At 38.0% G+C, this 72,089-nt stretch overlaps 1 protein-coding gene across 2 annotated transcripts; it reads right to left on the bottom strand.

Moving 5' to 3' along the window:
- Positions 1–45,438: 45,438 nt before the first annotated feature.
- Positions 45,439–67,633, bottom strand: etv1 (ETS variant transcription factor 1). Of its 2 annotated transcripts, XM_036563977.1 has the most exons (13): positions 67,560–67,633; positions 67,212–67,346; positions 66,854–66,932; positions 66,439–66,486; positions 61,025–61,078; positions 57,000–57,129; positions 55,110–55,298; positions 53,645–53,892; positions 51,459–51,527; positions 51,271–51,339; positions 49,684–49,853; positions 47,782–47,883; positions 45,439–46,930 (listed from the first exon to the last, which is right to left on the bottom strand). In XM_036563977.1, the coding sequence occupies exons 2-13, from the start codon at positions 67,254–67,256 to the stop codon at positions 46,709–46,711; spliced, it is 1,425 nt and encodes a 474-aa protein (XP_036419870.1). In that variant the 5' UTR covers positions 67,257–67,346; positions 67,560–67,633; the 3' UTR covers positions 45,439–46,708. The 2 variants fall into 2 exon arrangements, with proteins under 2 accessions (XP_036419870.1, XP_036419875.1); XM_036563982.1 differs by lacking the exons at positions 66,439–66,486; positions 66,854–66,932; positions 67,212–67,346; positions 67,560–67,633 and adding an exon at positions 65,631–66,256.
- Positions 67,634–72,089: the final 4,456 nt, after the last annotated feature.

Raw genomic sequence — 72,089 nt, 5'->3', positions numbered from 1 at the left:
TTGCAAATGTTTTGTGAATACAATGGATTTTGCAAGAGAAATTGATAACAGCTAAAGTAATTAAAGCTAAATTAAAGCCATGCCTGCACAGTGTGCAGCATTCATACTGCATTGGGTTTTCATTTAAATGATTCTTGTTGGAATGCTTTTAACATCATAAACATCAGCCTAAACTGACTTTATAGAGCTTGTGTTGAGTAACTAGCCACAGTGTCTGTGGATAAAGAAAATCTACACATTTGATGTAAATATTGCAGAAAAAAAGGAAAAAATGAATTGTGAGCCAGATTTATGGCAAAATCTTATGTGATGGGCATATGAAGCTGTCTCCTGCACCATGGGCTGGTAGTTTTAGACCCCTGGTCTAAAATGATGACATTTTAAATAGTTATATCTTGGATAAGCATCTGACAGTATCCATTTGATTTTTTAGTTACATGTAGGTCTAATTTTCACACTTTTATTTACAATCAAACCATACGCTCCATTTATTATGATACATTAAGTGCTAAAAACTCACTTTTAGCTATATGAAGTGAATGATTTAAAAATGTCTTCAGATATGTGCTAGGAAAGCTCAGAGAACATATGGATCACAGATAATGTAACCTTTCAGATATGGACATTAATGGGTTAATGGCAAAGTCATACTGGCTAGGTAATGTTCTGTCACATGTTCCTCTGTTTATGTGGTACAAGTCCAATGTTGAGAACACACCGTCCCCACAAACCTTTCCTTTTTACACAGAGAGGATGCAGCTGTGTGCTCTCAGTAGCACTGCCCAACATTATGGAATAATGCAATATAACAAAGTTAAATAAGTGCCTTGATGAATATCAACAGAAGAGAGTAATTTGCTGCTGTACAGTACTGACTGAAAAGCAGAGCATCAATAAGAGAATGTTATTACTGGAACCGCTGTGCTTAGAATATGAGAGTAATTGCATTAAGCAGCCCCTGTGCTGGGAATATATGTTCCTTTGGCCTTTTCTAACGAGCTCATTAGGTCTTGTAGATGCATAGCACTCCAGAGGTGCTTCTGATTTCTGTGGCGGGTTTCATGTTTACATTTTGAATGTATTGGTTTAGTAAGACAGAAAATGAGTTTTCTTTGAAGCTATGGGGACAAAAAATGTCAGCCGGCAAACATTACGAACCTTCTCAGTAGTGTTATGGTGGAAATCTCTGTGGGATTTTAGGCAATAAAAAGAGTTATATTATTGCCAAATCCCTTCTGTTCAGTAAATACGAAGGCAAGAATAAATACGTTTTCTTCTTCTTTTCATTGTAGGTTCACTGGTTGATTTGAATAGTAAATAAAATGGCTTTATTTGCACTGTGGACATTAAGACACCTGATTCCTATTAGCACCCTGAGGGCGTCACTAGGCATCACTATCCTATGTCAGACTTTGTAAAGTATAAGCCAACAATGGGGGGTGGGGCTCTGGTGCTGCTCGCTCTGCAAAGTAACGTCAGTTGGAAACCATTAAAATTGAGACAGAATTTTAGCTAATACTGTACTAAAATAAACATTACACCTTGTTCAAAATACTTCATAAAAAGAGTGAAGTGGTAAGTAGTTACAGGATGAAGATATCTACCTACAATACAAATTTGTGAAAATTATGCTCAATATGGCTGGCTATTGAGTTTTTAACAGGTCCTCTGTTAGCTAGCTAATTTAAGATGTGTGTGAGGTAAAGAAAAAGGGGTAGGCTAACACTAATGTTGGCTAACTGACAAACCAGCTATTTTAGTCTAGAAACTTCACAGGTAGTGAGAGTGTAAATGAGCAAAAAAGACAGAAATATCATTATTGGCAGTTTTTCTATTCTTTTCTTTTCATATTTCTCTTTATCGTTTGAAATAAGTGATGCATCAATACCTTTTTTTTTCAGACCAAGTACAAATAGGAGTACAAGTTTTTTATTACTCGCCAATACTGAGTCTGATACCATACTGAGATACCATGCTGAGTATACCACACTGAGTATTAGGTAGTTAGCGTAAATGAGTGCAATGTACCTTAGGAAAAAAAAAAATCACCATATTAACGTTTATACCTCAAAAAACTGTTCAGTCAAACAGAGCAAAGACAGCATACAAGGACTTTGGCACCACCAATGTCAACTTTTTCGCTTACATTTTACTGGCCTACGTGTCTCAACGTTTACTGGGAAAGCAGTCAGTATGTGTGTTTAGCATGGGATAAAATCACTAAGGGAGTCTGGCCAAGGCAGAACGTTTAAAGTGCCCAGTGGCCCAGAGTCAGCAAACCCTCATACATTGCCAGCTTCAGTCATTTGCATCCCTATTTGAAACATTCACAACCATAGACTGTTGTTAACAGTATTTTAATGTTAGTGATAAGTTCACATAGTGTTGATCCTAATGCTATTTTATATCACTTAATTCCTCAACTTGTAGACAGACAAATTTAATAGAGATGGCAGATCCGCTGAAGGCCAGTCAGATGAGAAGATTTTTGCCAGTTCAAATAAAAAAAAAACAAGAACTGATAAATCTCTCATTAAACTTGTACAAACTCATTTTCAAAAAAGTTGGGACACTGTGCAAAATCTTAAGAAAAACAGAATGCAATGATGTGCAAATAATTTAAACCCTATGTGAAAATAGTACAAATACAACATGTCAAATATTGAAATATATATGCCTATTTTAAATTTGATGCTAGCAACACGTTTCAAAAAAGTTGGGATGGGGGCATGTTTACCACCGTGTTTCATCACCTCTTCTTTTAACAGTACTCTGTAAGTGTTTGGGTACTGAGGAGAACAATTGCTGTAGTTTTGAAAGTAAAATGTTTTCCCATTCTTGCTTGATACGGATTTCAGCTGCTCAACAGTTCGGGGTCTCCTTTGTCGGATTTTTTGTATCATAATGCGTACAATGTTTTTTAGTGGGTGACATCTGGGCTGTAGGCAGGCCACTTTAACACCTGGACTCTCTTACTATGGAGCCATCCTGTTATAAATATGTGCAGAGTGTGGTTTGGCATTGTCTTACTGAAATAAGCAAGGCCTTTCCTGAAAAAGGCATTGTCTGAATTGCATGTTGCCAAAACCTGTATATATCATACAGCACCAATGGTTCCTTTACAGATGTACAAGTCACCCATGTGCACTAATGTACCCCCATACCATCAAAGATGCTGCCTTAATAACAAGACGGATGGTCCCTCTCCTCATTAGAGAACGTGGTGTCCATGATTTCCAAAAAGCATTTTAAATTTTGATTTGTTGAACCACAGGACACTTTTGCACTTTGAAGGTGGCATTATTGGGTCCTGTTTAAAGATATATATATATATATATATATATATATATATATATATATATATATATATATATATATATATATATATATATTTTGCATGGTAAAGTGTTAACGTGCATTTGGGGATGCAGCAACAAACTGTTCTGTAACTACAACAGTATTACAGTGTTCACAGACAGTGGTTTTCAGAAGTGTTCCTGAGCCCATGCAGTGATTTCCACTACAGAATTACATCTGTTCTTAATGCAGTGCCGCCTGAGGGTTTGAAGATCACGACCATCCAATATTGTTTTTTGGCCTTCTCCCTTGCATACAGTGACATTATGTACCGTAGATGATCAAGCCCCCAAGTTCTTTGCTATTTTATATTGAGAAACATTATTCTAGGATTGTTGTACTATTTTGGCCACATAGAGTGGGGAAAATTTCATAATCGTTACTTCTGAAAGACTCAGCCTCTCTGGGCTGCTTTTTTATGCCCAATAACATTACTGACCTGCTGCCAATTTACCTAATTAGTCGTGAGATGTTTGATGCACCTGAGGTTTTATAAGTGAGGAGATAGCTTTGTTTGATGTCAGTACTGAGGCTTGGTTGCAAGTGGAGAGATACAGTATTTAAGTCATATCAGTACCATGCCTAATACAAACTATGAAGAGATAGATTGTTGATACATTACTTACACACACTTACGTAGATGTGTTATGTTACATGAAGTAGACTTAATATGGTACTTCCATTACGCAAAATATAACTTTGCCCAACCTTGCCCAAACCTAGTGCTAACCCTGGCCTTAATCCCAAACCTAACCCTAACCTCAACCCAAATCTTAATCCTAACCCACAACCTGGATCTAATACTAACCTTAACATTGAACCAAAAACTATTGCTAACCCTCACCCTAGCCCTAAACCTAATTCTAACCTTAACCTTAACCCAAAGCCTAATCCTAACCCTCACCCTGGCCCTAATCCTAAACCTGACCTTAACCTCAACCCAAAACCTAATCCTAACTCACACCCTGGACCTAATATTAACCTTAACCTTAACCTCAACCCAAAACCTAATCCTAACCCTCACTGCGGCCCTAATCCTAACCGTAGTCTCAACCTCGAGCCAAAAACTAATCCTAACTCTCACCCTGGCCCTAAACCTAATCCTAACCCTCCCCTTGGCCCTAATCCCAAACCTAACCTGAACCTCAACCCAAAACCTAATCTTAACCCACACTAACCTAACCCTAACCTTAACCTCAACCCAAAACCGAATCCTAACCCACACTCTGGACCTATTCCTAAACCTAACCTTTAACCTCAACTCAAAATTTAAAAATCCAGCCTTGTTATTCAGTAACTACAGGGACTTAAGTGCAAATGGGTTAAGCTATTCTTAGGTTATACACTCATAAAAAAAATGCTTCTTTAAGGGTTCTTTCGTAAAGAAAATGGTTCTATATAGAGCCATGAAAACTCAAAGAACCCTTTGCATGATTAAAGGTCCTTTGCATCATGAAAGGATTGTTACGAATGTGCTGTAGATGACTCTTTTATAGAACCTTTTTGAAATGGGTTCTATAAAGCACCCAAAAGGGTTCTGATATTGTTATGATGTCAAGCTTGTAACAATAGAAGAACCCTTTTAAAAAAGGTTCTATATAGAACCATTTTCTTTACTAAAGAGCCTTTTTTAAGAATGGAGAAGTGTGTAATAAAACTATGGGCCCACCGGTGGGCCCTGGACATTTAAGTGGTTAACACCTACAGATATGAACTTGGACACTTCAAATAAAGTGAAAACAACTGAATTCAGCAGATTATAAACACATTTTAGTTACACAGTTACTGAAAGTTACATAATTGATATGTTGTTTATATGTTATATGTCTGTTGAGTGTTTATTTCATCTAAAAAAGACCACTCAAAATAAAGTGTTATCAGAGGTCTGAGTCAGCACATTTCTCTGCAGTGCAGAATTTCACAACAAACCATTCTGTAAGACTGTTTACATCTTAGTTGAATGAGTGATGAATGAGTGATGAAGAGAGTTCCGCAGAAATTCAGTGGAATTCCCCGTTCATCAGAAGTGTAGTTACATAAAAGCACATGATTCTCTCTCACATTGCTCTGCCTGCTAAACACTGTGATAACTGAACACATGATGCTGCATCCCCCTCTACTGGCCACAAGCTACTCCTGCTTCAAAGATGAGCAGAGAGCAGTCACTCTCTCTTGTATTTCACTTTTGCTTTTGAACAGCATGTCTCAAACTAAGGAATATATGATGTGTCAGAGCTGTGATCAGAGTTGATCTTGAAGTGACAGATATCAGCAACTTGGAACGCAACTTTAATGTATGTCAGACATCATAATTTGTAGTACTGGATGAAGTTATTCAAGGTAGAACCATAAAATGAACTGAGCTGAATGAATGCATATTGGGATTAAACTGTCCCTGGAGTAGAACACCACCCAAGGTTACCTGTCCACCAAATCACAAAATGCAGCCAAACTTATTTTTAACACTTCATGTGGATCTGTTTAGCCTCATCTGCACAAGTTTATGAATAAAATAATTCAGAGATAAACTGATCTTACTTTTTATTAGTACACAGATTATGGATTTGAAGATTAAAGTGCTTAAAGCAGTCTGGGTTATACTAAAATTACCTTGCAACTAGAATTGTAATGAATTTTTACTTGCGCAATCTTACTTTCTTTCAACTGTTTATTACTTTTATTGACTGATTGACTGAGCAGTTTTTCCTTAAAGGATGAATCCCCCAGTTGGACTACTTCAAACTGCAAGCTTTATATTCTTCCAGTAGATGGAGCCATTGCAGCTTATTAGAACATAATCATGATTCGGTGACCTGCTCAAGAGGGTACAGCAGTGGATCCAATATTTTTTTGTTTTTTGTTATTTGTGGCCCCCACCCCCAGGCAATATTTACTTGCTTTATGATATGTAACTGTATAGTTAACATGACTACGGTACTAATACTACTATTACTTCTACTACTAACAATAACACTTCTTTATTTATGTATTTATGTAGCACTTTTTCTTTCATCCCAAAGTGCTTTCGTGTCAAAGTGCTTTACACAGGAAGATAAGTAAAGCATGGCACAGTCTAAATGAAATAACTGCACAATTAGAAACAATCTGAGAAACTGAGCCCTACCACTCTGGGCATATGATAACATAAGGAAATGTATTTTTACAGACTTATCGAGATCCATTCCTGACATTCTCAGCACTGCTCTTCCAGAGTTTAGAAGCTGTGTATGAAGATCTTCCATCAACTGAGCTGTAAGTGATCGTTAGAGATTTTTTTATAACATTTTAGCCACACAACAATTTTAAGCTGTTAGCACTTGGCATCATCTAGAATTTTGTTAGAGTTTTGTTATAAGGACTCATTTTCTTCTATGCCCATGGCACTAACTCAGGGACTCAGTTTGAAGACCACTCTTTTCACAGCACTGACCCCTTTAACCTATAGGTCAGCAAAAAAGGTCTCAACCAATTAATACTGCTGTAGTTACAGTTAAATAAAGGAATTATCACTGAAGACTCTTCATATCCAATATATTAATAACTAGTTATTTTACTTTAATAGAATGTCAAATTTTGTAAAATTTGTTTATGTAAAACAATTTGATAGTCTCTCTTTCTCTGTGTCTCTCTCTCTCTCTCTCTCTACTCACACACACACACACACATACACACACACACCTTGCTCTTTGCTAACACCTCGCTCGCGTCGTTCTGCATAAACAACACCACTCGAGTCGCACGGTCTGTTTGATATGCGCGCTCACAGGCGCCTCGTGCTTCATTAGCATCCGGTCCGCGAGCCCCACGTTACGGGGTGCGCGCGCGCTGATGAGCTTCACCGCGTTCAGGAGGGTTACAGAGAGACAGGAGTGTGTGCAGGAAAGAGGGACATAGTGCGCGCGCACGTGTTTGTGAGTGAATGTCTGTGTACGTTTTCAGCTCTTTGTGGGGATCAAATGTCCCCAGCATCGTGGAAAACATGAAGCTGACTGGGCAGGGATGGATTACTGAGGGGGCCTTTGGGGCCAGTACTCAGGGGCCATTGATGGATAAAGGGCCTCTGAGGTCCTTAGATCTAGGTGGCTCAAATACTTGGGACAGTCCACTGCAGATGTAAACATTAGATGAACGAATGGTACTTGAATGTGTTCACATGACTAAATAAATGGAATAAATGATGAAATGTTTTCTGTCCCCAGGGCCCACAGTTTTTATATTATTTTCAACTTTCACTGGTATTTAAATGGGATGTTTTAGATGTTGTGTGATTGTGTTGTTAGCATTTACTCTTCCAGGTCTGAACTGTTTTTGTATTATGACTCAGTGTAGGCTGACAGAAAAAGAGATGAAATCGTGATTTAAACCTTACACAAAAATGACACGAAATTCAAATCTTAGAAAAAAAGCACAAACTGTTACAATGTAGACACAATAGGATGTTATTCAGTAATCAATAAGAAGCTAATTAATAACACTAATTTTATTTATTTATTTACAAAATTGCAGTGTTGTTTTCAGGTTTTAATGCATTTTTGTTGGAGTGCAAGGGGTCTACAGGAGCTTCACAAAACCATGATCTGTCCCTGGTTGTGGAGACATTTGAAAGGTCCCCATGTGGATTTTTTAATGTAGAAAAAGCAAAACAGGTTTCATTCTGGCTGCTGAGGTTAGCAAAAGCAGCATTTAGCTTCTGTCACACAGACATCAATGGAAATGCCCAAAGACAGGACTACAAAGAAGGAAGAATGAAAACTTAAGGTTCAAAATTACTGAGATACAATGTAAAGGGCAATTAATATTTTTAAATTATGTCAATGATGATGATGATGATTCTTCTTCTTATTATTATTGTTGTTGTTGCTGCATATAGACCAGTACATAGTTACATATATGTCACATATGTTTTCAATTCTTCAATGACCCCTGTATGTAATAGGGTGGTAGTCAAGACAGAACCAGTAAGAGTCAGAGGGAGAAGGCTAGACTTCAGCCTAGACAATATCTGTGCCATAACTGTGCTGTGTATTTACTTTTTAAGTTATTATTAGCAGTCAGTGGATGGCAGGAATAGTACTAGCTTGTTTGACATTTCTAATCAAATTCATGTTATATTCTTTACATCACATACAGTTTTACTGGAGAATCCAGAGTTTTTTTGTTTTTTTTTTAAACGATAAGATATGCAACATGAGCTCTATACTTATGTACCACATTTACAGAAACATCTATAATAACTACATACAAACATGCATGCAAAGGCGAGTATAAAAAAACAACAGCAACAACAACAATAACCTGTATTCATTATGATTATCTAAGAAACATTTATTAAACAAATCATCATTCTTCATGTCTCACTGTTTTTTCTAATAGTCAGCATAGAAATAAGACAGAATCTTGGAATCTGGATCTCTTGTGTTGAATATTATTGTTTAATCCATTTGAATGAAGAACAAAGAGACTTTAAAGAGAACGCTGATTGCAAATGTTGAGTGCAGGATGGGCTGTATAGGTAGCTGTTTAAGATGAGCAGGTATGGCGACAGAGTTTGATTCAGCGTAGTGTCTCTCGCTGGGCACAGGTCTGTCACGGGTCTGGCACTGAGCAGGCCACAGGGCCATGATAAAGACATTGGCACGCAGTCAGAGCCTCAGGTGCAGTCACTACGGTTACCACAGCGCTCCTGACAATCTGATCACCTCTCTGCTAAGTGATGGCAGAGAGAGATAGAGAGAGAAACTAGGATCATTTGAAGCTAATCCTGGGCAATATATTGGAAGTTAATTGCACTGATTTTGCAGAAGGGTTTTTTTTAATGTTTTTTGTGTCTGTGCTTTGAGAAAATTCAGATGTTCCAGATTAGTTTTTATGAATGTTTTGATAAATCAAGTCACATAATCCAACAAATGTAAAATGTTTGGTCAAAATAGTGCAGAGTGGTCTTAATCATGTCACATCAAAGGTTCTCCAATGTGTTTTTAAAGGGAAAGTTTTATGATTTTTACTTTTTTTTTTTTAAATGCAGTCATTAACATGTAAACAAAGTTATTCAGAATGATCTGATGTGAAAAGTACCGTTCTAGAGAAACTTACAGGTAGACTAGAAGATTACTAGAATTGTTCACAGTGATTGTGATAGAAGACAGATGTCTGAAGTGTTTAATAGACAGACAGACAGACAGACAGACAGACAGACAGATAGATAGATAGATAGATGACTTTATTAATCGCAGAGGGAAAGTCGTCTATTACAACAGCACAAAGTACAGTAAAGAGCAAAACAGGAGCAAAAGTATTGCCGTACACTATTATACAGATGCATAAATAGAAGAATTAAAGATATACAATAAAATATATTAATACAACCATAAAATACAATATGCAGTACAAAAATAAGTAAGTAAAATGCTAAAAGCTACATCTCAGAAAGTTACTAAATAAAATGATAATGAATGTATTCTTTGATGCCTGAGACATTGTTGCCAGATAGTTTTATATAAGCTTTTGGGTTACAAGCGGAGGGGTACATGCAGGGCATTGTTAGGGACAATAGTATCCATTAGATTAACCACTATTTTACCATCATCAACATACTTATATAAACTCAGACACGTATAGGTCCAATGGTCATTTAGGATAGTAAATACAATGACTATAATTGCATTGCAGACATTGCAACTGCTGGTTCCATCATCATTGTAAAGAAATCTGAGTCAGTAAGTTTCTCTCCAATGCATCATTTCACATCAACACACTCTGAATGACTTTATTTACATGTCAATGATTCAATTATTTGAATTTTTAAAATTTTGAAAATTCAGTGAAATCCCCCTTTAATGTATTGTGAGGCATGTCACAATTGCAACATGTAGCAGTATAATTGCAGTATGGCATTTTGTCCATATAACACAGTCCTACATATTGTGGGGATGCTTTACATTCAAATACATTATCATGAATCCAATATGTTTCAATGTATGTTTGTGTAGGAAATGGCTGGCTATATGCAAATAAAGACATAATACTTGTCTTTGTGCATTATGTTATGTTATAATGGAAGATGATAACATGGGCTATTGACATGCAAATGTTAACACCAATTCATTACTATTAGTCTCTATTTCATCATGTAAGTTAGCAAAAGTTTTTAAAACACAAAATACAGCATAAGTTTCTGAAATATTTGCACTTGGGAAATGAAAAATTGGTAGAAAACTTTACTGACTCAAATTTCTTTACAACAGAAGTAATAAGAACCAGAAGTAACAATATCTACAATGCAAATATAGCCACTTTATTTACTGTCTAACACAAGTACACATTTTGAATAGTAGTATAATATAATATAGTAGAATAGTGGAATAGTGGAGAATCTACAAAAATGTGTTCTTTGGGTGTTACTTTTGCCTTACAACACCCCCGTTTGCCTCTTTGCCAAGAATGAATTTAAATATATTTGAATGCTTCAGACCCACAGCTTACCTCAAAAATATTGTCAAACAACTTCTCAGGTATCGGGCGGTTCATTTGTAGCATTTTATATAATAACTTTCAGTGAGGCAGCTTTTAGAGGCATTAAACGTCTCAGACGTCTGGTTCCTATCACCACCACTGTGAAAAATGTAATTTGATAAACTTCTCAAGAATAGAGCATTTCACCGCAAACCACTCTAAATGTCTTTGTTTACATCTTAATACAGAAATTTTTGAAAATGGTGGAGCTCCCCTTTAATGCTAAACCACTGTATCAAAAGTGTGTTTATGTGTGTGTGTGTGTGTGTGTGTGGGCCCTAACTGTGTGTGCACGTGAAGGAGTCCATGACTGTCCCACGGGATGCCATTAATCCTTCCCACGTCTGACAGCCATTTTCGCTCAAGCTTGTGCGGTGTGGTGGGGGGGTGGTTTGAGTTTTCTCCTTTAAACGCACAATGCCATATTTATAAGGCTGTATTTATAAACACATTTGCATAGATCAAGATGAAAAAGTTGTTTGAATTGGGGGGCCATTTGCATTTGGCGAAACATATGGCGTAGCCGCGGAAGCCATGGGCCATGCCTTCATTAAGCCAGCTCCGTTTCATCAGCGCCGCGCACTCCCCACTGCGCTCCCCCACCGCGCAGCCTTCTGTCCCCGAAGGTTCCACTGACAGGGGACAATATGTCCCCAAGGTGAAACGCACCCTGCTCCCAATGATTATTTAATCTGACTCACGCATCGCTCCTAAAAGGGAGAGGGACAAAGTGGTCTTTTTTTTCATGCTTGTCGGAAGCTAGGCTTGGTCTACAGGTGAGGGAACGGACACGTGTTGTCTGGTGAAAGTATGCATACAGTGCAGCACAGATAGCAGGAAATCAAGGCTGAATGAGATACGAGTGTGTGTTTGTGGGAATTATTTCTCTCAGTTTTACACATAAAGATTTACACATTTAAACATAGACACACATACAATATACTTCAGTTCCAAAAAGGTTGGGACCGTATGCTAATAAAAACAGAAAGCAGTTATTTGGAAGTTGTTTGACCTGTATTAAATTGAACACTATTTGATGTTTTCTCTTATTCACTTTATTTATTTATTCATTTGTAAATATACAGTCCAAATTGATGCCTGCAACACGTTCTAAAAAAGTTGAGACGGGAGCTTGTTTACCACTGTGTTACATCACCTTTCCTTTTAAGAGCACTTAATAATTATTTGGGGACTGAAATCACCAGTTGCTCCAGTTTTTAAAGTAGAATTTTTGATATTCTTCTGTTATACAAGTCTTTAGCTGCATAACCATACAGGACATTTGTCTCTGTATTCTTTATAATGTGCCACATATTTTCAAGGGGAGACAGGTCTAGACTACAGGCAGACCAGTCTAGCAACCACACTCTCTGATTATGTAGGCATGCTGTTGTCATGTTGAAATAAGCATGGATGTTCCTGAAGAAGACATTGTCTAAAAGAAAGCATATATTGCTCCAAAATATGTAATAATGGTGCCTTCACAGAAGTTCAAATTACCCATACCATGAGCACTCATACCCCCCATAACATGACAGACCCTGGCTTTTGAACTTTACACTGGTAACAGTTTGGAGGGCTCTATTCCTTTTTTGGCATATGGCTTCCTCTGCGTATCGTAACTTGCATTTCTGATGCAACGATTAACAGTGTTTATTGTCAACAGAGTTTCAAAGTATTCCCGAGCACATGTGATAATATCCATCGCACATGAAGGTCAGGCATTCAGTTGTGGTTTTACACACAAAGATTTCTATTTTTGTTATTCAAGATATTTTTGAGGATATCATATGTAAGATATTTCACTTGCATAATGAAAGGGTCAGAGGGAAATATGAACATAAAAAAAATAGAGAGAGAAAATGGGACACCTCACAACCATGCAAGACCTGGTAGACCACCAAAACTGTTTCGATCAGGTAAAGGTACTTTAAGCTTTCATCTTTGAGAGATCTTGCTGAAGAAAAAATCCACAGGTGTTTCTGTCTATCCTTCTACTGCAAGACGAAACCTCAATGCTATTTGTCTGAAAGGATGTGTAGCTGTCAAGAAGCTGTTAGATAAAACTAGACAAAACAGAGAAAAATTTGGAAATCAAACAAAGAAGCTGCTGGTGTTTTCAGAACAATGGACTGACCACCCCGGAGTCCAGACTTCAACATCATTGAATGTGTTTAGGCTTACTAGAGTTGTGAGAAGCAGAAAAAGCAACCAACTTATATCTCTTCAGAGTTTCTTTGAAACTCTCAAAGCAGTCTCCTGAAAAAGAATGTAAGCTGTAATAAAGGCTAAGTGTGGACACACATTAAATACTGAAAAAGTAATATATTTAGTCATTGAGTTTCTGTGTAATTTTCTGTTGAATGTGTTTTCTGCTTTTTTCCTGACGCAAAAAATAGCTGCCGTTTACAGAACAAAAGAACTTGTTGTTTTCCTGCCAGAGTACAACAGACAGTATACAATATTATATATATTACAATTTTTCATACCATTTGAAAATGCTAGCTGCTCGTTACATTGTGTGAACACTACATGATGAATGGGCCAAAAGAAATAGTCCAAAAATATTTGGAATAAAGTCTCACTACATTAACATGCGTGAAAGTTAAGGAACATTTTTCCTTCTTTTATGAAACTGCCATTTAAGTGATACCTTTTTTTAATCGAATCATATCAAAAATCTGTATCCACAGCATCTAAACTCATAGTAAAGCATTATAATTCTCTTTGTATGTGTGTACACTCCAGTGCCTAATACAGTAACAGCCTAGGTCACACAGAGGCGAACGCTCGTCCATGTGGTTGGCGCTGTTTGTTTGGAGTGCGCTGTCATAAATGAGCCTCCTAAACAGCAGGTTGATATGTTTTGACACATGATAGTTTCTGGTCTGCACTTTACATAAGCATGTTATTTTCAGGGCTGAAATACACCAAGAGAGGCAGTTATAGACTCTAAACCACACCTCCTTCTCCAGCTTTCTAATCCTGACTGTTTTTCTTACTATTTACATAACTAATCACGTTTTCAGCTGACCCGACCTAGTGACTGATATAGCAAACACTCCAGAAATATCCACTGAAGCTCTCCACATGCGACCACCAGTGGTTTTGAAGAACAGAAAACAGTGCTGTTGATGTGTTGTTGCATTTCAAAACAAACACTTTCACAGTTTTATCTCAGACAGATAATTCTGTTATTAGAATGACACATGGGTGCAAGAATATTTTGAGAAGTTTTGTTCATAAAGACGTTTTTCATTTGTGTCCTCCATAACCTTTCAGATGAATGAAGGACATGTTGTGTTTTTCATTTACTTCAATTGCTTATGACCATCATTAGTCAATATTTGAAACATTTTTATCAATAAAGAGCAGCACTTTTATAATGTAATCTCTTTATTAAGCCATCCCCGGTTTCTCTTAGAGAAATAACACTAGAACTAGTATTAAAACTGGAGTTCATCAGTTGGAGGCAGTCACAGCCATTAAGTGCCATAGTAGCTGGCGCCCTGGAGAAACAGACTTTATAAACAACTGGGCTTCTCAGCTAAGTACACACTCATATCAAAATACTAGTTTAATTAATTTGCCAATATGATAATGACTCCAATTGAGCCAATATCCACACTTTTTTGCTAATATTATCAGCGGGGACGGTGGTGGCGACTAACCCTAATATTTTGCCTCCGTTTAGTTGGAGTTAAGATATGAGGGCATGCAAGATGGTTGCATTATTAAGCCACACGTCGACATATTCCAACTGGGAAAAAGCATCCAGCGCCTTTAATAAGTAATGATCGCCAAAGATCAGAGGAACCGTACAGTACAGCAAAACAAGTTAAGCACAAGCTTTGATAATGACACTTAATAATTCAAAGTGTGTAATTATCCCTTTACAGAGAAGCACAACAGCGGCGGGAAGCTAGAGGGATTTTGGCAATTAGCGGAAGATCGGGGTCATCCGATCAGACCCAGAAGGAGGCTACAGTGACCGCATTAGAACATCAACACAGTGGAAAGTCTTACCTGCCAACACATTGGCTAAAAATAAATTTTTTTTAGTAATGTAATCAATCATTTTTGGTATTCATATATATCTGTATGATGCATGGCAGTTATAGGTAATCTCACTGACAGTGACAGCTAATTATGTAGGTGGTTATTAAGGCAAATGTCAAAAGGGATCAAGACCTCTTGAAGCTCTCTTTTACAGTTCAAATGCAGTGTAAAGCTACAGCCAGTGAAATGAACAGTATTACCTCACGTCTGACCCTAAGTACTCCTTTGTCATCAAACGTGACTAGTAGTAGAAGCATTTGTGGCATTGTTGTTGTTGACAGAAGGTTCTGCTACCTCATTGCTCCTCTTTGTCTGCCTTTTGTCTTAAGCCAATGCTCTTATTCTGCACATTTTGGTAGGGTAAAAGGTCCCACATTTGCAACTCAAATAATTGAGATTAATCACCCAAGCTAATCACTGTATTTGTCTTCCATCCATTTGTGTTTCACAATACACAGATGGAAAAAAAGGGATGAAAAGAATCACCGCTCCTATTAAATCACTATCTTTCAACAAGCGGCACTCTCCTTTTTTTTTTTTACACAGGAGGGCATTCAGAAGAGCTGCTTGGCACTCATTGTTCGGTTAAATGAGTAATCATAACATCAATGAGGCGCTGAAATGCGACGCGCTGCACATTGACAACCTTTGCGCCCCTTTGAGGGGGGGGGAGTTAATTTGATCACCATGATCTGGGCTCCTTTCAGGCATGCGCTCCAACACAGCCAGCCAGCAGCTGGGGGGCATGGTCCCTAAATGCTCGCCATGAGCAGGCCAGAAAAAGAAGAGGCAAAAATGGGATCAAAATCTGCCTTTTGAGGGCTTTACCGTGCATCTAGTGGATGCTAGACCAGGGCTAGCAGCCCTAGCGCACTTCCATCATAGCAGATCATCTTGCAGTCATGGCGACTGAGCCAGACGAGCCTTGCGAAGCCTAATTGCCAGATGGTGAATATTTATCTCCCCCTTCTTCACTCAAAAGTTGCATTAATTGCAGGGCTGCCCGGGGGCTGAGTTTTCCCGTGATCAGAGTGATAGAAGCCTATGACCCTGATTAAGCCCCCCCACTCCCCCCTACTTAGCCCCAATGCCATGCCCCCCTCACCCTCTGATCTGCAGCAAAGGTGGCAGTGGCAATGAGGTGGGGGAGGAAAGTTTGGATCGTCACCCCAGCCATTTGCCTACTGAGCCACCTGGGCCTTGATGCTGGTGACAGTGGTGGTTGAGGGGGGTGGTTTGGGTTTGTGTGCACATTTATGTGTATATGTGAATAGCTGTGGTAGGCTGGCTTAGGGAAGGCGAAAAGGGAGGTGGGAGTTTCAGCATTCTCCAAGCCTTTCTCCATCCTCATCTTCCCCACACCCCCCCTTTTTTCCCCCCTCCAGCGCTGCGTGCCACCCCTACGGTAGCTCTCTCTCCAAGCCCTGGCCTCGTTTACATATCTCCCAGAGATGTAATTGAATTAAATGAAGCTTCTGGAGGGCAGCTGCGGCAGCTGCTGTTTGTGGCATGTCAAAAGGCCCGCCACTTTAAGAGCACTTACATATGCTCCAAATTAGCAGGTCAGATAGGCACATGCGCTCGATGACAGGGGCACTGCTGCCAGCGCAACAAGGGGCCCTGCAGCTGTGGGCAATTCAGTCTGAAGGGCCTTTATCACAGGCTCATTATCAGTGTATATGTGGGTATATGTGTGTGTGTGTGTGTGTGTGTGTGTGTGTGTGTGTGTGTGTAAGCAGCGTGTGTGGAAGGGGGTGACCGTGTGTGTGTGTGTTGGAGCTCACAGGTCACTGAGGGAATTAGGGAGTATTAGCTGTCCTATTAGATGCTAATAATACGTGCAGGCCTTAGGTCAGCGAGTCAGGAGGTAAAATTAGATATTTAGTGCTTTAGATTAGATATTAGCAAATCAGCTTTTATTTGCTGCTAAGTGTTCATTTGTATTCAGTCATTGCAAATTCACACTAACGCCATAAAGGGTATTTTCACTGTGATTTTTTTTCCACTGTGCTAAAAGAGAATTCATGCTACATCACTTTGCAATGGATGGGATCTTTATTTCTCTAAACTGTAAAAATCTAACCTTTTTTTGAAGTACAATGGTTGCAAGAATAAACCTAAATCTTATGATGAAATAAATATTTTTCTTAAATCCATATGTGCCCCAATTGTTGGCACCACTAGAAATTCTTATGAGTGAAATCTAACTGAAGTATCTTCTCATAACTATTTTAGGCTTTAAAGTGCACCTGAGCACTTAGGAACACTTAAATGGTTTCACAGGGGTATAAATATTAGGTGACACACAGACTAAATTTCTTTAGCCGTCCATCACTATGAGAAAGATCAGAGAATACAGCAATGATGTGCGACAAAAGGTTGTTGAGCTGCAGGAAATGCCTACAAGAAATTATCTAAACTGTTGAAAACGCCTGTTTCCACAATCAGGGCAATAATTAAGAAGTTTAGCAGGAAATGCTAAAATCTGCCAGGAAGAGGATGTATGTCTATACTGACCCCACACACAGTGAGGATGATGGACCATGTGGCCAAAGAATCTCTGATTATCGCAGCTGGAAAATTGCAGACATTAGTTAGGGTCAGAAAGTTTACCAACCTACGACCAGTACAGCACAAACATAACCAGAAGTTGTTTGGGAGGGTTGCAAGAACAAAGCCTCTGCTGTCAATGTCCAACAAACTGAAGCGCCTACAGTTTGCCAGATGTTACAGGAACTTCCAGTGGGAATGTGTTGAATGGTAAGAATAAACCAAAACAGAGCATTTTGTAACAAGCATCAGATGTGAGTTTGCCATAGAGACAAAGATAGCCATGCAGATCAGTACCTCATCTCCACTGTGAAGTATGGTGGTGGATCTGTGATACTGTGGGGCTTTTTCTTCTAAAGGCCCTAGACAACTTGTTCATGGTACACAGTATCATGGATTCCATTAAGTACCAGCAGATATTAAATCAAAGCCTGACTCCCTCAGCAAGGAAGCTCAAACTGGGCTGTGGTTTGGATCTTCCCGGAGGATAATGATTAAAAGCACATCTCAAAATCAACATAGAAACGTTCACTGGCCACAGAATAAAGGTTTTGACATGGCCTGTTTAGTCTCCAACTTAAACTCCATACAAAACTTGAAGATGATCTGAAGAGGAGAGTCCACAAGCATTGGCCGTAGAATCTGGAAGATCTGGAGAGGTTCTGTATGGAGGAATAATCTCAGATCTCTTGCCCTGTGTTCTCCAGTCTCATTAAGCATTATAGGAGAAGAAACAAAGCTGTTATCTTTGCAATGAGAGACTGCACAAAGTGTTAAATAAGGATCTGCCAACAATTGTGGCATACATACGCTCTTAAAAATGATGATGGTTCTTTGCATCATGAAAGAGTTCTTCAGATTTATAGCAAAAGTGTTGCGTATGGTTCTATGTAGAACCTTTTTAAAAATGATTCTATATAACACCAAAAAGGGTTCTGCTATTGTTACGATATGAGCTTGTATCAATAGAAAATCCATTTTTGGTGCTATATAGAATTTATATAATAATAATATATAGAATTTTTAAAAAGGTTCTAATAGAACCATATACAACATGTTTTCCAGCAATATGAAGAATGATTTCCACATGCCAAATGCCATTTAAGTATGCAAATTGTTCTACATAGAACTCATGGTTCTAAACAGAACTATTCAGTTTACTAAATAACCCTTTAATAAACCATCTTTTTTAAGAGTACTTTTTCCCAGCCCTGGTGCTGGTGGTTTACTGCCATACATATTTTAGAGCTTAACCTTACATCCACTTCAGCTGTAAAATGTGCAGGGCAGTGGGCCTTCAGAACCAAGATTGGGAAACACTGTACTAAGGTAAGCATTAATTCCACAGACTCTCAGCAATGGATCTATATACTTTCTTTGAACTACATCTAATCTCAGCCTGATTTTTGGCTCTCATTAATGTTTTTCTCAGCGTCTGAGACCATCTGTGTTTTGTAGAAAATAAAATAGATCTGAATAAGTTTTACGTGTTAAAGTTGAATTTCATTTAATAGATATTTACTTGAATGTTAGCCATAAAGACAAGTTGAGCCACTACAAAGCATCTACTGTGGACTCTTAAAATAAAGTGTTACCAAAGGTTCCAGAAGTGTTTCTTACACAGAATCTCTCCAAAGAAAATGTTTTTGACACTTTTAATTTTAAGAGTGTAGAGTAACGGTTTCAGGCTCGAATTCCTAAAAATGTCTTAGTGATCAAATCATCTTAACTAGAGAGAGCATTCAGTGTGATCCTGTTTTGTGCTAAGATGCTTTTGGGAAATCCAGCCTGAAACTGTAGGTTCAGGTAGTTTGTATATTTAAATATTTTAAAGTATTATAACATGAATGCATTGGAAATATACTCAGATAATATTACAAAAATTATTTCCCCTGACATCATCTTATATAATTCTGTCTTAACAAACGAGTTTCCTCAAATGGGTTATGGAAAATGAGATGGGTGGCCTTTAATTGTTTTAGCTTAGTGTAAATTGCCCTAATGAACTGAGTAAATAAAGACAAATGATGTTATGAAAACTCAAATGAATCAAAAGAACAAGAGAACCATTTGAGTAAATTCAACAATCCACTTCACAATTTAGAAGTTCTATACCGTAACCAAGCGTCATGTTGAAATGTGGGAATTTGGATGTTTTCAGAGCCGACAGAGTCTCTGCCGAAACTGGTGGTGCCAGATTTTGTTCCCAAACTCCCATAATCCACTGGGAAAATATTTACACATCTCATAATTTGTGGGAAAGGTGTTAAATCATTTTAGTTCCTATGTCAGTTCTTGATATAATGAATCTAATCGTATATCACACAGAGGTATCACTTTGCATGCAGATGAGAACTTGCTTTGCTCTGGTTTCCAGGGTGTTGCTGTGATATTTGAATAATACTTGTCATTGACTAATCAGCTGTTGCGAACAATTACCTAATGGCATGTCAATCAAAGCCTGTCAGTCAAAAAAGTGTTTTGCAATTATGTTATTTTTATTCCGAATTGCATGATGTTTATGAGAAATGGAGCCTTATGTAATTGCGGTGAGTGTTACCTAAGCGGCGCGCTGTTTGATTAGCCACCAGTGTGATTGAGAACATTAAATAAATTGGCTTGGAATATAAGTGAGCTGCATAGACAACACTGCGTGAGAGAGAATGAAGCAGATAAAGCTAAGAAAACTTCTCTGGACATTAGCAGTGAGCTATAAGAGGCCTAAATGAACAGGAGTACAGTACTGATGCACTTGCACTCACTTCAGGAGATGTGAGTCTATGTTTGATTAATATCTGAACAGAGTTAACATCTGATGCACCTTATCCTTCTCTGAAGCCGAAGAAAGACAGCGTCCCCAATTCCATTCCAATCTTAGCATGAACGCCTGGCTTGGCTGAGGGTTTTGTGGTCAAAGTGTGGAGATCTTCTCCCTCTGTTGTGGTTCTTCTGCTCCAGTCAAAGGGGAAATGTTGAGGAGAACACAAAGTCTGTGACTCAGCTGTTTGCATGCTGCATTATAAAAGAATGGCAGCGGAGAGGCAGCAAACAGCGCCTTTAAAAATGCATGAGCCGCTACCCAACGTTGCTCTCGCTGCGCCGAATAGAGCTATCACGGGTGCCTGTTATCTCCAGAACCCCCAGGTAGAAATGGTAATGATACCACTTAACATCGCTGCACATATGGAGGGAAAATGGAAATGCCAACAGCACCTCAACTATAAAGAAAATCAAATTGAAATATTAATCCGCTGATTAATATAACATTATGAGAGCCCATTCTCTTTGTTGTTTAACAACAAAGGGTTGCAAAATAAGCAACTGCCTAAGAGGTAAGGGGTTTAAAAGAGTCCCACTGAGGTGCTAAAATCCCTTTCAAACATCATTACCGCGCATAATGTATTCACTTCCACAGTGCTGAGATTTTGATATTGATGTTTACTCATTTATTTTTTAATTAATGTTCTTTGTTAATGAATTCTTTGATGAGAGGCATTTTGTAAATCATTATCCTAAGAAAAAAAAAGCACCCCTGATTTCGCCGCCGAAACTTGAAAACGTAAGGTGTAAGGGGAAAAAGTTGCGGATGAGAAGCAGGGTCACTGGTTAAAGTTTTTTTCTTTTTTTCTCTTTAAGTCAGTAATTCTTGTGTTGGTTGTAAACTTTGTGCCACTTGGGAATCTACTAGGGAGCTCAAATGGGAATTGGCAGCATTACAAGTAACATGCTTAATTAAACTAACTCCAGGGCCTGAAATTAGGAGCTGTGAAGAGAAGAGAAGAGTTGGTTCATGGTGGAAATGTTGGAGAAGTTCAGGCCTCTCTCAGCACTACCCTTACTATAACTGGGCACATCCAAACAACAGCGCAACTTTTAGGAGATCCTGTTGTAGTTCAGTACAAGGAGGTCATACAGTAAACCTCCAAAGCTTCAGAAGCCTGATAAAGTGTACCTTTATCATTCCATGGGTAGAGTCCAAATGTTGTGCAGGAAAATATATTATTGGCTTGGCTTGACTTGACTAAAGCACACTAGTGCAAGGTAGCTGATCTGTTTCTCTGACTGACAAAACATAGTTAGGTCACTGTCTACTGTGCAAAAGTCAAAAGTCATTTATTTAATATCCACTAAAAATATATATTTGACACAAAATTACACAGAAGCATCAACAACTAAATATAATGTCAGAGTTTTCAGTACTTATTGTGTCCACATTCTGCCTTTATTGCATCTTACACTCTTTCAGGATACTTTCAGTTTTTTTAACATCTGCAGGGAGACCTCCAAAGTTCAGTCTTAAACATTGGTTGCATGTTCTGCTTCCCCCAGTCCAAGTAATCACAAGCACATTCAGTGATGTTGAGGTCTGGGCTCTGGGGTGGTCAGTCCATTGTTCTGGGAACACCAGCAACAACTTTGTTTGATTCACAAATGTTGTTTCTTTTCTAAGTAATTGCTTTTTGACAGCTACACATCCTTTCAGACCCACAGCGTTTCTCTCACAGTGGAAGGATGGACAGAAACAGAAAAAAAGAGGAAAGTGATTAAGTATGTTTATCTAATGGTGACAGTTTTGGTGATTTAGCAGGCCTTGAATGGTTATTAAGAGTCCCATTTTCTCCATATCTTCTAATTATTTTTGGTCCTGGTTTGTCACACATAACCTCTTCATGAACATGTCAGTGTTGTTTGTTTTGACGCTGTGGGATTCACTGGACAAAGCTCAGATAGTTAACTTTGCTAGCCAACATCTCTGAAGAACTTTTTTTTTTTTTAAATAAGTAATTCAAGGAGTGGTGAGGCATTAATTTGAAAAGCACTGGGTCAAATGTCAGCTTACTTTCATTGTTCTTTTGGCCATGCATTATTCTGGTTCTACAAAAACATGGTTAAAGCAATGAGCTCACATTGACATTGAACTGAAGCACATCATGCTGTATAATGCAATGGCTTTGCTTCCTTGGTTTCTTTTTCGAAACATGACAACCTCAGTTTTTTACTACATTAAACTTGTTGCATAAACTTTGTTTGAAAAGTTCATAGACATCAAGGCCCTCCCTCAACATGTAACTCCTACCCCACAGGCTTGTGACATGGCCAGTCAAAATACCTAGCAGACAGAGAAAGTGGTCATATATCATTGCCAGCAAATTGTACATGAGCTCATTCACAATGTCTGCATCTGTGGCTGATTCACTACCTTTGCTTTTAAGGTCATTGTATTTTATCAATGAAAATCTTCAACTTTCCATAAGATCACCTTTTTCAACTGTACACACAAAAAAAGCAGCTTGCTCATCTCTGTGCCCACAGCTTGTCATCAACCATACAAATTTGCTACAAGAAACTTGGAAGGCACTGTAAAAATTCTCAAATGGGTGAATGCGTTTTGGAAAGTGTACATGAGTTTCATACAATGTCGGCCATACAAAGTCAAAACGTGGCCTTATGCCATTTCATATTCAGCGAGAGCTTTCGCAGAAAATGTGCATTTTAGTCTTTGAGACAAAGAAAATGGTTTGCTTCACCCCACGAATGACTGATTGTGTTTGCGGTACCTCACTTACACCACGGTGCTATTTTTCTTTCTATCCTTCAAGCCAGTCTAAATGAAGCCAAACTATACAACCCTAAAGGCACATTCATCACCCTGCGTGGAGAAGCTCTGTGCAGATGTTACGCAAGTAACTGATTGCTCCCACTTTCAAAAAAAAAAATCCCAACTAGAATTAGGGCTTTTCATCGGCAAATATATTTCACTTGTGATTAATTGCAAGACTCAAATCCAGATCATTTCTACACAAGAGCGAGCATTTTGGCTTTGTAAAATTGATATAAAGAAAATGCAAATCATTGGTGTTCTTGGCACCAAACATATGCTGCCACGATGCCAACAAGCCTGCCCCTGACGGTCCCAGCTGGAGGCTTGTAAGACTTGCTTTTGGCAAAGGATTTTTTTTCCACCCCGTTTTGCAAATGATCGGCAATTAATATGCCAAGCATCCAAGCCTTATTCTGCACCTGTTTATGTGTAAGTTTAAACTCGGGGTAATGTACTGTGTGTAGGTACAAATGCTTTAGATTTTTCTTAATATCTGGTTCAGCTGCAGAAGACATTACTGTTGGAAATAGCAGTCACTCTGTGAGTTCTCTGTGTGAGTAATAGATAAATATATTAAGCCTTTATGGACTTTATGAGCACATCACGTTTAGGGTGCTCTACGCATTGATTCTGAAGTTGTCTTTGAACTGTAGCTGCGTTTGTCTAATGGTGATCTGCTGTGTTTTTCCAAAACTCTGAGGATAGTTCCAGGCTGATAATGCACTGCGCACCTGAGAGCGAAAACGAACCCTCAGAGCAGAATGAAAGAACATTATTTACATTTTTCCAGTCAGCCATTTTAGGAAGTTAAAACTGTGGTAAATGCAAATTACACTTTCAGGGGAAAAAAAGAAATATTCAAATGACATTCTTGCATTTAGTTCGATTGGAAATCTGCCCAAGGCAACATACATATGATGACTACGATTCAAAATTCATCATTCGTTGTTCTGGTTCTTAGCAATGCTCATATAGCATCTTTGAATGTTTCTACTAAACAAGTATTCACACTCACAGGCCCCTCTAAAAACATGAAGCATAACAGTTAAGTTTGTCCTGTACTTTTATTAAAACACTTTTTGCTCTTATGGACACTTTTGAGTATAAAAGTGATACTCCAAGCCCAAGTTTGATTTCCTGAAGCTCTCCAGCTCAGATCGCTGCTCTGATGGTGGCTCTGTTACTCTCCATCTCTCTCCTCTCTGGCTCATCTTCCTCACCACACAACTTATGATGGATAGGAGGCCTTAATGAGCTTCTTACAAGCAATTAAGTAATCAGGGAGCCCTGCTGCTCTGCGATGAGGCTTTAGAGAGCGCTGACAAACGGTGGGCCATCAGCGCTCCAATCAACAGGACATGGAGCTCAGCTCCGCCACTAATGCTATTTTAGACAATGATGCTCTGCGGCACAGCTGATAAACACATCCACAGGTCTGCGGATTTATGAGTTTTAGAGTGTCAGTACACTTACCTAAGACATGATAAGTTTTGTTATGTCTGAGTTTGGTAAAAGTAACCTTAATTCTGTGCTTTCATTCAGTGTCAATTGACTTGTACATATTGTATAAAGGTAGTCTCCTGATGGAAACTTGTTTTGGCTAATATATTTCTATGACTGTTTCTTACAGTTATAGTTTTAGAGCAAACCCATGACTTTAGCATGCCAGTGTTTGTCTTGACCCTAAAGAAGCTTATGTTGTAATGCTGTTTTTCAATGTTAACTGACTTCACATATATGCATATGTGATGTAGCCTCTTAATGCGACTTAAATATTTTGGCAAGTATACAGTACAATGCAAAAGACCACCCTTCATTTATTTAACTTCCTGTCAAAACAGCCATTAGTAACGAGTTATTCATTTTTGAGCATCAGGACAAAAGGAGAAAACATATAATTAACAGAAAATTGAACAGAGGCCTCAACAACTAAATATATATCACATTTTCCAGTATTCAAAGTGTCCACTCTTTGCCTTTATTACAGCTTTTGTTCTTTTCGGGAGACTTGCTTTCAGTTTTTCAATGAAATCTGCAGGGCTATTTTTCCACATCTCCAAAGTTCAGTCTGGAATGTTGGTTACATTTTACATAATCCCAAACACATTCACTGATGCTGAGGTCTGTAAATACATAATTAAATAAATTAAGTGTGGTTTCTGCTTTCTGCACAGTTCTGTATGTCTCTGACAGTTCATATTAGTTTGGAACAGACAAGTCAGTGGTTGTGCTAAACATAAAGAACCTCGCTGTCATTGGTGGAGGGCGATATATAGTAAATTGTGGTTCATTCATATTCCTTTTACCTCTACATTGTGCCTCACCTATTTTTCCTGGTCTCTATCTATTATCTCTCCTTTGAAAATGTCTATGTTCTATTGTGTAGCTTATTACCAAACATAGCTTGAATTATTTGCTTAAAAAGTGGCATCGACAACCTATTTATAATTAGCAATACTTGGTCTCAGGAAAGAACCCTGGGTTGCAACAGTACAAATCATACTGTGACAAGGAGAGAGAAAAAACACAAGTGCATTTAATTGCATGAGCCATCACGTTCCAAACACCGCAGGCTCGGGGCTGTGACATGTGAAGCTCCACTCTGAATTCTCAGCTTCATATTTCTCACCCAAAGGAGACAGGCTGAGCACCCCTGGGTGCAATCACACCTCAGCCACAGCAGTGACTTCCTCACATATTAGAACGCAGCCCCCTGCACTGCCACAGTCGAGAGGTGGGGAGTTATTGGAACATGACATGATAAGTGCGCACTGCAAAGCAAATATGTTGCCTATTAATAGGCTGGTTGGTGAGTAGTACCTGGAGCAGTGCCGGGAGAAACTGTGGGTGAACGCCAGAAGTGCAATACTCTATGGTGTGTGTGTGTGTGAGAGAGAGAGAGAGGACAGAAAATTGCTGAGAAAGCAGATTCTTACCACTGTGCTGGCATACTACCACACACACACACACACACACACACACACATTCTGATAACTAACGCACCCACTTAATGTTCCGCTTATTTATGACATTCAACTACGCAGACACTATATGTGCCACATAAACATTTCCTCAGTGTCTGGGCTGTCACACTCCAAACGTGACACAGATAAACAGCCCAACAATGCCAAATATTTGGACACAATTTTTGGCATCAAAATTATGCATACCAGACGTGATTTTTGTGGAATTTTGCAGAGTTGTTCAAACAGGCATCTTCAAGCAAAAAAAAGATATCCTTTGCTCCTTTCAAAGCAGACAAACAGTAACTTCGGACAGGCTACTCTCCATTTTGGAAAAGTCAAATCAGTGTGGAGAGCTTCATTTAGGAGCTCAAACTTTGTCAGAACTTCCACATGTAACTCAGATATCCTGTTTGAGCTGCTAACCTGTTGGAGATGCTAACACCATCTGTGACAAAGCAGCATCCTTTTAGTGTTTTTCAAAAAGTTCTAGTTGCTGGGACACAATCTATCTGTCAGCTTGGTTGTTGCTATGCCAACACCAAAGACAACAGTCAGACTGATTGGTCAGTGAGTTTGAAAGTCCCCAAATATCAGATAGAGCAAGTAAGAGTAAGAGCAAATTAATGACAAGTTTTTGCCATCTGAAAAATCATGTTTGGTGTGCAAGTTATCATCAGTTATACACGTGCTCTGACTTGTCAATTGAATAAATCACACACGTGTCTCACCTAAGCAACAGAACACAAGAGGGAGTGTGTTATCGCGAATAACATTACAGCTGTGATGTCATATTAAGCGTGAAGTTATTTGTGATAATGCACAGCTTTGAGTGTTCATTGAAGAACCCTAGGCACTAGTGATATCTGTGAAATTAAAAAAAAAGTCTGTAATGTTTCATTAACTCTTATTTAATAGCATCACTATGCTCTGTGTATTTAAACCGTACAATTATTGTCATTACACTCTTATTTCTTTGTAAATTCTTAGTGGAAAACAAAGGGGTTAAATTCTTGAAACACAATGGAACCGTTTGGATTCACAATGAGTGGGACTGATATATTGAGAAAATTGTCACTCTAGGATTCTGGGGGTTCTAGATACAGCACTGACTGTTAATGAGTGGTAGCCTGACCAAAGCATTTCAGCCAGATGTTAGAAATGGGAACAGCAGCAGCTCTATGCCAGGGCTCTTTACTAAAGTCAAAGCTGCTACAAGGTCAAATATATGTTAATATGTCTGTTACAAACAGCAAGTAAAACAGAGAATGTCATTTACAGACTTCAATCTAGAATAGCGTAAAAAAAAACCCTAATATACTATTAGAACCCCACAGGGATGCTAGCAGAAATTAGCATTATTGTAGAAGTGATTTTTTTCCCTCTTTTTGACCTTTTTGGCAACCTGAAAGCCAGGCTTTAATAGTTAATGTGCTTTGGTATTGACAGTTTCTTCTGCCAAAAAATTGTGGTAGCCTTTGCATTACAGATATACCCTGTAAACTATTGCAATGCCAGCTTCAGTCCTGTTTTTGCAGTATTTGCCAGATTTACCTGAGTATTATTTTTGTTCCTTTTAGTCTGTAATCCCAGACTGTCCATTTCCAGCTTGTTTAGTTGTTCCATCATCACAGCTGCAGACTGAAAAGCTTGTTTAGGATCAAATACAGGTCTGGGTTCTTCTTCAGAGTCTAAACAAATGGGCTGCAGGTCAAATATTATCAGGACAGAAGTTATCTAAGGTATTATTATTATCATTAGTATTAGTCTTAGTATTATCATCTTCAGTTTTTGTATACTGTGCTACAGTAGAAATGTATTAACGGTTAGGTGCAGAATAAAGTGAGTCATTACTTAGCAACTAGACCTGAAAGATACCATTAATATGAAAAAACAAAAAGTGTTATTATCACAAATCAGTGAACAGTTCTTAACCAATCAGAATGTGCCATCTTAACTAACTGTTGTATAAAGCTAAATGAAAAGGCAGAGAAAAGAAAAGAAAATAAGAAATTGGATTTGTGACCAAACCACATTTGACATGCTTAATGCGGAGAGTTCTCTTTGATATGGATGCAAGACCAATTTAAAACTGACCTCTACTCTGAATGATAATTAATGGGAAATGTAGCAGAAACAGTCAATCAAAACATTTGTTAAATGTTTCTTGTTTATGTGGTCACAGTATCACAACAACAAACTGCTGGCCAGTTCTGCGTAGAACTCTTCCATATGGCTGACTGCCACTTGGAGTGCTCTCTCTCTCTCTCTCTCTCTCTCTCTCTCTCTCTCTCTCTCTCTCTCTCTCTCTCTCTCTCTCTCACCTTATCTCTCTTTCCCTCTCCCCCCACGTTCTCTCTACACATGCTTATTCTTCACAATCTCTGTGTGAGACATCTTACTGTGTGCCTGTGTTTGCTTTTGTTTGTGTTTGTGTGTAGGTGCTTGTGTTCCGTGTGGTAATTTTTATTCTGTGCTCATGTTTTTGTTCAACATTTTTGATGCATTTGTTTTTTGCATAATCGAATGGTGTAATATCAGAATTATTTCGTCCCCTCATGTGTGTTAAAATGACTGTCGTCCTGTAAATGTTTAATAGATCATGAAATATCCGTACCGTGGGGCTATGGAGAAGTATTGCGACCCAGTGCCTGGTCCCCTGTGCTGCTGATTCCATGCAGATAGCCCAAGCTAATTATGATCTAATAACTGGCAGACTGTCCAGCATTATTACAGGAAGGCAAGGTTAAATTAATAGCTCATCATCTGCCCTCTGGATCAGTCATTTTGTTATAATGATCATAATTTCAGCATTAAATCTTCATTACCTGTCAGGATCTTAAAGGAGGTCTGTCAATTTACTGCCTCAATGAGAATTAAGGCCAGCATTGTTCAAGTTAGGGTCTGTTTTTCGAACGGGAAAATAATCGAGTTAACAAGGTACACATCACGACAGCAGAGCCAGAGCCATGAACATTCTTCAGCTTCAGTCTGTCATTCGCCAAAAAAAGCCCCACAAATGTTTACTACGAAATAACGGCTTCGCGCAGTTTGTTGTGTTCTTTGCTAATTTACCCACACTGGCAATAAAAAGGGGGCAATTAGCTTATGATTTCTGATTTTTTTTTTTTTTTCTCTCCCCCTGAACATCATCATGTCTATGTTTTGCATATTCATACAGACTGAATTTTTAAGGAATATCCAGTGGGCAGAAACTATCAATGACAGTGTAAACACAGAAAAACACGCCTAATTTGATCTTACTGAACACGGCATCGCATAAATTATATCATAGACCTCCTGTCCTGATGGAATAGTTATCAAATCAAACACTTTTTCTTTGGGCTGTAAATAAGAAACAAAGAAAAACGGCAGCTTTCTGAGGCTGAATTTAAAGAAGAGGTAGAGCTTACACTCTCTCCTGCTCTCTCTCTGTCTCTATATCTCTCTGTCTCTCTCTCTCTCTGTTGCTCTCCTTATGGCTTTCTGGTTGCTGTGTCTTGATTTGTAGCATACAGCTCTGGGCTAAACATGGCTTCAGGACAAGGATCAGAGAGAGAGAGAGAGAGAGAGACATAGACTTACTGCAGAAGTAAATAAAGTTTATTGGCACCATCCAGTCAGCAGGACCTGGTCCACCATCATGTTTGCTGAAGATCAGTGGGGGCAGTGAAGAATGAGTGTAAATCAATCAAGTGTCCCATATGGATGCGGGCAGTGCTGGGGGTGCCATCCCTGAGGCCGACACCAACCAGAGGAGAGTAAAGTACATCACATCCAGGAGAAAGAACCTACTGTGAAACATAGGCTGGGTGTCATCTACCACTGTCAGCTCAATACAACACTGACCATATATCATGTATCAAAGACTGCATTGTATTGCATACAGTGTATACATCGAGTTCACAGACACGGTGAACTGGCTGTCTTTTCTTGACATGATAATGAATTACTTGCCTGCTATCTAAGAGGGTTTTGTATAAATCTTCAAAGAGTTCTTCCAGTCACACTTTATGTTAATGGTCCTTTAGGGCTTCTCTGCAATAGCTCAAACTGTAAACAAACTATCTGATAAAGTTGATTAACAGCATTAATTAGGACTGCATTATGGTTAGTGTTATATTTATGGAAAATATTATTATGTTAATAATAATATTATGTTAATATAATATTATGTTTCACTTCCCTCTCCAACCACCTCAACCTATCTTCGCTGTATTGACCTTTGCTGACGATACATCACAGTACAGAAGGGAAATGCATTGTGGTTTTCTTTGACTTTAATAGGTATTGAATATTAGACAGATGAATTAATAGGTAGCTGAATGTTAGGCTGTTTTCACACCTACATTCATGTGAAATAATTTAGACACCACATTAAATATTTAGTTCTTTATTAAAAAATGTGGACATATCAATGTTTGATCATCTTTCAAACAGTATCTATAGATAAATGTGACGTAAGTGCATCACATTTGCAAAAACAATGAGAATTTGACTTTGATTTATTTAACAACAAAATGAAAAAGGATGGCAATTCCTACTGAGGAAAAAGTTAGGACACCGTATGCCCTAATAGCTGGTATTTTACCTATTGGCTGAAATTAATCGTCTACCGTCATCAACTATGAGAATGTTTTTTCCACTCCTTCATGCAGAATTCTTTTAGCTGTGTGATGTTTGAGGGGTTTCTTGTAAGCACAGCCCATTTCAAATCACCCCACAGCATCTCAAAAGGATTAAGATCCGTGCTTTGACTTGGCCATTCCAGAACTCTTCATTTCTTTCTTTTGAGCCATTCCTTGGTGGATTTACTGGAATGTTTTGGGTCATTGTCATGTCAAATGGTCCACCTCCACTTCAGCTTTAGTTTTTGGACAGATGGTCTCACATTTTCCTCTAGCATCCTCTGACACAATAAGGAATTCATAGTGAATTCAATGATGGAAAGCTTGCCAGGCCCTGCTGCAGCAAAGCGGCCCCAAATCATAACATTTCCACCTCCATGCTTCAGTTGCTAGGATGTACTTGTGCTCAAATGCTGTGTTTTGTTTATGCCAAACATGTCTTCTCTTACTGTGCCCAAATAATTCAATTTATGAATTTACGATGGCATTTTAGGATTGTTAAAGACTTCTTTGCGCATCTTCTCGTCTGCTCTTGAGCTGAACTTGCTAGGACGGCCTAACCTGGCCATGTTGGCAGTTGTTTTAAATGTTCTCTATTTGTAAATTATTTTCCGGACAGTGGAATAACTGATTTCTAATTGTTTTGAAATCTTTTTAAATCCCTTACAAGACTCATATGCATTTACAACATTCTTTCTGAAGGCCTCAGAGAACTCTTTAGATCTCACCAAGGTGATACCTTTCACTTCAACAACAAAGACCAAGCCAAACTATTTGTCTGAGGTTTAAATAAGACAGTCTCATCCATAATCCTCTCTAATAATTGGCAGCTGATGTGGTGCACTTAAATCTAATTTTAGACATTTTAAGTAGCGGTAAATGTGGGGGTGTCAACTTTTTTTCTCACAAGAAAACTGTATTTCTAATAATATTTTCCAAAGACACTTCTTCAGTTTTATTTATTTAGTTTTATTGCCCCAATCACTCAGTATCGTTAAAATGAAGATCAGATGTCCATGTGTTTAAATATATCAAAAAACAAAGGTTTTCATGGGGTGCCCTAATTTTTTTCACATGACTGTAGTTTGTTTGGTTAATTTTCAGATTTTGTTTTTTTTTTTGTGACATTTGTGACATTTTTCATTTAGTGTGCTTGGTTCCAAAAAGGTTGGGAGTTGACAATTTCAGACTAGAAATATTGTGAAATTCTCAAAAACTATTGTAAACAGGTGATACAAAGGGATGAACCTTGAAGGGTCTGGTCATCTATAAGCAAGGATGGGTTGAGGCTCACCACTTTGCCAAAAATGCATCAGCAAAAAATCCAGCAGTTTAAAAATAATGTCCCTTAACCAGGAATTTGAGGTATTTCACACTCAACAATGCATAATATCATCAGAACATTCAGAGAATTCAGAGCAATCTCTGTGCTTAAAGGGCATGGCTGAAAACCATGATTAATGCCTATGACCTCTGATCTCTCTGAAGGCACTACTTTAAAAGCTGATATGCATCTGTGATGGATAACACCACATGGGCTCAGAAATACGTTCACAAACCATTGTCAATAAACACTGTTTGCCGCTGCATCCACAAATGCAAAAGTTAGGACTGTACTATGCACAGTGGAAGTCATATGTCAACAATGTCCAGAAACACTGCTGATTTCTCTGGGTTTGAGCTCCTCTGAAATGGACTTATGCACAGTGGAAATGTGTGCTGTGGTCTGATTAACCTTTTAGAGCGTTTATGGACATAATGGACATTCAAAAGTCAGCATCTGTCATGGTATGGAGGGTATTAGCGTAACTTGAACCTCTGTGAAAGCACCATTAATACAGAACACATTTTGGAGCAACATATGCTGCCTTTTGGACCATGTCTTTTTCAGGGACCCACATGCTTATTTCAACATGACATCATCAAGAAACTTTCTGCATGTACCACAGCAGCACTGCTGCATAATCAGAGACTGCATGTATTAGACTGGCCTTCCTGCAGTCCAGAAATATCTCCTATTGAAAACATGTGGTGCATTATTAAGCTCAAAATATGACAATGAAGGCCAGGTCGTTGTACAGCTGAAGACTTATATAACAGAAGAAGGGCAAAAATTCCACATTCAAAACTGAATCACTTGGTGTCTTCAGTCCCCAAACAATTATTAACTGTTGTTAGAAGTAAAGGTGATATAACACAGTGGTAAACATGCTCCTGTCCCATTGATTTTAGAATGTGTTATAGGCATTCAATTTGGAATGAACATGTATTTACAAAAAACAATAAAGTTTATATGGTAAAACATAAAATATTTTGTTTTTGTGCAGTTTTTAATTTAATACAGATCGAACAGAATTTGCTAATCACTGCTTTCTGTTTTTATTGTCATTTCACCGACTGTCTCAACATTATTGGAATTGGGTTTGTAAAAGGTGTTCCCACCAGCAGAGAACTGAACTAGGGTTCACTTGGAAGTGAATTGAGACCTATGATTTTAGATGAACTGTAGTTCATTTGTTTAGTGTGCACCCTAGTACAAATGGATTGTTCATACCTGTCAAAATGAACTACATAAAAAAAGTTAGATCTACACCCAACATGCTAAGTTAAAGAAAAGGCATGTACAAAGCATCTACAGTGGACCATTAAAATAATTACTGAGGTTTCTGAATGTAGATTATCTAATAGACAAGGCTTATACATCTTTTTCCAAATGTACTGTGCCCACACAATGTACTGTAATGATGCAAACCTTTATTAGCAGATTTTTACACCAACTTGCAAAAATGAAAAATACAAAGAGGGGGAAATGGATGGGCTCAGCTGAACTGTGTATAAAATTGGCCAATTCTCTGTCAATTCAGGCCCTCAGAAACAAAGAAACAAAAAAGGCCAAAAGCCATCATGATTAGAAATTGTCAATTCTCTCTCTCTCTCTCTCTCTCTCTCTCTCTCTCTCTCTCTCTTTCTCTCTCTCTCTCTCTCTCTCTCTCTCTCTCTCTCTCCTGCTGTCTCTCTCCCTCCCTTTCTTTTCTTAACTGCCTGACATATAAATAAGACTTTAAAAATGGAGTCCTCAAATTGAGCCCTGGCTAAAACAACCAAGTCATTTCACCTCCCGACAACAATTGATCAATTGTAATTACCGACCTGCGGATTGGACCTGTAGTCTGTCTGGTGTCCCTGGGGGGACCCTACAGAGAGAAAGAGCTCCAGTAACAGGTAGACTCCATAGGACAGTGCTGGAGAAGGAGGCTTTTAATTGCTTTGTGCAGTGCGTAATTGAAGGTTCAAGTGTGTTGCCATGAAGAGTGTGACTTCACTTGGCCTTGTCTAATTAATCCCGTCACACGATCCTTCTGCCTTCAATTTTCACGTTTGGCTCTCGTAGCGAGGTGAGAATAAAGCTGGAAATATAGGTTTGTAACTGTATGCCTCTTGCTGAGCCAGATGCACACAAATAAAACCATATGGACGAGGGAGTTTCTGCTTGGATTCAAACTTGAACGATTCTGGATCTTCTTCCGAGTGTAATAGAGAATTAAATATGCAGTATTTATCAATCTTTTTAAAAATAGAGTTGTCAGCCCATTCAACATATAAAAATGTAGATGTTAACTTATCTTGACTTAGTATTCCACCCTCTTACGTTAGCAAATAAGGTTTAAATTGTAATGCCATGCTGTGCCAAACATAGTGTGTATTTAACTACAATATAGAATAATGCTGAAATAGCCATTGTGTAATAAAACTGCTTACCAATGCAGTTTGATTACCAAGAGGGGTGTTTGAGTTGCAAATTAAAAATATCAACATTAATTGCAATTGCATTTTACATTGAGGTACTACAGTTTGTACATGCTGACGACTCTGTTTGATCCAAATATGTGGCATAATTCAATAAAACACTAAGTCAAAAGAAAGATTGCTGGCAGACAATGTATGGTCCAGCGGAGGATGGGTAGCCACAAAAAGGCTAAACTGCATGCTTTCTATTGAACTCACACCTGATCCATTATCTGTACCCCCAACTCCGAAATTCCAGCAACTTCTTTGCTATAGTTATTGTTTAAATGTGCTAGTCAGCTTGCTTGTTTTTTGTACTAACAGTGCTAGTAATGTGTATTATCTGTGCACTGAATCTAGAATAAGACAAGAGATCAGCAGCTCTTTGCTGTAAAGGCCCTTTACCCATGAAATTGAAGAAATCTAAGTGAACGAGTCAGGCGTGGAATTTTCATTATATATAAAACGCAGAGAACCCTGGATACAGCAGCATGTGTTGTTAGCTGAAGAGTATACTAAGAAAAAAAGGCCTTCTTTTGTGATGAAGATAATACCCTCCTGCTGAGACTCATGAGATTACAGCTGCAACGATGGTTTAATGTGAAGTGTTATGAGCTCTTGTTACTTCAAATAATGTTACGCTTTGTACAATGATTTTAAATGTGGTCAAATATGACAAAATGTGATAGATTTTATAATGTTTATTTAGGAATATTTTACTCTTCATACTCCTAAGGACATTTGTGCCCATTCTACACTAAGACTTATCATTTTGCACATCATTGGTTTTACTTCAGTCCACTTTACACTGGACTTTAGCATCAGAATTTTTGACTGAACTGTAACTACACGGTTTAGTAAGTCTTTACACAGGTGTGCTTTGCAGTTCTGTATTGGATTTCACACTACTTCACTCCATCTTTTACATAGTTGCAGCATTATAATCATCTGCAAAAATGCATTTTTGACAATAATATAATTATATATATTTTTTTTCTATCCCATTGTCTTATTTGTATATTTTTGTTGTTGTTGTTTTTTGTGTCATATTTTTCGTGATTATTTCTTGTATACTGTTTTATTTTGCATGTTTGCTGATGTTATACTCTAATTTCCCAGCATCTTATCTCAAATAATTAAAAACAACGCAGCAATCCACCATCAAATAAAGTGTGGCCAAATATTGTCAGCATTTTAAATGTCAGCAGTAGAGCTGGCATGATTGCTTGATTAAACTTGATTCTTCACTTAAAAAAATCCCAAAAAAGTTGAAATTGATGAATTTTAAATTCTCCTACTGGTGTACCTTACAATAAGAAACAGAGCCTAATGGATATTGTTACAGTTTTACCTATGTATCTGTTTCATAAAGTCTTTTAAAAGGCACTCTGATTACTTGATTAATGGTCAGAATAATCAGTTACCCCAACAGTAATGTAATCAATAGTGAAAGCCATTATCAGCAGTACTATAATATATATTTATAGTTTACACAAGAGACAGTGGGTCTATGTCCCCACTACTGTTTGAAATGTACTGACAATAAATAAGAACACTTGTGTTTGCTAAGATAATAGAAAAAGCAGCTAAATGCTACATTCTTTCCCATTTTTTGAGAGGTGAGTGCTGTCACTGTGTGCTACACATAAAACATGAACTCTTTTATACGTAAGTAGCAAGAGCTGTTAGCTAGCAACCTACATTAACCAGATGAACTTGACAAGCCTGATACAGTCACATACATATTCCCATTACAGTAAAATTATCATATGAATTCCAGCTGAGCTTTCTGTGTGCTAGCATGTTTTCTATCACTATGTAAAATATGCATAAGGCTTTTTTTGTTGGAAGCACACATATTTTCTTGAGCTCATTCAGAATAAAATTCAGATCAGTAAGTGTTCATTGTGGTTTTGTTTAATCACAGTAACAGTAAAGCGTGACTGCGTGAGTTATATTCTTATTCCTGTGTTTTCTTGTTCGGAATGATAACAAATGACACAAAAGGTATAAAAAACCTCAGAATTTTTATCATTGTTAGACCACTTTCATTACATATCAATTAAATGCAACAATAGCATTAAGGAGTCATGCTAGTGATTAGAGGAAAAGTGTAGAGAATATGGCAGAAACAACTACTTTTTTGAGTGATCCTTAAGGGCTTAAGGGGTACTATAAAGCAGAATAAAAGTTCAGCATGGAAATGGAGAATGGCTTGCAAGCAAGTTCAGCTTACACCAGAAGTGTTAAACAGGGGCACTGGAGCTTACACATTTATTTATTTATTTATTTATTTATTTATTTGTTCATATATTTATTTTCACCTGATGTCCCAACTTATCCCTGTCCCAGCACTTTTTAAAACAAAGTTACACCCAATCTTTCCCCTGAATTACTACAAAGCAAGAGGCTACCCTGGTCTATGTTCAGCAGTTTGGACCTAAACGCTAAGCATGTGTCTCCACTGCTGGCTGTCCATCTCCATACAGCAGTGAGGTTGAGCAGAGGCTAAACAAATAACCCATTAGCCTCCCAGCAGGCTTCATCATGAGCTTGTTGGCTGACTTTCACTGGAAGGAGTCGAGATCAGCGCTTTCTTCCTGCGTTATGCTTATGCGCTTACATATGTCTGCACCCACAAGACCCGAACCTCCGCCCATTACAAGGCCTATCGACCTGGAGAGCAGCAGTGTAGTGCAGCAATACCACCTGACTTCCTTCTGTTCTCTTCACAGCACATCTGAAGATAGCAAACTGCACTGTTGCTCACACCCCTCCCCAATCGCCGTGTTGTCGTTGGACGACAGCCACCAATCATGAGCCAACCGAGTTAACAGACACTTCCGCTCCACACACAAGGAACCATCTGTTTTTAAGGCAAAAAAAGAGAACGAAATAAATGTCCCTCCTAACACCACATCACGTGTGCTCTTTCTGAAGCAGCATAACAACAAACAAGAATTTTTGAAGGGTTTATGCTCACAGCTTTATATTAGCTAAAGCACAAGTGCTGTGTTGATTTGCTAATGCTAGCCCATGCAGACATTTAATGTCATTGGACTTGGCTAGACTTCTCAAAATGCTCTTTTCCTGTACTGGTGGTAAGAAAACAAGCATAAGAACTGCTACTGTTACTTAAATCAGCTAGAAATGCTAGTAGAACAAGGTGTCTGCCAACAACCAGAGAATGGCTTGTGCCTAAGCATGGTTAGGCCTAGCTTTACACGACCAGATATAGTAAGAATTATAAACAAACTAATGGTGGAAATGTAAGAAACTCATTAATGCTGCACAAATACTGCTTATTTATAGAAATGCAACATGATTGAAACATTTGGCTTAAATCAGCTTCTGATTGCTCTGATACAATTGGATCTGACCACCTTAACAGTCAAGCAACTCTACACAGCCATAAATCACATATACAGTAGACCTTATTTCCACAGTGGTCACATTGTCCTTCTGTTTTCATGTTTAAAGTACGAAAATCAACTCACAGGACAGTTTTCTTAATGTTACAGATGTTGAACCTGTGTACTATGTGCATTGGCTATTTTCACCTGTGCAGGTCAGGCTAATCAAGCTCTCAGTAAATGAAATGTTTGTGTGTCTTGTTTTTGAGGCACTATTTTAGGAGGCTTTTTATTTAATTTAACAACCCGAGGGGTTCAATTTGATGCCACTTTATCCGTTTCCCAAGAGAGCTGAGAATTGCGTCTCTGTCTTCAAGGGTTACAACTGCAATCCTGTTGCCTGTAGGGGTAAGACACATTAATTTCCATCATTAAGGAGTTAAGGTACATTGTAATAAATGCATTATTTATCAGATTTGACACAGAGGCCATATGTTAGCGCAAAAATCCAATTTCTCTGTAAAAACTAAGCAAAGCAGAGAAAGAAACGTCATTATTCAAGGAACCTATTTCTAGGTTTCTTTTTTAATGGCTATTTCAGGATCCAGGACTGGTTATAAATGTCTCGGCCTAAATTTACCTCTTCAACATTAGTCTTGACGCCACCCCTATTAGTATATTAGGCATTTCGATGACCACACTTCATCTGTGAAAATTACATGGGCAAAGGTACATGACGTGTAGGGTCATTTCTTTTCAATTTAAGTGCGATATCTGTTCATACCTGGAGGAAGGTCTGAGAGGAACATTATGAAGGGCCTTACATAGCACTCTTATGAAATGGCATAAAATCTTGGGGTATCATATTTCTAGACCTCTCCCACCTCTCTCCCTCTCTCTCTCTTTCTCTTTTTCTCTCTTTCTCTCTTTCTCTCTGGCGACAGATGGGTTGGCCCACCTCTCTGAGGACAGTCTTATGCAGACCTGTGTGTGCCCGACAGGATGGCAGAGATCAAACGACATTGTGGAAGGTGAAGAGCCTCTTTATTCGCCAGCATCGCTGTGTGATGCTGTGGCAAAGGGGGCCAGTTGCAGCCTGACTGGCTGGGACGGCTTCAAACAGCGTGTGACCCTGTTTTGTGTACAAAACGATGGCACAGGCTGCCGGCAGCGAGCATATGACGGATAATGTGCTGTTTGTCCTATGTGGCGAATCATCAATAATGATATATAACGCTGTTCTTTCTACTAAGTTACTTTGTGCTTTCAGGAGCTCTATTGTTGTGCATAGCACAGGTTTTTCTAATTCACAGCATCAAGTGCGCTTGTGCATTTTAGAGTCCTGCACACATGAGTGCTCCTTTCTGGACGTGACTGCACAATGTCTGCTCCTTCTTTTTTCATACTTCAACACTCCTTTATTTCCTCTTTCCTTCCTATGAACCTTTCTTTCTTTCTTTCTTTCTTTCTTTCTGATCCTTTCTTCCTGATCCTTTCTTATTTTCTTTCTTTCTTTCTTTCTTTCTAAGCCTTTCCTCTTTTCTGTCTCTTTCTTTCTTTCTTTTTTCTTTCTTTTTTCTAAACCTTTCCTCTTTTCTGTCTCTTTCTTTCTTTCTTTTCTTTCTTTCTTTCTTTCTGTTCCTTTCTGTTCCTTTCTGTTCCTTTCTTTCTTTCTTTCTTTCTTTTTTCTTTCTTTCTTTTTTCTAACCCTTTCCTCTTTTCTGTCTCTTTCTTTCTTTCTTTCTTTCTTTCTTTCTTTCTTTCTTACTCAAGCTTTCCTCAATATGTTCTCAAACTGGTCAACAGTTCAGCTAAACACTGACAGTTTTAAGAATGTAAGTATCACAGAAAGTTGTTTAGCTTGTGTTTTGAAGCTAAACTAATAGATTTATAGTGTAGGAGCACTTAATTTACATTAGACACTCAATAATGTAATTCATTGATCTTTTCTGATTATGCATGCTTTTTTCACACCTCCATGTTATTGGCTTAGACATACTGTTCTTAGAAAAGGCTTTAATTGCTATAAGACCTTTACTTTATGTGAGGTTATTAAACTTTATGAAGTTTTTTCACACTTCAGACTCATTTACAGGAATGAATCTTTAAAGAACCATACACTGAAAGGTTCTCTAAGGAATCAAGAGTGGTTCTGGCAGGGATGTCCAATCCGCAAAGGGCCGATGTGGGTGCAGGTTTTGATTCCAAACAAGAAGAGCTCACCTGATTCCACTTATTTAATCAGTCAGCCTCAGTCTTTACACAGCTGATCATGTGGGCTCTGCTCTGTTGCAACAAAAACCTTCACCCACACCGGCCCTTTGCGGATAAGACTGGACAGCCCTACTATGGCATTCCTCAAAAAATCCTTTTTGCAACCTTAATTAAGAGTGTAGTCAGCTACTATTAGTTTGATATTTGAATTATTATTGTAATATTTTTTACAATATTTATAATATTATTGTAATTTTTTTTACATTGTGACAGGCTTTAACTTTTCTCAGTGCGACTCAACAACAAAAATGTAAAATATAGTGAAAACAGGGATCACTCCAAAGTTCTACTTCTAACATGCTTTTTCCTACAAAAAATGGATAGTGATGTTACAGTAGTCATTTCCTAGATGCCCCCAAACAGGTGCATGTTACATTGATTTTCTTCTTAAGAAATATCCTTTGGATGGAACCTTCGGTTCACAGTCGCAATCCCTTGCTCCTTCCCTGGATGCATGTAACCCAGAGCTACAGAGATGCATTATAACTAATTTCACCAGTGTGTGAGCACACATTAAGGGCTATTCATCAGTGCCATTCATGTCTCCAAAAAGCCCCAGCTCTTTGGTGTTTCATCTGCCCTGAAGCCCACAAAGAGAGCAACAGCGAAGGACATAATGAGTGTCAACCAGTGGCAATGCCTGGATTCAGTCTCTGCTCAGCGTCAATTACTGTTCCACCACTATGATGCTCTCTGGAGTCAGCGCTGCTGCCGTCTTTGATCGGCTTGCTGAGAGCAATTACCAAACAAAGCCTTGGTGTGTAAATCCAATATGAGATCAAAATGTAAGCTTAACCAAGCAACTTAACATGCAGTGTTTTTGTTGTTGTTGTTTTTCTGTTGCATTTCTAATAATGTTGCATTTTTTAGAAGTCTGTAAATCTATCCAGCTTAAAATGTCCAGCAAACACAAAATAAGAATGAAAACTGAGCTGGATAAAATGAGATTGTAAATTGTTCTAACAAAACCTCGTATCTCCAAAAAGTTTAATGTTCTTAACATTCTTAACTTAATGCATGTTAAAGAAATGCCCCGTCACTCCAGTGCAAAACTAAAGAAGCAAACTTTAGACAACAAATGTGTTCGACTATGGCTGATCGACTCTGATTAGGTTAGGTCAGGGGTTGGCAACCCAAATGTTAAGAAGAGCCATTTTGTCCTTTTAACAAAAATCAAACCACCTTGGGAGCCACAACATTTTATGTCCTTTTTACCACTGTAGCTTTAAATATGTCTCAGTATGTGTAAATGTGCAAGTATAGGCTGAAAAATGTAATATAAACAACAACGCTGACTTACTTTGTTCTGCTTTAAGCTTTAGCTCAGCTGTAGCTGCTTTTCTCACATCTCCAACAGGAAACTTTTCTGTAAAAGTAGAACAGTTTCTTGTAAAATGTCTCTTAATGTTCAACTTTTACAAAGCAGAAGTCACTTCTCATTTGCCAGCGTCTTGTTCGAACAAGAAGCTGGCGAATGAGACTTTTTAGTGTTTGACAGTTTCTTGTTGCAGATTAAATGTATCAGGAAACCAGCTGAGTGCTTATGAATGCACATAAGTCTGTTTGTCTACAAATTATCGATGTTCATCTTAAATCTCTCTCTTTGCCTTTTCGTTAGCTACTAGCTAGGCGAATTTGCTGTCTGTGTTGCTGTGAGACCAGCAGTCTGTGTGCCAATCTTCAGAGTTAAAGGACGAATTAGCAGATATACGTTCCAGACATTAAAACTATGTTAGAACGATCAGCAGAGCTTTATTTTACTGCAAAGGAGGATTCTTTTATTTTTACCTAAAAATCTAATTCTGCTGTGGAGCCACAATAGAGCTCCAGAGCCGCATGTTGCTGACCCCTAGGTTAGGGGGAAAACTGTGTAAAGTGAAATTTTTTGCTTGAATCATTCCTTTAATGCAATTAAATGATTCTTCCATGTCATTCCTTGTCATTTTGGACCATTCCTGCTGGCTCATTTTTCATGATATTTTCACACGATGTAAAGGCTAGCTGGCATTTTCAAATGAAAAAAAAGATTCTGATGTGACAGCAACAAAATGCACTCTGAGTTTTAGAAAGCCGTGTGCTTTTAAGATTAATACAATGTAACTTTAATCATTGCAGTGTATGAGAGAGCTCCTCCAGTTGACATGAATCAATTGCAGTCATCTCTGGGAATTACCCTATGAATGATTTATGCCTTTTTGGTGTTGCTATCAGTGGATGGGTATCAGAGTCCAGTAAGTGCTTTTTCTCAGGTTGTCTTATGTACATTAAAAACTAACTTGGTGAGATGCCCCAAACACATTTGGTTACACTGAGCCCATTTGGTTTCATTTCACTTGGCAAACACATCTGTGTCATGGCCAACTGGGGGACTGCAGCAGGCAACACAAACCATTTCCTATGAGCAAACACTGCACGCTATAAAGCCGAGTGAGAGAGTGAGAGAGTACGAGCCTCGGTAAACACAGAGGTGGATAGATGAGCGCAAGCCAGGCTAAATGGCTTAACACTAGCCACTCTACTAATGGAGCTGACAGAGCGGCAGGCATTTGCTCACTCTAGAATGAGAGAGAATGGCAGGATTACTGTCAAGCCGTTGAGACATATGGTCAAAATGTTTGTTAAATACACATTTTAAGAGATTGGATCAATTGATTTTGCACTCAGCTGTTGATACAGCATTTCTGCAGTACTGGCTCTACACTGTTTTTTAATGTGTGTAAACTGTTTTGTATTAAACCTTTTGGTCTACATGTTGGTAAGGTGAAGTAAGAGAAATTGTTCACGTTAGCCATGTTTGAATTACAGAGAAAACACAAAAGATACTTTTCTTGTGCTCCTGTTGTTGTGTGTATTCCTAACACCCAGGTCTAAACCTAATCTGTACTATGACTTTGTCTATACTACATTATGAATTATAATCACTGCCATGTCTAATGCACAAGTTGAATGCCATGTATTGGATTTTTGAATCATAGATAACAAAGAGCAGTGCTGCCCTTTTAGTGGCTAGCCTCCATTTCTAGGGGGTTTGACCTTGGTGGGAGCAAAAATGGGGAGTAGAACAAGGGTAAAGTACTTGAAGTCACTGGGGGGATAAAGTTTATATAAATTCAAAATTAAAGATCTTTGAAATTGTTGCTTGATATGTAGTGTAATCCAGTTTAGCAAATGAAAGCAAGAACCCATCAGATGGTTAATGTACTTAATATATACTTATTATGAGCATTTTTCCCCCTATAAAAGGTCCTTGTCAGAGAAATGAGGTTCTGTTTTGACAGCAACAATAGGCTGCTGTAGAGATCTCTGTAGAGAGAGTGCTTAAACATTCTGCTGGAGAAGTAGGCAGTCGGTAGAGTGCTTGCCATAGTGCCTCAAGTTTAACAGAAACTCCTATGCAGTCTGTAAAGAGCAATAATAGTTGCCTTCTTTCTCTTGATGCCCTTTCATCTCCTCAAGGTCTCTTCCCAAAAACCATAACATGACATACTTTGAGTGCACAAGGGGTTTTGCATGACATTTCAATTTGAGATATTTGAATAAACCACTGTCATTTGTGTCCTCCTAGAAACCGTGACGGTCATTTTAACAGACAAATTTGACCACAGGTCAGTGATATTACATGTGCATGTCTATATGTTACCTTGTTCTGTCAGTAGAATCAGACTTATAAAATGAAGAGTTCTTTTTTAAGTAGTGAGACACGTCTGTATTTCATTGTATAAGACTTTTTAGACAGCTCCATTCAAAACTAAGTCAGGTCCTATACACTCCTAAAAAAAGAGGGTTCTTCAGGGGCTCTTCAGTGAAGAGAATGGTTCTATTTAGAACCATGGGTTCTAAAATAAAAATAGAATATGTTGTATATGGTTCTATGTAGAACATTTTGGGAATAGTTCTATACAGCACCAAAAAAGGGTTCTACTATTGTTGCAAGCCTGACATCATAACAATAGAAGAATGCTTTTAGTGCTATACAGAACCATTCTCAAAATGTTTTATATAGAACCATATACAGCATGTTCTCCATCAATCTGAAGAACAATTTCACCAAGCAAAGAACCATTTACGCATGAAATGGTTCTATTTACAACCATTCCCTTCACTAAAGAATGCTTGAAGAACCATCTTTTTTAAGAGTGTAGGGGAGCATTTAGAATGTCAGGAGCCCTTTTGGAAGTTCTTAGAAGAACCAGTAAAAATGTCCCTGCTTGACACTAAACCCTAACCCAAATCATCTTTTCATCAGATCTTAAAGATATTTGATTCATTCAAGCAGTGACAGGGTCCAGTAGAAAGGGAGGGCTATTAGAACATCTGACATTAGAACAGCCTTCAGGAAATTCTTCAGGAAATCTTTCTTCTCATGGTTCCCACAGTTGAACATTTTCAACTGTAATATTTGAGCCATTCTATATGTACTTTGCTCTTAAACTGGTGTGGACGTCTTGTTTCTTGGCATATTGGCACCGATTTTAAAGAGACACCTGACTAAATCAGTCTCCAGGATACCATTCACAGCATTCCCCCTGGACTCCCAACCAAAGATTGTTTTCGACAAAGCTTGGTTGAAGGATACATGTGCTCCTCTGGAACACTACTAACTGTGTCTTTTAAATATAGTCATGACTGGGAATATTAAACAGAAATTTTGAAATATCAAACATACAGGCTAAAACACTCCAAGAGCTCATGTTGGTGAGGGCAACAAAGGTCAATGTCATTAATTTTTGTTTTTCCCAAAAGTGTTGTATTCTCTTGCATGAATGATTGCGCCAAGTGCAGCACAACCTCATTTAGAATCATTTCACAACCATTTTAACATATTCTGTACATAAAACTTCACATTACTAATGAAAAGTAAAACTTTTTAAACCTTTAATTAGACCTTTGTTGCATTAAACGAGTAATCGATTTTTTGACAAATAATAATGTTTGCTTTGTTTCACTTTTTTCATTAGATCCGCTCAACATTGCTCTCAATTGAAGACAGAGAAAGAAACCAATTGTCAATCATGAAGAGCTTCCTTAAATTCAATTCATTTCTAGTTTAAATTAGACATTGATTTTTTTCTTGGACAGCATTTTGACTAAATGCTTTGTGGTAGCATCAAAAAACAAGGTGGAGCCTTAAACAAGTAGGACACCTAGACCTCCGCAAACATTTAACATTATGATGTTCAAGTTTAATAATAATGTCCTTCTACTTTGTTTCAAGCTTTCAAGCTTGTCACAAACCTGTATGTATCAGTTTTTGAAGGACTACAGTGTCTGATTACACTGACTTGTGATGAGTGAATGTGGCTTTGTTTATTAGCAAAACAAAACAACAAAAAGACAAAATCACAGGAAAAAAATTAAGATTGTTTGAGGGGTGACAACTCATTTGTATTTCAACACTATTTTATTACAGAAGTGTAGCTATTGCCATTTCCTTCTCAATGTTGTATATATTTTTTACATTCAATAAACACTGACTTATTTTTCTGATGTAAAAAAGACAAAAACAATGAGCGTACTGCAGGGCATAGCTGCCATCTGATATGGAATGACTACATGTATCCAATCACACAAAAAAGCAGCATCAATGTGTATTAACCTGAATATACATATTCATAATTTTGTTGATTATGGAGTAGTGGGTAAATGAAACATTAATCTTGACTCTTTGACTGTTTTGACTTCAGCTTTTTAAAAATGGTTTTCTTAATAAATTAAAAAGTTTCAGTTCTTCAACAATAAAACAGGAATGTTAATAGTAGAAATGTACATATTATCTATGCATGGGGGACATTTGTCTTTATTGTATTTGTCTTCAATTATTAAACATTAGTTTCCCTTTAAAAATCCAAAAATCTCATGACTGACAAGAATATGGGCTGAAAACAGCTTTTAAAACAATCAGTTTGTGTTTGGAAATATTTACTCCAGTTCCAATGCATTATTTCTCTTTATTTTATCTATGTTTAGATGGATTTGATAATCCAAAAGGAACAAGTAACATTACACAGGTATTTGTTGTTCTTCTGTGCTAGCACTTAACCATTTATTAATACAGGGTAAGTGCAATTTAAAGAGTCTTGCCCTTTAAATTGTGAATTGCTGCAGACATGTGCTTGTTTCACTGCACTGTGGAGAGCTGATGGGCTTTTGTTTCCATAGAAATACACTGCATCTTTAGTCTGTTGCTTAATATGACACCAAGGGGGGCAAACATGTGGAAATAACTGATCACTCCACAAATAATTAAAGGAGATTTTAGTAAAAGAGGTTAAGATTTATTCACCCACGTGCTCCAGACTAGAAACCAGTCTAAACAGATGAACACATCTTTCCAGTAACAGGCCGTTCCCTTTGAGAGTTTGACCTGTGCGAATATGGCATGCTGCAGTACCCCCCCCACTTTTTATTTATTTTTTTATTTTTAAAAAGAAACAAACATCGAAGGAGCGACTACCGTAACTACTGCCAGTAGGTTTACACGCTGCCCGTCTCTGTCCATAAAGTGCACTCTTTGTCCCGGGGAAACGACGGAGACGTCAGACAGAAAGAGGAACAGGGAAAAAGCCTGAAAAGGTCAGAGTCTATCAGAGGAGGTCCCGCCACCGCAGCTCAGTGTGTCAGTTATTAGTAGACGTAGCCCTCGCTGTATGTGTGAGGGTTGCAGTAGGTGCCCTCCTGAACGTACGACACGCCCTCGTCAAAGTGCGACAGCGGCACTGTGTCCTCCTCGTTGATCTGCCTCTCCATGTCAGTCTTCAGCACAGGCCGCTGATTGTCAGGGAAGGCCATGGAGAACAAGGCCTCAGGGTCGCAGACAAATTTATACACGTATCTCTCACCTGCCACCTTCAGACCAAAAAAAAGGCAATAAATTTACAGTGGAATTAATACTAGACAGTATGTTCAATACCAAAATATAGTTTAGCAACAAATATACATGAAGTATATTTTAGTCTGAGTATTTTTAGATTTACTACTATTTATAGATAACAAATAAAGATGCCACTGATCAGATACCAGATATCAGTATTGGGCTGATGCCAGCAGAAAATGCTGGATCAGAGATCAGAAGGAAAAAGGAATGAATCTGATCCAATCCTGCAACAAATCTAGATTTTTATAAATATATATATATATATATATATATATATATATATATATATATATATATATATATATATATAAAGCTTCACAGTTAATAAATAAGTAAGTAAGCAAATAAATAAATAAATGAATAAATAAATAAATAAATAAATTCTTAGTATTGTATCAGCTGATACTCAAGGTTTCATCAGTATCGGAAAAGAAAGAGTGGTATCTCTAATAACAAACACTCTTTAACTGCACTCTGTCATTTGGTTAGTGCTACAGATTGTTTTGAGATGATAGTCCACAGTACATTAAAATATAATAAACAATATACTTAGTTCCCCTTTGGTGTCAGTTTAAGAAACACAAACACAAAACAGTCCAGTCAAAACAAGCTGTGTCAAGTTTGTAAGACCTCCCATAGCAGAGAGCAGCAGTATTCAAGCATGGATTATCTTCAAAAATGCAAAAAAGTCATGAAATACTGTGCTATATTAACAAAGTATCACAATATTGGATTTTATCAAATTTACCAAGCACTAAGTTCATGTGCGAATGGTGCTTATGCTTACTGAGTACCTACGATAAAACTATGTCACATCTTTTACCTTTTGCATGATCCCCTTCTCATAATAGTAGCGTAACGAGCGGCTGAGTTTGTCGTAGTTCATGGCAGGACGATTTTTCTGGATCCCCCAGCGTCGCGCCACCTTCAGAAAACAAACATCACTGAATAAATCATCAGGAGCAAAAACAAAGAATTCATTAATTCCCTGCCACAAATGTTCAGATTCAAATCACGAAATATTCACTACTAACAACTCACATATTGTTAGAAGTCCTTTTCTTCAATTTTCTTTCTTCACATAGTGTGAATACTTAATGAACAGATCATTTTATTATACTATCAATACCATGTCTATAAGACACAATGAACTCATTCATAGCACGTTATACTGCATTAATTCATATAATGCATGAGGAGAGTTTTATAACAAACTGAGCCATGTCATGATTAAAATAGAGTGAATAAACTTTCCTAATGTACTTACAGCTCAGAAATACAACCTATTATAAGTTGGTTATAATATCATATGTTTATTGACAAGTACATAAGTACATTAATGCTGTCACTTTACTTGAAGCTTTCAAAGACATGATACAATACATTAGAAATAACTATAGGCTGTCATTCTATTCCAGATCATAAGTTATTAAAAGATGCCTCAAGTGTGTTTATGACTAGTCAGTTTATTATGCACTATGCAAGCTGGGAGTTTCTTTGTCACAGACAATATAACGTTATGAACAGTACAAATAATGCATGAAGTTAATAATGCATTATAAACATGGCTATAAAGTATAATGTATTAAAAATATGTATAGCATGTTTATAATGCCTTAGGAATTCATTATAATGTGCTATGACCATGTTCATAGATTCTTATACGCATGGTTTTTATAGACAGAGTTAGATTTAGAGTTACTATACGTTTTCCCCTTCTGTAGTAAAGTCACAGTTTCAGAGCTACACGGTTTTGTCTCAGCAGCGACAGAGTTTTAGTTTCCCAAAGGCAAACCAATGCTCTGAACTTCTGTGCATGTCCAGCTGGACATATGTGTGTCCACACCTCTCATTCAGAGATGTGTTCATTAGGAAGAGCGGAGCGTGGCAGATGTTGCGGCACCTGTCCGTACGACCACCCGCCTGCGGCCCCCTTCCTTTTCAAATCTCCCTCCCGCCACTATCCCATAGCCCGGCGCAGTCGGCCTTTTCACTCTGCCGCGGTTCATTCACGTCTTACACCTGCCCAGCCAAAGCCCGCAACCCTCAGTCACCTGATGGTATGAATGGCCCCCTGTCCCCTACAGCTGCCCAATGGACAAGCGCCAGCTTCCTCTATACACTCACACACACACACACACACACACACACACACACACACACACATACACACACACACACAGAGCCCAAAGTGAGCCATGCTGTCGCTAATGCAGCTCACAAATGCAGCACTGTTAGCCCCTTTCAAAAACCTCAGCCAGTCAACATAGCTTTTGCTTTCAGCGAGTCTGCACGCTGAAATATTTAGCAGTCAGCTCTCTGCTGGGTGTTCTGTTTGGATGGACATGAAAGCTTGCTGTGTAAAAACAAGCTCTGGCCTCCTTTCTGGCCATCAAAACATGCCCACAAGGTCAGAGTGAATGCTCAAAATGGTGTTTGGACCAATGGTGGAAATGCCTTGAACAGGCTAAATTGGGTTTAGGTTAAATCTGTGAGAGAGAATAGAGTAGTGGAGCAACAGTGTTGAAGTGCATTAGTGTTACAGGGTTACTGACAGTTTCAGCTCAGATTTAATATCAACCTGTTGTATATGTAATGTTATTGTAAGGTACAAAAGGTTCTATTGCATTATAATAAGAGTGGACAATAGTTGGACATTGCAATACTTCACCACATTTTGCTAACAATGATCTTTTTTTTTTTTTTATTCAGCAAATGTTGATACCTCCTCGGGTTCAATCAGTTTGAACTCCATGCCCCGGCCGGTCCATGCAATGAAGTGTGAGTTGGAAGGGTCATCCAGCAGAGCAACCAGGAACTGCCAGAGTTGCAGTGAACCACGCCTCTGATATGTGGGGCCTTCACGGTATAGCCCCGCCTCCTGTTTTATGTCACCTGCGGGCCATGAAAAAGCTGATCAGGTCTTTAGGTTGGATAATGTAGGATTCTTTCACTTTTCATCATACAGTACATCTCTTAGGTCAGTGATTATATTTGCCAACACTCTGATTGCTTTGGTGATACTCAGCAGCAATAAACAGTCCAGATCAGGAGTACAGCATGTAGCCACAGACACATTTATATACTGTACAGAATTACTAACACTAAACGAGTACCATATCATTTAGTTTAAAACTGATGGTAAAGTAATCCAAATAATGCAAAGTATCTGTGTTTTACTTGTTATGTACTTTCCTAACAAAATCAAAAAACATTGTACATAATATTGTACATATTGATGAACCTTTATTTTATTTGTATTATATTTTTCCTTTACTGTTAAATAGTAAACAAAACCTTGTATATCCAAAAAGGTAACTTTACAGGAGAAGAAAAAACACTCATAACTTTTAATGGGAGTTAATGTAGTAATTATTTTTTGACACAATGTAAATGGCCACTGGTATTTTCAAATTATGATAAAATATAAAAAAAAAATTCTAAGTGAAAATAAGTTAACAAATCCTCTACAGAGCTGATATTATAATGAACAATTACTGTTCATTTGCTGAATTTATTTGCTGAACATTTTATGTTGTATGTTTTATTTTCAATGTTAAACTCTGCAAATAAATACAAATTATGCACAAAAATGTACAGAAAAATACAGTTTGTTCTCTTTAGAGAGCTTGTTAACTGGTGTTAAATCAACAAAATGTAATTTGAAAGATGATGTTCAAACATGCATGTGATAGTTTTTTATGTATTTTTATGTGTATTTACATTACCATATAAAATAATGCTTAATGAAACAAACAAACAAACAGGCAAAAAACAACCAAATAAATACATAATTTAGCTAAAAATATTTTATTGCTGTTAAAATGCTGGGAGCTATTGAAGTGATTTACAATTATTATTAAAACGTCTTTTTTTTGGGAAGATTTTAAAAAAAGACAATTTTGTTGTTTTTTTTTTCCTTTCCAATGACCCTGTCAATTCAACTAAAATCAAAACCTACCAGACCCCACATTTATACACACTGATTTCATTCCAGTTCCACTGTTCTAGCTATTTTGTATGTGTATGTGTGATTATCAGTTGCACTAATGATTCAAACTGCTACCCATAAAGTCTAAAAAGCCTCTGGCAGATTTTTTAGGAAAAAAAAAAATCTGAAGATGCCAGAGGGATGATCCAAGAACCTATCTGAACTCCAACAAGTTCATCCAGCATATTTGTCATCTCAAAGATGACTGCAGACAAAATGTTTCATAAACTAAAAACAAAATTTTGTCAGAAATATAATTGATAATTGTCATCACAGTGGCTTATGTATAAAGCCATTATTACATTCAAAATGAAAACTCACCTTCAATCTTTTCTGGAACCACACAAGTGTCGTCATAGAAGTGCCTGGCAACTTTGTCAAACATGCAACCTGTAGCAACAGGACATTGTTTTCTCGTTATGTACAGTATTTACAAAAACAGAACTGCGCCTATTTTATGCTTAGGTCTAAAATAAAGTTCAACTGAGGCTCTATGTAGTAGTGCTTACCTTCAGTTCTGTTTGCATGAGCCAAATATCCCTCTTGCCTCAGGTAAACAGAGTGGCAGCTAGGCACTTCTGCAGAATATGGAAAATTGGGGAAAAACAAAGAACATAGAAATAATAGGATTGTTAAAGACAACAATTAATACAAAATCACACCTTTAACTTAAAAGAACACAAACAAATGAAGAGAAGAATCAGATAACTGATAACGCTGCACATGTTTGACACCTGTATCTTTCATTTTGTTAGCTCTTGTTGTGATTGAATCAAAGCAAAGCAACAGTTCCTAAGTGAATGCTCAATAAAACAGCTAACCCTGTTCATTTGAGCCTATAAAAATCTTTCAAGGCCTCATCGGAGTAATGGGCCTGTCGAGGAAATTACCGTTAATTAAATTAGCCACTGCCCTCCCATCCTCTCCACAGCACACAACAAACAAGCTCTTTTATGTGCTACAGTAAATTCTTCTAAACGACACTGCAAAAGATGCAAAACACATCGACTTTCTCCTCCCTCGAAGTAAAGAAGTTGGAACGAGTATTTCCAGTGGCATCTAAAAGTCTCAGAACACTAGTAAATAGAAAAAGGATATTTTCTTTTTTAAATTCTTTTCTAATTTAGTACAACATTGATCATTACAAATGATTTTATCATACTATACCAATAAGTAAAAAGCAGAATATCTGAATTATTGACATGAATTTCAGAATTTCTCAGTATTTGATACAGTATATCCCTCCACAAGTCTGTGTAAAAGCCTCTGATGAGTAGATCAAATCCACCTGAGATTCCTGTGAAGCTTCAGAGGTAAAACTCAATAACTATATTTATTTGAAAGCCATAATATGGTCAGTAGCTTTAATAGCTTTTCTTCGCTTTAAATTTTCAAAAGTCTAAAACTTTCTGTTGTCCCAGATTTTGAATGGTGGACTTTTGGACCCCACTGTATATATGCAAACTGAGACACAAATGAACTGAAAATATATACTGGTGCTGAGAGAGCAAAATACAAAGCTTGCATATTCAGTCATATGCAAAAGTTTCTGTGTCTCTGGTCAAATGAATATGTTTGTTAAATAGAAGCACACATACTCTATAGAGATCACACTTATTTACATTCTAATGCATAGTTAATTTAGTTTATTTGCTGAATTTCACATATTCATAAAAAAAGCAAAAACAAAAAATGTGGCCTGTGCAAAAATTAAGGCAAATAAATAAACAAACAAACAAATAAATAAATAGTACATTAAAATGTGCAGAAAAATGGCAAATTTATGTTTGTTCCCTGTAGAAGATGTAATAACTTATTTTCACGTGGAAAACCAACAAAACATAAATTAGACCTGGTGTGTTCAAACGTTTGCATATGGCTCTTTGTATCAAATGAAAGAATCTTAGATACAAACGTGTTCTAGAAATGTATAGAATTCTAAAATCTTTTCCCAGTTTAGATCAGACGTGTTCATATGGCTGCGTTTGTTCCTCAGAGAACTGGATTAGAACAAGCAGCAAGTGAAATGACCCCTGCAGGAAGCAGCTGAAGGCCAGGCGTCGCATTCCTTCCTGACAGGCCGCTCCAGTGTTACCTCCAATTTTTATGAATGAAAAAAGGCCCCAACGGCACTTCATTCATGCCAGAGCTGGGCCCACAGCCCGGCGGGGGGGGCCCTGGCCTGAGAGAGAGATTAGGGGCCCCTCTCCTCCCTTCTCTGGCCAGGCCCTCAGGAAATGAGACCAGAGCCCCTTTTTCTAATAATGCTCTAATTCTATCAGCAGTCTCATCGCTCACACAGCTACTATCTCCCTTTAGAAAAATAGAGTTTACCGGAACAGTCTCAGACTCTTTCCTGTCATACTCATGGGGAGGTTACCACGAGGGCTGTCGGGAGGTTATTAACAATTTTTGGCCAACTGTTCCTGCTAACCAAATGCTAAACATCTGTGAGCTACGTCTAATTAATTTGTTGAGATACCCCCCAAAAAAAGACAGGATCAGCAGAACTGGGCTCCTCTATACACACAAAGAAGATGAAGTATCCTCTTTGATAAGCATTTAAATAAATGTTTTGATAGATTAAGCTGAAATGGACACATCAAGACTCTATGATACAAGTCATTTGCTAATATAATGATTCTAGTTCAGTGGGCTAAATCAGTTTAATGCATGTGGTGAAGGCTCAGTTCACCTGAATCGTAGGTGAAATCTCGTGGCTCTTGCTTGATCATCATAGAGTGGGGATATGACTGGGGGACAGGGGCCCCCATCATGACCGGATGTTCAAAGAGGTGGTCCGAGTATTCCTGCTTGAACCCTTGAGAGGGAAAGGGAATGCTGGGTTCGGACATCTGTCTGTGATACATTGGTCGCCCATCCGGCGTCATGGAGGGCGGAGAAGGGAATGAATGGCACGGCTCTGACAACTGACGCCGAAACCTGAGGAAAGATTCAGTAACGGCATCAGAATGGAAGCTGGAAAATGATTTTTATCAATTAACTTTATTTATACATTTTTAATTTATTTGCTTGAATTAATAAAATAATGTGGCAAAATGTGTGCACAAAGCATTTACTATTATCTCACTATTAGCATTTAAGCAATATTAATGTTGCTGTAATATCAAAAGCTTGTTTTTCAGACCATATGAAAACACTAGGTGCCCTTTAAATAAAGAATGGACCAATAGAAATGCTGTAAAATCACTTCAAATACAATCTTCTTACATTAATGCATATTAAGATTAGAAATGGTTTATGAAGTTTCCTTTAAAACAACAAAAATATATACGAAAGTATACAACATATATTAGGAACGTAACAATACAATGTATTGTATAACACAGGCCTCTTGATTCAGTACACACAGATACAGCAAATACAGCACTCAGTTTAATCCTGATTATATTTTATGAAGTATAATCAAAATAAAAAAAGCAAACCCACAACGAGAGCCTAACCCCAGTCCCCACCCTCTCTGAAAATATTGCTTCCAGTTTACCTCAAAATTGACAGCTGGAAGGAAAAGCACACTCCTCATAAGCATTTATTAGCTTGTGGTGAGTGCATTATTATTAAGTGTATCTTTTTTACGTTGATTGCTCTCATAAACTAAAATAAAAAGTTTGAAACGTTAACATATTAACATAAGGCAGATATTTCAGGCACCCCTTATTTGTGCTATTTCGAAAAAATATAGAATCGTCACACCCCTAATATATACAGTACTGTGTGAAAGTCAGAAACTACCCTTACGTATATGTGGTCTCTGACTTTTGCACAGTACTGTGTATAATGATATAGAACACATACATATTGTCACTGTCGGGACAAAACTTCGTATTTCTATTTTTTTTTTCTAATGTAATTTGAAAATGTTGGCTGTTCGTTACACTGTGTTATAATTTCAAGATCACTGGACCAATATGGTATAAATGGTCCAAAGTCACTTAGAAAAAAAAATCCTGTTGTATTAACTCCTGTTCAAATTTAAGGGTTCTTTTCTTCTCCTGCAGTTTCCATTTTGGAGATTCAAGGTTTTGTTCCAACATTGATCATTTATGCATGAATAGATAAATGTTGTACTATATATTACAGATATTTGCAGCTCAGATATCTGTATCTTCTTTCTCAGGCCTTGCTGTAATGCATAATACCTGTGGTCCATGGAGTACGCGCTGTCAGGGAGGGGCTGTGGAGGAGCGAGGTGAGGGTATGTCCTGTCAGGTTTGGGAGTGGGGGCAGCGCTGGGAGACACATGCTGATGGGGGGACACTGGTGTGCTGCAGGGGGTCGTAGCTGGGCTGGAGGCTTTCATTCCCACTGGATGTTTCTGCTCGTAGGCACTGCAGTCATCGGGGAATAAGAGCAGTTTGGTTAGACCCCCATCAAGTGCTCCAGGACAGAAAAGCAGAGCTTCTATCAAATTAAGCTTTGCCATCAATGGAAATAATCTGTACTATATTATTTAACATTTTCTGCAACATTACTTAATTATTATGGACCTTAAAGTCGCATTTTAAAACAGTTGCTCATGCATTATTTAGATTATACACCAGTGCTTCAACATAAAGAAATATCAGCATAAGCAACATTTCACTACCTTGCACATGAGGTTCTCAGCAATGGTACAAGCTAACATTAATATCTCAACTTTTACATTATAAAAGCAATTATGTCCCATTGATTCTCATTTAAAGAAAAAGATATTTTTATAAGTTCAGCTCTAAAGAGAAAATCATTATAGCTCAGCTTGTAGGCTTAACTCAAGTGTCATCAGGCCTTTGGAAGCAGGTTGGCTCCTTCAGTACAGTGATCAATTTACACCATGCAGAGTTAAATTAACATGAAATGTCATAAAGTGTATCAAATCAATCGAAATATGAACGTAACCAGGCAACTACATATGATGGGCTGGTCAAGTGGAGAAAACCATTAGATATATGTGATGAATTGTGATGTAACTGCACACTGCTTTTCTTTTTAACCTTAGATCCAACAGCACCTGCTATTCCCTGCTTGTTTTAAACTGCACTGCAATACTGTGCAATGTCAGTAAATACTACTATACACAAAACTTGTATTTTGAATATGTAAGATTTATGTGGCACACGGACTTGGAGTGTAATCTTGGAACGACCATACAGGAAGAAAAAATATAATTCACATTTAAAGGGTTTCGCATGTAATTTTGTACTTCATAATACATATTATGTAAATACAAGAGGCATAATTTGCTTACAGAAATGTAAGTAGAGACACATAGTTAACATTCTACATTATTTTGCATGCACACTTTGCAGAGAACTGTGCAATCTTGGACTGTGCTGTTGATATCAACCAGGCTAAATGAGCTGCAGTTATGCTTGTTAAGTCTAACAAGAAGCTTCAATGAAAAAAAAAAATACAGAGAATTCAGATGTATTTAATATTTCAACCATGGCCAGATATGTATATATTCCACCCATGTGCATGGAACTTTCCAGTAGGGATGCACTGATATGGGAATTATGGGCTAATGCTGATATTTTTCATGCACATATCTGCAGATGTCGATATATACACTTATAAAATATACAAATTCGGGACTACATCTACCTGGATTAATATGATGGAGGAACATAACATTTATTTTTGTAAAGTTACAAATATAGAATGTGGACATTTTAGCATATTAGCTTAGCATCATCTACACACTCTGCTCTTCCAAAGTACAATAAATACATCATTAAATATATGTAACTATATCATATATTTGAAATATTGGTCAAATCAAAACATCTGTCTGATGCCAATAATTTTTAAAGTAATACCAATATATTTTCTGTATCATTATGCATCCCTACTTTACAGAACTGTTAATGTTACTGACGAACATATTCAGTTGTATAAAAATCAGTTGCAAAATGCTCTAATAAGGAGCTCTAATTGTAATTGCTTGAAGGGATTCTTGCAATGCCATCATTTAATGCTCTCCGTAAAGCAGGCTAAGGCAGATTCTGATGCGTATTTTGAATGCTGTATTAAAATTTCAGTGAGCAGCGTACCTGATATTATAGAGGCACTTCTCTCCATAGTGGAGCTTGAAGGGCCTCTCTTGGCTGCAGGCTGAACCCAGCTCAGCGCACGGGCTGTGGGGCTCCCGCTTGATCCTCAACTGCAGCCCGTGGAACGCCACTGCATGTGTGTATAGGGGAGAGAGAAAAAGATAATGAACCAATGAAAATGATCAAGAAATTCACTACACAACCAGCAAGATTGTGAATCTTTTCAGCAACTCTCAATCATAGCCACTGGGAAAACCCTTTTAATTGGCTGTCTGTTTAAACACATGCAGAGATACCAGATAGCATGAGATGCCTATAGTCCGACAGCATATCACTGTGGCATAACGTGTCTTTCTTTCTCAGACATGACATCTCCTGGCGTGGGTGTAACCCATTCAAAACACTTGCTCTATTTTAGTAATGTGCTGATATAACCCTGACAACAATAGCACCATCCATCATGTGCCTCACTCCCTTCACCTCCCCTTACCATTCCTCATGCCTCGAAGGGCTGTTAAGAGCAGAATGATTGCTGATGTATATCCTGTCGTACTGTGAAAAGATCAACGCTAAGTCAGTTAGTCTAGCAGACCGACTCTTTGTCAGTCTGTAGAGCATCGAGAACCAACGCTGTATTGCTACTGACACTGACAGAGGTTGGCTCCAGCTACAAATGGAGAGAACCTTCTGTCTTTCTTCAGTCTAGTCAATTTAGCTATCAACCCACCTACACATGCATCAAAGCTGCTGTTCATCTATCCATCTATCCATCTGACCAACTGAGCATCTTACGGCCACAGCCTGCTGTATTTAGACAGCAACACTTAAACTGAGGTTGGAGAGGCTGACAAGTCAGATAAATCTTCTCCTGAGCCTTGACTGACTGCTGTCCTCACCATGGTGGAAAAACCACAGTTGCTGATTCCAGACCCCCTGAGAGAACTGACCTTTTTACGGTAATTGATCGGAGGTCAAAAAGGCACTAGGTAAAGATCTGTGACAATGCTGAACAGAGTAACACCCGTTAAGCAGTGTCTCCATCCAGCTAATTATGAGGGTGTAATGAGGGTGGAGATGCAGAATTACAGCTGATGATGATGGATTCTACATTGATCACTCATGCACTTTCACACACACTAGTTAACAATGCAGAGTCCTTTATGACAAAACAAAGACAATCGTTTTCAGATTAATAAAACTGTACTGGACCTTTAGGCACCAGAATAAAAAGTAATAAACATGTAAAAAATTATAGTTTATCATGTCATCAGTTTTAACACTAGATGTATGCTGTAAAATTGGTAACCTAAAAAAAATTACTTTATGGGGTAACAAGCAACTGAATTGTTTTTATTCAGCTCAAATAAATACTTTGAATAAAACATGGATGAAAAAAAATAGTTGATTTGCTTGTTACACATTTTTTTTTTTTATGTTGAACCGACAAACCATTTTTTACCATGTACTACTCGGTGTAATATCACTGCTCAGAAATTCATTAAATTCATATTACTCATTTTTATCAGGATTAAAATTAAACAACAAAGTCCAAATACAAAATGAACAGTCCTGTTTTCATTACATTTCCAGGGACCCAAAATAATTTTCTAAGGACCAAAACAAGACCCACTTAGAGAAGGGAAAAAAATGTCACTATAGATTTTACTCAGAGGAACAAAAGTATACAAATCAATACAAAATGTATTTGCTCTTCAGCGGAGCTGAACCCTATTTTCAGTGGGGGACGTCATGCGTGTGACTGTTGCAAGATTGCAGCAATTACAGATGCATTGATTTCTCTTAATGGACGGCATTATGAAGGACTTGTTCATGGCATTTACTGCTATTATTCATTTCCTCAAAATTTTGGTGATATTTCAAGGAACTGCAAAACATGACACATTAAAAGACAAGCTATTTAAGCATTTCTCTCTCAAATATCTCATCAAAAACACAGTTCAGTCACAATGTGCGGCACGTTAAATATTAGGCATGTGTGCAGCTCCTTAAAATATATCACAGATGATTAATTATTAATTAGTACTATTTATTGAGTTTAATGAATAGTTATCTATTTGTGACGCAGTGCATTAGAGTAGGCGGGTCAGAAAAGAAGAAATTTAGCATAATTTTGGCCTTTTCTAGATTTTTTATGATAACGATGATCATGTCCACACACTTCTCACTCTTTTGGCCCTCAGCTCTCTTTTCAATCTAAGAGAATTAATGAAGTCATAGTGTTTTTACAAAAGAGAAGTCTTGACATTGAAGAAGTATGTTCCATGTAACCAACTAATATGATTAGACATTGATCAGTCTGATCAGTTTTGTTCATGTAGAAATTTCTTTAAGTGGGAATTGCAAATTCTTTATATATATATATATATATATATATATATATATATATACATTAATGGTATATATTTTATGAGCACAATTGTTAAGAGTGCCTAGTGTGAAAATGTAAAAATAAGATCACTTAAGAACCCTTACTAAGAAAGAGATAAACATAGAGCTATCACATGAACTTGCTGTTACTGCACATCGAACTAACTCCTAAGCGAACCTATTTATCCACACACTCATGCGTCTTCATTCACAGCACCCCTTTATTTACACCACACTGTCCTATTCAAGAGTGAGTGGGTTTATTTTAGGCTGTTTTATAATGCTGTGGTTTGTGTGGGAGCAGGCAGTGGCTAAGCGGAAGTGACCATGAGGCTGTGCCAAAGCGGACCCATATGGGAGGGCTGCAGGCTAGGATGCCCGTTCAGGAGCCCCACCACCACGCCCTCGCCCTCCCACCATCTGCCTGGCCCTCCACTCCTCCCTTGCTCTTCCCTCACTTGCGCCCACCATGCCAACTCCCAGCACCCAGCCAGGGGAACGACACTGCAGTACAGTGCAGAGGTAGGCAAAGTAAAGTCTGCTCACTGCCGCTGCCGTACTAAAAGCACATATCTCTGAAACGGGTCTCAGGAGAACAAAACAATGTTCTCACCGTTAATGAAATTTCATTCCAAGTCATTTTGGACCATTTCTATTGATATATTTGTCATTAAATGTTCAGACAACGAAAGGGCTGCTGCTGTTTTTGAATGTTTTGAAATGTAAATGAATAAATAACTAAAATAAATGGAGTTATGACAATATGTAAATTACTCCTATCTTGCAAAACATATGTTCTGCAAAACTCATTGGCTGTTGACTGAAAAAACAGGGTACTGGCAATAATAATAATAATAATAATAATAATAATAATAATGATGATAATAATAGTACAGCTGATTCTGTCAGTGCAGTATTTGGGTCATCTGCCATCTTCACAGTCTACATTAGGTGATACGGTACTTGGTACTAAGGCAGGCTTTCACTGTAAACAACATCACTGTATCATCCTATTCCCGAGATTCTTCACAACCAAATGTAAAACAAAAACCTCTTCACTTCACTCATAATGAGGAGAAAATACAGCACGCTCTCCTGAGCAACACTAATATATATTGTTTGCTGGTGGGCTAACTTCCGTAACAAGACAAAGCCTTCTGTTTTCTTCAGAATGCCCTGTATGCCAGTCTGTTTTGGCTTCTCTTTAAGACATAAGCTGGCATCACACCCCACTGTGCCACACTCAGTCCATGCCACTTCCGACACTGGCACCGAGTCCACTGACCACTCCAAGCCAAGTCTACTTCCTATGGCCATTTAAAGCACTACCGGAGCTAGAGACACTAACATGCTACTCAACCTACAGAGCCAACTGTACACCATTGTTGCCTCCACTTCAGAGAAAGATCATCAATTCAACAAGACAAACTGACGGACATTTGTATGTATTTACTATTTGATGATGCTTGTTGTTATACAGTTTCATAACAATGTTATTACACTGGTAGTTTTTTTAAAAAGATATCACAAGTTATGATGTATTGTAGTATACTGGAGTGTGACTATTTCATCGTGGTCTGAAAAATCACTTAAAACAATAAGATTTTCATGCAATAATTAAAAAGTCATCAACTTACAGTTTTCACTCTGGAAGTCGGGAACAAACTGCTCATCGTTGTCCGGAACCTGAGCTAAAAAAAAAGAGAAAAGAGAAAGAAGTGAACAGGGTCGAATTAGTTTCTTGCCTGTGGCAAACTCGAAGAGTTAACACAATCTGTATTTGAGATTTGCTTAAATAAGTCATTTCCTGTAATAAGCTCCAATGATTTAAACAGTAATGACTCAAAAATCTCAAACCTACGCATGAAGATGGTTTATTCATTTATAACAAAGGAAACATGTCCTGTAATTATGTCAATAATCTAATTTTGACTTCATTTGCTGGACAGAGCAGGGCCTTGCGTGTGAAACACATTCCAAATCTCTCTCTCTCTCTCTCTCTCTCTCTCTCTGTCTCTCTCTCTCTCGCCCCCCCCCGCCTTCTCTCTCGAGTGCGTGACTGTGAGCTGTGTGCTTGAGTTCGGCTGAAATCTTGTAACTCTAAAATAGTAACTTTACAGGAGAAGAAAAAAACCTCCTTAACTTTCAATGTTAGTTAATGCAAAAAAAGGAGATTTTTTTCCAGGTCAGTTTGGACCACCTTTGTTTCTTTATCCTAAAATTTTTACACCATGTAAAGTTTAACCGGTAGGTTCACATTATGTAAAAAAAAAAAGAAACAAAAAAAAATGTAGATACATCATAATAATAAATTTCTCTATTGCAAGCTTTAACATTCTTCCCTCTTTCTGTGAGGTTTGAAGGGGAGACGAGGGGGAGCTAGAAAACACCCATTGTTCACACTGTCTAATTGGGACACGTCCCCACCGGTGAATGCACCTGTACCTGCCGCGCCGGCTCTGCTCCAAAACCACGCGTGTTCCCTACCTCTCCTTCACTCGTGCCTAATGCTAAAATAATGAGCTCTTCATTATTACAGAGTCCAATTAAGCATGTTCATGTTTATCTCCCACACATTTACACTCGGAGGCAGCTGTAGTTTCCCCACTCTCCCGACCTCGCACAAGAGCCAAGCAAAGGTAAAAGGCAGTACGGGACTTCCGCGCGCCAGGCTATTAGCACGTTTATCTGCCAGTGCTAAATATGGATTTCCATTTTCACAACAACAGTAACATGTCATGGCACGCACAAATACACTGTATATTCATTGTGTTTTAATGAGTGCAAAAAGAATGAGTGCAATTTTTATTTATTTTTAACACATGCACTCAAACACATGCTCAGAAACTCTGCATGCGGACCAGCTGACAGATGACTTATCTTTATGGCGCTGGCTGGTGTGCTGTAAGGTGTTTAAATGTGCAAACAGCACTTAAAATGTGCACAGCAACAGAATCACCTGCAAACTATGACCCCCCTGCAAGACCAATGCAAAAAAGGAGTGTTTATCTTCCCTGTGTGTGCAATGTGTTGCTAATATAATCCATAATATATACAGAAAATATTGTATTATACACTGTAAAAAGTTGAACAGGGCAGCAGTTCATTTCAAGTCTTTTTAAGGGTTTTGATTAATATATATTACTGCTTGTTGATTACTGAAGTTGATAAAACCAGTTAAACTGCTTATTACCACATGAAGTATTTTTTTAGGCTGACTATTTTTTACAGTGTGTTTTCAACATATTTCTGAATGGGTACAAATAATCTTCTAGATGAAATGACAAAGTGAATAAGGAACAAAGAAAAAGAGAAATGACTGTGTAAAAGCAGAGAATTGGTTGAGGAAAAAGGAAGAAAATGAGAAAAAGATGGACAGAGAGAGAGAGAGAGATGGAAAGAGAGAGCAGTCTGCAGTCTCTAGTCTCAGCAGGGTGAATGAGTCAGCCTGTGAATGGGACAGCTGATCCAGGCAGCACTCCTGAGGCCAGCCTGGAACTGGAGCACTGCCGCCATTCACAGAAAACAACAGAGGGACACACAGCAAACACAGGCCAGGAACGCCATGACCGCTACCTTCAGAAACACACACTTTCACACACACACTAGTGCCGGCTGATACATCATCCATACCAGTATATCTTAACATGGAACATTAAAATATTTTTATTATTATTATTATTACGATTTTAACATTTGCAGCACTGTAAAAAGTGAAACAGGGCAGATTTGAAGTGTTTTTGAGGTTTGAACTGATAACATGTCGCTTTTGTCCATGTAACCTTTTTATCTTGCTTTACAAAGTATTGATTTGAGTTGAATAAAACTACTTAAATTACTGCACCTTGTTACCACATGAAGTCATTTTTAGGTTAAGCTGACAGACCATTTTTACAGTTGGGATATTTTTGAAAAAACACTTCAAAAACTTTTAGTTTTACTTAATATAATTCCTCAAGATACACTGTAAGAAAAATGGTTCATCCACTCAACCTCAACAAATTACTTCATGTGGTAACAATAACTGACCTTGTTTTATTTAAATCGAACAAATACTTTTGTATTGTTTTACTCAAATATTTGAGTTGAATAAAACCAGTTCAGTTGCTTGTTACCACACAAAGTCATTTTTAGGTCAAATGGGCAAATCATTCTTTTACATTGTGTAGTTTCTCTCTGGATAATGTTCCCTATGCTGCATTTTTAAACAGGAAAAAAACAATCAAAACAAGCTTTATCATGTTTACAAGACACCCTTTCAGCACAGAGTACCGGCACTAATGTAAACTTAAATGTCGTCTCATAGCATAATATCATGACATATTTGGAACAATATTATGAGGCTAAATGCTGTAAACACAGCCGAGCACTAACATTCACAACCAAACAGAAGTGACAGATTTGTGGTTCGTCTTTAAAACCCGAACCTACCACTGATCTGAGACTCTTTATGCTTATTACCAACTCCAGCGTACAGTTTCATGTGGCCAGAAAATCCTACTACATGAGCAGAAGCCCACTGTAGCTCACTGTAGAAACTCTTTTTTTCTTAAAAGTCTACAGTTTCTAAAGAGAAATATGCCCAGCTGCTGGCTGTCATGGCAGAAAATGACACATGCATGTCAAATGACCACCCCATCACCTCTTTAGTCTCCGCTGTCGGAAATTCAGTCTATCTCTCATAAGTCTTCCTCTTCTTTCCAATTACCTGAGCCAATAAATCTCTGAAATGGTTCCAGTAGGTCTTCGTTTGGGTTCTAATGGACAGGAAGTCATATATTAAATCTACCCACAATTTGTCTACAACCTCTGGCCACTGACTGATGTAAGACAGACTGAATTGGGCTCGTCACAGTAATATCTACAGCAGTGGACGGTTCTTCTTTCTTTCTTTTTTTTCTTTTTCCATTTTCCTTCCTGAGACACTAAAATATTTAAATGATGTCTTATTCTTTTAAAGGCCCTGAGGTGGACTCGCTGTAATCAAACTGGCAGTGAGGAAAGTAAAGTATCCTCAAATCTATTCCTAAGCGTACTTCTCATTCGGAAATCTTCAGCTATATTGCAAGCATTTTTAAATGTATTAAAGAATACATGAAGGTAGTCAAAGGGTATGAAATATTGAGATTCTTTCTCACCTATGTAGGCACCAAGTCATATTTTAATCCACTTCATAATAATGAGAATACCTTTACAGGCGTGCATCGTACTGAAAGTTTGAAAGGTGCAACTGTAAGATCTATTATTGCAGTTTGCTCACCAAGAACAGTGAAATCAATTATGTAAAAATCAGACTTTAACATTGATGGCATGCAGGATATGGTCAAATCTAACATGTTTGATAATATCTAGTAATCTACTAATCTACTAATAACAGCTAATGCTAATGAGACCAACTAGTGAAATAATAAACAGGAACCTGAACATAAAGTTACATTAAATCCTTAATTTGTGTTATCATCTGTCAGAATGTACGCTAAGCAACAAAGAAACAGACGGGGTATCCCTGAGGAAATATGTCCCTAATGCAAAACACTGGTCCTAGTTTTACAAAGCTACTTTGCATAATTATAATGTAACAATCTGTTTTGTTTAATTCAAATATGTAGCGTACATTATAAGCCTGATACTTTTGGTCAAACTTCTTTGAAAGACATAAAGTTAGAACGACAGCTTTTTGCAGATAAATTGTAAACTACAAAAAATTATAAAAAATACAAATAAATAAATTTTAAAAGATATGAATATAATAGAATGTATTACTAGTATTATAATCATGAACTGTCAATGACTTCACATACATACACATATAGATAAAAAGTAAACAAACTAGTATAAAATATGTCATTCTTACAATATAAAGTATAAAATATAAAGTCTACAAATGTCAAAAAGCCACAAAATTCTTTGTCCCTCTAACTTTGGTTAATGAAATAACTTTATGCACCAAATCTCATAAGGAAGTTGTTTTTGATGCAGTTAGCGTTCACAAGTCTTAGTACTACACATACACATTTGTTCAATTAACTAGTAATAATCATCAAATTTTCCAGTTGCAACTTAAAGATCAGCAACTTACACCCAACACTAACAGTAACATATGTAAAAGCTTCAGAAGATGTTTGAATCTTAACATTTTCAGAATTAAACCAAAATTTCAAAACAGAAACAGCAACAAATATGATAAACAATCTATTAGAGGAATTTCAAAAAGATCCACAAACAAGTCAATCCATCACTAACCTAAAGGCCGGTGCTGCAAACAAGGCGGAAAGAAGACGCTGGCGCTTAAATCCTGAAGCATCCCGTTACACCACGACCAGCATGTCTTTCCATCAGAAAAAAAAAAATCAATTGGAAAAAAAAAGTTGAAAATGGCAGTGACTCAGACACCGCAGTTCAGAGCGCTTTTCTCAAAAGTTGTCCATTTCTCCAAAAAAGGAAAAAAAAATTAAAAATAAATACAAACAATCAAAAAAGCAGCACTGACAGCTGTTGTGCTTTAGAAAGATTTATACTGTATAAGCGGATGTAAGTGAGAGAAAGAGACAGAAGTAGTGAGAGCGTGTATGTGTGTATGTGTGAGAGAGAGAGTGAGAGAGTGAGTGAGTGAGTGAGAGAGAGAGAGAGAGAGAGAGAGAGAGGTGCTGGTGGCTCGGCTGCCTTAGCTTTTTTGCCAAAAGCGGGGGAGAGAAAGCGAGCGAGCGCGATCGCAAGTTCTTCTGGTAATTTGTGATGACACTCGGAGTAGAAGCTCCTCTGGTCTCCCTCTAGACTCGCTCGCGCTCCTCCGCCGCTCTAATGTATGCATGACACACGAGGTGCCTTCGCCACACACGCATTAATTGGACTGCATATTAGGGACTGTAACTTGAGGCATATTGGCCCACCCCTCCCACCCCCCCACCCAACTTATCTACTCTCTCTCCCTCTCTTTCGCTCTCTCTTTCTCCTTTCTTTCAACAAAAGCATGCTTGTTGATCTACCCACTATCCACAGCTACCTTTGGCAATGCAAGGTTTTTTTTTTTTGTCAAATTCATCCCACTTACCTTCCGCTAGCCAGGTCTCCTGAAGTTGGCTGAGATCTTGAAAGAGCTCTGCAGCAAAAGGGCACACACACACAGACACACACACACAGAGGGAAGTGAGAAAAAACAAACACAGGTACAAAGCTTCAATTATGACCGCTGTGCGGTGACAATCAGTTTCTTCACTTCAGGTTCACTTCAGACCCCAGGTCTGCTCAACAGCAACACCAACACCGCCTCAATTTGGATCTGAAAGCTGAGGGAGCACGTTGGGGAAGCTCCTTCAGAGACGTCTGGGCTTGTAATTGAGATTTTACAGCACTGAGTGCAGGTGGAAACAAGCAAATTGCATTTTGTGAAACGTTAAGAAGCCGTGAAATGAAGATTGCCTTTTTCAGCCAACCACCCCCCCTCCCCTTACACCCCCAAAGCTTACCCTCAGTGTCCAAAGCCAGGTCAGAGTTAATGAATTTTCTTTTCTTGTCTTTTGCTGCTCTGCTGCTGGACGCCTTTCCCTGAGGATTTGACAAGGAGGGAAACGGACACAGTCACTGAAGTGAAGCTCATGTGCTTGGGGTGGACAACTCTGGATTTAACTAACATCCTCTTTATTTTTAACTTTTTGCTTTTTGGTACAAGCAAAAGGGAGATTTGAACCATCAGTTAAGACACAGACATCACATCAGTAGCCTAAGTGTGCTGCTACTCTCTGATCACATGTGTGTGTATATATATATATATATATATATATATATATATATATATATATATATATATATGACCCAGACACTTACATGTGAGTTAATGAAAGGCACTTGCTGGTCGTGCAGGGTCTCCATTCTGGGCTTTAAATCATTCAGCAATGAGGTGCAGCTCCTCTATCCGTCCGGTCAGCTTCTGCTTTGGTGGCTTTATGCACTTTGCTGGTGCTGGAGAGGGAGGGAAAAAGCATGAATGAAGCGCGTGCAGCTTTCACATCCTCCATTCACCAACGCACAGCCGAAAAAGTTTCGCGTGCGAGCGCTAACGGCTCAAACACGCTGAACGGAGCGTTTAGCACACTGCCGTACGCAGGTCAGTAAGCGGAATGGGCTGGATAACGCTCCCCGAGTTAAAAGTATCGGATGAACTGAAATACTCACCCCAGCAAAGCGCACCGCCTTCGCCGCTCACTGGACGGACAGAGCGAGAGAGGGGGAGAGAACGCCTAGTCCTCGCGCAGCCCCGCGCTGTGGCGCTGCTCGGTGCTCGTGGGGCCTCCCTTCGCTTCTCTTCTCTTCCCTTCTTTTCTCTTCTCTTCTTCCCATTGGCTGCCACTGTCCTCCGCCAGCTCCGATTTCTAGCCGTCAGTCAAGAGCGCCCTTTACACAGCACTGACTCACACTGCCTTTTAGACAGGAATCACTGGCAACGAAGAAGGTCGATCATGACCATCTCTCATTTTTGACATGTTGAAGAGATGCAGCGTACCAGTGGTGATGATGGGGTTGATGAGCAGTGCTGAGGGGACAAACCAGCTAAAAAAGTGATGCGTTTCACTCACTTTGAAGCTGGAATGTTCTGAATTAAGGCCCAATCCCATTTCACCCCTCGCCCCTACCACTTAGCCCTTACCCCTCAGTTTTGCAAGTTCACGTCTAGGTGTAGAGTGTCCCGACTTTTGTTGAGATAGAAGATTAGGGCGAAGTGTTAGGGCTACAAGGCCCTCCAAACGGAGGTTTTTCAAAGGCACACTCCAAACGGAGTGTTATGAGAAAAGAAAACCGGCAAGATGGCTGCGCGAGTGGCCAAACAAACCTACAAATGTGACTATTTTCTCCGTTAAAAATTACAATAACTATTGTATTATCTTAGTTTAATGTCAATTTAATGTTTTATGATCGTTTTCTTCATAACAAGCTAAAAAATTGCTAGTAGTACGCTGATGTCTTGGTAGCTAGTTAGCTAACTTTCCCGTTCTGCCTTAAATGGTGCAGCAGTTTCCTTCTGGCGCCTCAGGCATCCAACGCCATTTAAGGTGGAGCAGGAAAATTCCATCAAGAAGCTGGCAAATAGCTGACTTCACCTTCATATCACCGAAGAATTAGATAATGAGATAATAAGATAATAAATAGATAATAAGGTGTTTGATAATAAATAATTGTCGCATCCCCACCTCTTTGAAGGCTTATGATTCCCTAAAGACCAGCAGCGAGGTTGCTGAACTTTACCCTCCTCTTCTGTCACTGCAGGGTTGCCTACAGAGCACTGCTGTAGCTTGTTAATGAAGCAATGTTCTTTTTTATTTGAGGGTCCCATTTCGTATGGGAAGATTTCAAGCACTACCCTTTGTAACTCAGTTCCAAGGGGCAAGGTGACACTCAAAAACAAGGGGTAGGGGTAAAAATAAGAAATGGGATTGGGCCTAAGAAATGCACCCAGGAGGAGAGAGCAAGAGGGGAGGTTTGTGGTCATGGCAACACTGTTTTGAACAGTTTCCAGAGGGACTAGCTTTGTTGAACTGTTGAAAGTAGCAAAGAGCTGCAAGGAGCGCTGACCTAGAAGCCAAGCACGAGTCTGTGGCTACAACCAGCCAGCTGCTAGCTCCAAATCACACTGCAGCCTTTAGCTGTCTGACACAGTTTATAGACGAGAACAACATCTGTGACTGATGGCTACATTTTGTGTAGTCTTGTGTATGTGCTGCTGTTGTGTGGTGCACAACATTTTGTTCCAATGTATGTTGAGGAATGACAGTAAACACCACTTGACTTGAAAAGTATGAAGTTTCCAACCCCAAAAAATTGAGATTTTAAAGGGCCCATATCATGGAAAATTGCTTTTTAAATAAAAGAGATTGGTGTAGAATGCAAGCAAACATTGTGAAAGTTTTAAAATGTACAGTTCCTCCACAGTCTTAAAGGGACAGGGACAATATAGCCTGTTTACTCTAAGAGACAAACAGAGGTTGGAGAATGATCATGTAAAATGAATTATTGTTTTGGGTACATAAAACCAGACAAACATCATCAGTGGACCTCAAGTGAAAAACTAAAATGCAAGAAAAAGTTCTACACAATTCCACACCAGTCATATCACCGAACACACTAGCTGCAATTCAGCTGCAGTTTAACCAATATACTATATTATGCACCTTATATACAATATACACTTTATGTTTGCTCAGCAGCTCAGAAATTGAGCCCAAGTATTAATGAACTTGCATCAAAGAAAAGATGCTAGTGGTCTAGTTCAAGCAAATAGGTAGGTTTAAAAGACCAAGCTCCTGGGAACATTTAAATTTTGAATATTTCAAGCATTTATGTAAGTTTTCAAGGTCTACTACTTTGTCTATACTAAGTGTCTATATTTTTTTCAGCTGAAATTTCTGCAGTTTCAATAAATATTGGTCAGCTCGGGCTATAGCAATAAAACACGGGTTCTCTGGATTTGTTACGATTTTTTAATATAGCCCTTTAGTGGTTGAGTTTGACACCCCTGCTTTAAGCTATACACAATAGAGGAAACCAAGGTCGCTCACTTAGAGAAGGGTAGTATTTTGAAATACATGGGCTTTATTTTGTAGTGAATTCATAAAAATAATAAATATAATAAAGTATTTCTGACTTACTAACCACTGAAATAAGAAAATCTGTGTAAACAGTGGACAGCAGGACACAACACAGTTTAATTGTGCAAAATTCATAATATTTTATACAAGCAACCTACACATCTGTGCTATATTAGTAAACATAAGCTCAGTTTCCTACACCAATGAAGTAGCATTAAGTGCAAATGTTGTAACTAGGTGAGAATAGTTGTAACAAGCTAAGATGCTGGTTGTAAAATTGACAAAAAAGTATTTTTAATTCGATGCAAACACATTCAAATTCATTTAATATAATTCCATGTTGTTTGAAGAAGAGGAGCTTTCCAACCTAAATACATACAAATATGTGCATCAAAAAATATGATTAGTGAAAAGCAGTTGAGTCAAACAAGGCATTTTTAATCACAAAGTAGAACAGGAAATATTAACATGATAATAATGAAATATTTTATTTACAGGACATCTGTTGTAGTTGTGAAGCACCTCATGAAACTGGCTGAATTACTCAATCACATACTCACTCACTCTTGTTTAGCAGGCTAAATATTCTCCACAAGGGGCACCATTTGCACCTAAATAGCTTTTGTTGCTTCACAAGAGCAGTGCTTCACATCATGATATTGATTATCCTTGATGAATCTGTGCATATAAACTTGTGAATTTATATGAGGGGGATACAAACTCCTCTCAGTGCTTTCTTTAGGAACTTAGAAGTACTTGCATGTTAAAAATAACCTTTCCATGTGGAGGCTGTACTAGCTCTCCTGGCTGGCTCTCACTATGAGTTATTTACATACTTTAAAATGGTGCTACATTACAGCCAGCAAGAAGGTGATCAAAACAATATAGGACAGAATTATGTGACTTATACACACAATTCAGTAAAAAGACACAATGAAACAGTTACTTTTAAGGTACAAAAACAACAATCTTCATGTTATGGCCCACTCTTCTCTACTAAATAATCTCACTAAAATACGTTCCTGCCTTTTGTGAATGCTATTTACATTATCTACATGATTCACAAGCAGAACATACATGTCAACCATGTAAATACCTACTATTAACATTGGGAAACTGTGATGATCCCATTGATTTTTAGAGCTAAAGCCTTTTCAGTCTTTGGGATTTGAGCAGTACCTAGTCCTCCAATATAGACAGTGGGGATTCCATTACAGGAACCTGATGGAAATACACAGTGACACTTTATCATTCACGATACCCCTAGAGTTTTAAAGTACACAGGTCAGACAGAGTTAGTTGTTCATTTTACAGAAGGTTAAAAGGTAAAATCAAAGTTCCATTTGATATGAGGTCAAAAGGCCTAAGGTTCAAAGTGTAGATGTCAAGCTGACACAGGTTAGGAGGTAAAAGCATAGTGAGTGTCTGTGTGATGGAACATGAAAAAGGAAGAGAAAATTCACAGGAGAACTGAAGCATGCCATTCATAAGTGGGCACTTGTGACATTTTGTGAAGCCCCTGCCCCCTTAGTGCAAACTGAATCACCAGAGCAACAAGGGCATGAATTATTTCAATCAGAAATTCCAGAGCCATAACAAAATTTGAATAGTACCAAATTCAAGTGTGACAAGCAAGAAACACATCTTTCACAAAATTACCTTTGTGAAACACAGTATAGCAGCACATTGTATACATGAACTGTAACAATGTAATAAACACTGTATATGAAATATAGGAAAGCACAATCCCTTAAACCCCAATGGACTGCCTGCATTTTCTTAGTTTAAATAAATAAATAAATAAATAAATAAACAAGCTGCATCATTCATAGATCTAATGTGTAGTTTTTGGTGTCTTGAAAAATGTAAGCTTGAAACATATTTTCCTCTTTAGTATGCATGGCTAATCTTTCTTCTTGGACTATTAAATATGGCTCCAAAATACACTAATAAGACTAAAACTACATATGAAATACTGCCATCTTTCTTACCTTTCCTCTTGCACTAGTTCACTACTTCTAAAAATATAATGTATGTAAACTTTTCCCTTAATAAAAATATGCAGTGACAGTATTTGCATTCAGTTATGCCAAATAACAAATTCTGGCTTTTGCAGTATATC

Source organism: Colossoma macropomum, unplaced genomic scaffold, assembly GCF_904425465.1.
Source record: "Colossoma macropomum unplaced genomic scaffold, Colossoma_macropomum, whole genome shotgun sequence".
Taxonomy (NCBI): Eukaryota; Metazoa; Chordata; class Actinopteri; order Characiformes; family Serrasalmidae; genus Colossoma; species Colossoma macropomum.
Note: the sequence above shows the minus strand (reverse complement) of the source record. Positions and strands in the feature narration are given on the sequence as shown.

What these genes read in the sequence shown, in the direction of transcription:
- etv1 (XM_036563977.1), bottom strand. Translation starts at nt 67,256, where the DNA reads ATGGAGACCCTGCACGACCAGCAAGTGCCTTTCATTAACTCACAT. An exon ending in TGCCTTTCATTAACTCACAT is followed by an intron (nt 66,933 to 67,211) that starts GTAAGTGTCTGG and finishes TCAAATCCTCAG; the next exon opens with GGAAAGGCGTCCAGCAGCAG. An exon ending in CCTGGCTTTGGACACTGAGG is followed by an intron (nt 66,487 to 66,853) that starts GTAAGCTTTGGG and finishes CTTTTGCTGCAG; the next exon opens with AGCTCTTTCAAGATCTCAGC.